General features: G+C 53.8%; 1 protein-coding gene and 2 long non-coding RNA genes across 5 annotated transcripts in view; 1 reads left to right on the top strand and 2 right to left on the bottom strand.

The window, feature by feature from the left end:
• LOC127487834 (uncharacterized) overlaps positions 1 to 6,502 on the bottom strand; it is an 8,828-nt gene extending 2,326 nt beyond the window's left edge. The window contains exons 1-2 of the long non-coding RNA XR_007915087.2: positions 6,147 to 6,502; positions 2,537 to 5,894 (exon numbers count right to left, since the gene is read on the bottom strand). This is a non-coding gene — a long non-coding RNA (uncharacterized lncRNA). The remainder of the gene's footprint in view (positions 1 to 2,536; positions 5,895 to 6,146) is intronic.
• Positions 6,503 to 23,293: 16,791 nt separating this feature from the next.
• Positions 23,294 to 24,265, bottom strand: LOC138849847 (uncharacterized). Its single transcript, XR_011389077.1, has 2 exons — positions 24,085 to 24,265; positions 23,294 to 23,588 (listed from the first exon to the last, which is right to left on the bottom strand). It is a non-coding gene; the product is annotated as an uncharacterized lncRNA (long non-coding RNA).
• A 554-nt stretch (positions 24,266 to 24,819) lies between these two features.
• IRF4 (interferon regulatory factor 4) lies at positions 24,820 to 44,801 on the top strand. 3 transcript variants are annotated; one of them, XM_008248487.4, is made up of 9 exons: positions 24,820 to 24,941; positions 26,037 to 26,295; positions 27,784 to 27,970; positions 28,740 to 28,828; positions 29,490 to 29,631; positions 31,700 to 31,807; positions 33,965 to 34,318; positions 38,457 to 38,569; positions 41,145 to 44,801. In XM_008248487.4, exons 2-9 carry the CDS (start codon positions 26,080 to 26,082, stop codon positions 41,286 to 41,288), a joined length of 1,353 nt encoding a protein of 450 aa, XP_008246709.1. In that variant the 5' UTR covers positions 24,820 to 24,941; positions 26,037 to 26,079; the 3' UTR covers positions 41,289 to 44,801. The 3 variants fall into 3 exon arrangements, with proteins under 3 accessions (XP_008246709.1, XP_002721677.1, XP_008246711.1); XM_002721631.5 differs by having other exon boundaries at positions 29,487 to 29,631; XM_008248489.4 differs by lacking the exon at positions 31,700 to 31,807 and having other exon boundaries at positions 29,487 to 29,631.
• The last annotated feature ends 24,768 nt before the right edge of the window (positions 44,802 to 69,569 follow it).

Here is a 69,569-nt window from a genome sequence, read left to right as displayed (position 1 = left end):
GGGTGAAAGATCCGTCAGTTCCACAGCCTTCAGAAACACGAGCTCAGGTTGCGCTCCATACACAGAGCAGAGCAGGGGACTGTGGCCTTCCTCTACTCTCTCCCTCTCCCTCTGTGTGTGTGTGTGTGTGTCTTCCTCTCCTGTCGCTCCCCGTCTTCGTGGAGGAACGACACAGGACCCTGCGCTGTTCTTTCGTCTGCTCGGCCCTCCCCGGGTTTGCTGCTGGTTCTTCCCGGGTTGGCTACTATCCCTTCCACCTCCGTGGAAGGGCAGTTCCCCCTGGCCACATTCCCCACTTCCGCAGGGGAGCGGCACACTGCCGGCCGGCTCTCTCGGGGGCTGCACAGGTGTTCCCTCAGATGTTCCCCTTAGATGTTCCTGGTGAATGCCGTCTCTCTCCTCCTTTATAGTCCTCCTCCGCCAATCCTAACTCGGCTGCCCACACGCCGAGTACGCTGCTCTCCTCCAATCAGGAGTAGGTCCTACAGTTTATTGGTTGAACTGGAGGCAGCTGCGTAGAAGCTGTTTTCTCCTCTCCCAGCGCCATATTGTGGGAGAGCAGATGCATAGAATAAGTCTTAATTCCAGTAACTCAGTCTAGTCCTGGTTGCTCCCCACATCTCCAACTCTACCTTTCAAATAAATAAATCTTTAAAAAAAAGTAAAGGACAAAGAAAGGTGAAATATGCAAAGTACAATATTGCCAACAACCAGCTTCCCACGCTGGGAACTGGAAATTTAGTAGTTTGTCATGTTTGCTTTCATTTTCATGTTTGCTTTTCAAACTTAAATGACTACATCTGCAATTTCTGTATATTGGATTGTGATTTCAATAACCTTCCTGCAACAAGCAACAACGACAATAACCCACCTGGAGTCCAGGGACGCACCTGCAGGGATCAGAAATGGAAGGATTATGGCCCCAGTCGCCCTCATGGTGACCTCCCAGAGAGGGCAAGGCAGGGCCTGGGCTGGGAGCGAGGGTAAAGAGGGCTGTCCAGGCTCCACAGCACCGAGTGTGGCACCGCCCGTTGCCTGCATCCTTGTGGCGTCCACGTGCAAACCGCAAGTTCTGTGGGCGACTGGCTGGCAGGGTCATCCGGCCTTTGTCGCCACTCTCAGGCTGTGTGGCCGTGGCAACAGCTGTCGTGGGTGGGTGCTGGTGCCTCCCCCACCAGTGTCCAGGGCTCCAGCCTTCTCCCAGTGCTTTCTGCTGTCCCTCACACGCTGCGCACACAATGACCTCTCCGGTGGCCTGCTCATCTCTCATGGGACACCTGCTGAGCTCCTCCTCCCCAAACCCCCTCCCTGCACCCCCAGACCCACCCTCTCTTGCTCCCAGCAACTCCACCCCTGCAGAAGCCCCTGGGGCCCTCCTGAATACCATCACTCACATTGCAAATGTCCTTTTCTAAAAAAAAAAAGGAGGGGGCCGGTGCCGTGGTTCACTTGGTTAATCCTCCGCCTGTGGCGCCAGCATCCCATATGGGCACTAGGTTCTGGTCCCAGTTGCTTCTCTTCCAGTCCAGCTCTCTGCTGTGGCCTGGGAGGGCAGTGGAGGATGGCCCAAGTGCTTGGGCCCTGCACCCCATGGGAGACCAGGAGGAAGCACCTGGCTCCTGGCTTCAGATTGGCGCAGCGCCGGCAATAGCGGCCATTTGGGGGGTAAACCAACGGAAGAAAGACCTTTCTCTCTGTCTCTCTCTCTCTCACTGTCTAACTCTATCTGTCAAATAAAAAGAAGAAGAAGAAGACTTATCTATTTATTTGAGATACAGCATTTTAGAGATACAGGGAGAGACAGATCTTCCATCTGCTGACTCACTCCCCAGACGGCCACAACAACTGGGTCTGGGCCAAGACGAAGCCAGGAGCCTCAACCGAGTCTCCCACCTGGGTGCAGGGGCCTAAGCACTTGGGCCACCTCCAGTGTTTTCCCATTTGCATTAGCAGGGAGCTGGACAGGAAGTGGAGCAGCTGGGACATGAAGTGGCACCCATATGGGATGGTGGCTTCACAGGTGGAGGCTTCACCAGGATCGCCACAATGCCGGCCGGTGTGAATCCTTCTCTGTGTGTGAGAGAGATCTGGGAAGTCAAGGATGGCAGCTTGCTCATCTCAGCTGCCCGGCTCCAGCACGAGGCCTGCATGACTGTAGCTGAGTGGACCTTCCTTCTGTGGGTGTGTCTGGGCGATGCTGAGCCTGTGTTCATGCTTCTACCTGATGCCTTCCCATGCAGGTGGATGGCTTCCAGCTCCCTCCTCCCAGCCCAGAGATAAGGTGGACCCAGGGCAATGTACATCTGAGGACGGAAGCTGTGTTTCATAGGCCAGGGCTGGTGAGTGCTGTGTGTGGTGGTTGACCAGATGGCTGGCTCTCCGGAGGGGCTGATTGTACTATCCCTTTGATAACATTATCTTTCATTCACAGTTTATCTGCTTAAAGCAGGAACCCACCAGTCCCACAATGTACTGTGGTAGCCGCAAGGCCGCCCACAGATGCCCACGTGGGCCACTGGGGAGTACTCCAGCTTACCTCCCAACACTGCAGGTTCTAACAGGTAGACACAGGTGCTCTGATAGCTTCCCGCGGCGCCTTCTCTGGTACTCTGCTGACGACATGAGCAGTGAGAGGGCTCGGAGATGTCTTATCCTGTTGCACCCACAGCAGTGCTTGGCACCAGGTGGGTATCCGGGACCTGCCATGGAACAAACAAACCTTTGGGTGGAAATCAGCTTTTCATGAATTGTGCACAGCCATGGGAGCAGGAAATAACACCCATGGGTGCTGGCCGCCTGCAGCTGCAGCCGGAGCCTGCTTGCTCCCAACCAGGGCTTCCTACCAGCTGTGAGGGCCTCCAACAGCCTCCCCACTCCCCACAGCACCTGCTGAGTCGGGGTGACTTCCCCAAGAGCCAACAGAGGGGACAGAGTGGCTGGGGTCCAGCTTGGGGTCTTCAGATGTACCAGAGCTCACTAACAAAACCTTAACGCTTCCTGAGAAGGGTTAATTGTAAGGATATAAAGGCAGTAGTAGGAACGCTAGTCTTACTGTTTTCTTTTCAAAGATTTTATTTATTTATTTGAGTGATAGAGTTACAGACAGTGAGAGGGAGAGACAGAGAGATAGGTGTTCCATCCACTGGTTCACTCCCTAATTGGCTGCAATGGTTGGAGCTGCGCCGATCCGAAGCCAGGAGCCAGGAGCTTTCTCCGGGTCTCCCACATGGGTGCAGGGGCCCAAGGACTTGGGCCATCTTCTACTGCTTTCCCAGGCCACAGCAGAGAGCTGGATCAGAAGAGGAGTAGCCAGGACTAGAAGCGGGGCCTATAGGGGATGCTGGTGCCACAGGCGGAGGATTAACCTACTGAGCCACAGTGCCAGCCCCAGTCTTACTGTTTTAAAGATTTGTTTAGTTATTTGAAAAGCAAAGCAACAGAGAACAAGGGAGAGATGCAGAAAGAGAGATCTGCTATCCACTGGATCATTCGCCAAGTGGTTGCAACAACCAAGGTTGGGCCAGGCCAAAGCCAGGAGCCAGGAACCCCAACCTAGTCTCCCACACAGGTGGCAGGAGCCCAAGCACTCCAGTCATCTTCTGCTGCCTTCCCAGGTGAGTCAGAGGGAAGCTGGATCAGATGCAAGGTAGCTGGGATTCGAACTGGCACTCCGATGCAGGAAACTGGTGCACAAGCAGTGGGTTAACCTGCTGCGCCACAGCACAGCCCCACACGAGCTGCAGGAGCCGTAGCAGCACTAGTGGCACAGGCAGCAGTGCGGTCACAGCAGTAGTTGGGTAGCAGAGGCAACAGCAGTGGCAGCCGCAGCAGCAGCAGCAGTAGACACGCCAGCAGAAGCAGCGCCAGAGCAGTAACAGCACGGCAGGACCCCTCACCGCGACCTCCCATGTGGCCCGCACTGCAGGAGGTGCTATCTCACTGCACCCAGGATCACGCCTGTTGATCGCCCTTCACGGCTCCAGTTCCCCTAAACCGTGCCTGAGCTCCCCCGCTGGCTCCCGGCCCCTCGCAGCATCTGCCCCGCTGAGCCTCCCTCAGTGGCCCGCCGCACCAGGGCACAGCCTGCTTCCTTCTTCCGGGTCCTCAAAGGCACCGTGCCCACCCCTGCCCTTCCCAGCCCGACCCCACTGGCCTGCCCCCTCTCCTCCACACATCTGGGCTCCAGCCAGTCTCTCAGGCACGGCGCTTCTCCTGCTGGGACTGCCCCTTCGACTCTGTCTTCCTCTGCTCTGTGGAAACAAGAGCGGAACATGCTCAAAAAAGAAAAGAAAAAAAAGATGCGGGCCCATGAGGAGGCCACCACCACCACCACCTGAAAGAACGTCCACGGTGGGATGTGCAGCCCAGACAGAAATTATGTATTTGAGGTTTTTTTTTACATTTATGTATTTATTTGAGAGATAGTTATAGACAGAGGGAGGGAGAGACAGAGAGGTCTTCCATCCGCTGGTTCACTCCCTAAATGACCACAACGGCTAGAGCTGGGCTGATCCGAAGCCAGGAGCCACGGGCTTCTTCCTGGTCTCCAACACAGGTGTAGGGCCCAGGCATTTAGGCCATCCTCCCCTGCTTTCCAAGCCATAGCAGAGAGCTGGACCAGAAGAGGAGCAGCTGAGACTCAGACCAGTACCCATATGGGATGCCGGCACCACAGACAGAGGCGTAGCCTCCTATGCCACAGCCACAGCCCTTATTGAGGGTTCCCATTCACAGAATAAAAGTTCAAAAATTGCAAACCCAGGGAGAGAAGAGGATCCACCATATCCCTCTGGGGCCTGGCCCATAACGTGGCACGTAGCAGGTGCTGACTTAAGGAGAGCTGAGTGAGGCTGTGTTCTTGTTCTTCTACAGATGAGAGACGGAGCCAGAGAGGCAAATGCTGGGCTGAGGAGGTGCACCTCGCAGTGGGCCGGGCTGGAGCTGGAACTCAGCGAGCTCCGTCTCTAAGCTCTGCAGTTTTCACAACTGACTCCTAAAGGTGAGGACGAGACTCACTGGCTTCCTAGTTCTCGTCTCTCAGAGCGAATCAGGGAGCGGGACTGACTGGGCCGCCTTCCAAGCTCCCGAAGCCATTGCCACTTCCTTGTAAAGTTCACGGACTATTTGCGACACCTGATGGCACCTGAGCTGATGAATCTTTGTGAAGCCCCTCGTTTTCATGTCTCACAGTCGGAGAACCTGGCAGCACTGGGGCTATGTTTCTCAGAAGCGCAATTGGTTTGGGTGTTTTACCTGTGATCAGAACGACAATGCACGCTTCTCACTTTTTCATACTTGCTTCTAGATGCTTTGAGTGACGCATTTTTAGCAGGAGCCCTAAGGCCTCTCACACTGTGGTTCAGAGTCAGCAGTCCCCTAATGCCCTCGTGAGCAGTTCAATCCCTGGCCCTCAGCTGTCTGTAAATTTGCCGTGCACCTGCCAAAGACGTCTCGAGACTTCATGCCAGTGCTGCATGTCAAGTGCCAGGCAGCGAGGAGCCAGCTGATGCGATGCCCTGTGACCGTGCCCTGGCTCCTGGTTCTCCCGGTGCCTCAGCTCTTGGAGTCACTGTGCTCCTCTGGATCCTGCTTCCTGAAGAACTATTTTTAGAAAAATGAGGACAGAGGTTTGATTCCTGGTTTCAGGCTCCCCGGGCTGGCAGAAGCCGGAATTGCTGCAGAGCCACCGGCTCCTTGCCTGGCCACACACCAGAACTCTTCTTGCTACGTGGGAAAGAGCCGCCGAGGGGGCACCGCAAGGCACGCGCTGCTCGTCCTGCCGGGAACACCGGTGAGCTCCGACGCTGTCAGGAGCCATGACCTCACGAGCAAGCTGTCTGCCATCTGGGGACTGGCGCCTCTGGCAGACGGTGGGGGCTGGACCACAGTGCTGCCTGAGAAACAAATTCAGAGAGGTGAGGATGGGCTTCACGGAGGAGTGGTTGGTTCCAAGGCTTGAGCAGGGAAAATACCAACTGGACTGAGACATCGCATGAGCCAGAAAATACGGAAGGACTTGAAATAGAAAGCAGGGAACGGGACAGCCAGCCAGCAGGGGTTCCCGATGGACAACTCGGACAAAATAAACAACGAGAAGACTGGACTCCAATCCCAAGTGAAACAGACACCCAGGAGTCCGTACTCACGTAAACACGTAATTGAAGGGCAGAGGAGGAACGGTTTCTTTCTGTAGAATTCAGGTTCACGAATGAGGAAGGAATAGGGAAAACAAGCTGTCACGAATGACGCAGCAACTGCAAAAGCAAGACCGGCTGATGGTACTGAAATCACGGGGCAAAGCGCCGAGGGGAAAATGGCATTTTTATGGCCTCAGCTTATCTCCCCCAAGAGATGGACCAATTAGAAAGAGACAAGTGACCACTGTTAAGTAGGAAAACCCTACAGACAGCACCTGATCTGAGCACCTTGTCAGAAACAGCCACTTGTAGGACCTGTTGGGACCACATTTCCTCGCGGGACCCCCACCCACGATGCATTAACCCCAACACAATCACAGACTAACCCCCAACACAATCACAGACTAACCCCACTGGGAGACACTCTGCAAGCGAGCAAGTAGCTCTGTCCAGTGTCTCAGCGACACAGAAGGACCCGGGACCTGTCAGAGGAATTATTTAAAAACAATTCCAGGGGCTGGCGCTGTGGCATAGCAGGTAACCACCTGCAGTGCTGGCATCCCATATGGTGCTGGTTCAAGTCCCAGCTGCTCCACTTCCAATCCAGCTCTCTGCTATGGCCTGGGAAAGCAGTGGAAGATGGCTCAAGTGCTTGGGCCCCTGCACCCATGTGGGAGACCTGTAGGAAGAAGCTCCTGGCTCCTGGCTTCAGCTCAGCCCAGCTCCAGCCGTTGCGGCCACTTGGGGAGTGAACCAGTGGAGGAAGACCTTCTCTTTCTCTCTCTCTCTCTGTCTCCTCTCTCCTCTCTCTCTGCAACTCTGCCTTTCAAATAAATAAATAAATCTTTTAAAAATGCAAACAATTCCAGCGGTTTGCTCTCCTATAAGGCAAAATGATGGGGATGGGGGTAAAGCAATGCTCTGAACCCTGGCAGGAAAGGAGCATCGTGTGGCGAGCCCTGTGAAATGCACACACAGATTGCAGCAGAGGGAAACAGCAGTCGGATCCGGCCAAAGACAGTGGGCAGTCAGGATGGTACAAACCACCACTTCCTAAATGTCGCATGGTACCTGGGGCTGGGTGGACACTGAGGGGAAGGGGAAGGATGGGGGTGATGCAGGTCAAAGGATATGAAATACCAGTTAAACAGCTGAAATAAGTTCGAGAGATCTATTTTGCCTGGTCACTCTAGTTAATAAGATGCATTGACTGCTTGAAAATTGGTGAAAGGTGGATTTTAGGTGTTCTCACTGTGAAAATAAAACTCTATGAGTGGACACATAGCTTGTTTTAGCCACTCCAAATATACATACAAGGATACTTCAAAAAAATTATGGACATCTGTATTATGAAAAACTATACATTGATTTCAAATTTTTACACCGAAATAGACTTATCTGTTAATTCCATTTTTCTTTTCTTTTTGTTTAAAGATTTATTTATTTGAAAGTCAGAGTTACACTGAGAGAGGAGAGGCAGAGAGAGAGAAAGGTCTTCCAACTGCTGGTTCACTCCCCAGTTGGCCGCAACAGCTGGAGCCAGGAGCCAGGAGCCAGGAGCCAGGAGCTTCTTCAAGGTCTTCCACATGAGTGCAAGGGCCCAAGGACTTGGGCCATCTTCTACTGCTCTCCCAGGCCATAGCAGAGAGCCAGCTTTCAAACTGGCGCCCATATGGGATGCCGGCACTGCAGGCAGTAGCTTTACCCACTACGCCACAGCACTGGCCCCACTTTTCATGCGCTTTTAAAAGTATCCTAGATATCAAACATCAAGTCGTACACCATAAATAGATACAATTTTTATTTGTCAATTAAAATAAATAAACAAGAAAGATTATCTAATCAAAGTATGTAGCTAGGATAATCATGTTCTCCTGTCTTTAGATATTAATCAAATAAGAAAAAAAATGTATTTGACTGAGAAATATGTATTTTTTAAATGACCACAGAAGTGAGCATTTAGATGCTGGTTAAGGTACCTGCAGCCCACCTGGGCTCGATTCCACTTCAGCTCCTGACTCCACCTCCTGCCAGTGCACATCCTGGGAAGAGCAGACGACGGTTCAAGTGGGTGGGTCCCTGTCACCCACGTGGGAGACGTGGATTGAGCTCCTGGTTCCCAGCTCTAGAAAGAAAAATGAGCATAGACCCTGTACATATTTCATCTGAGCTCTAACCTCGGGAAAGCCCATTAGAAGTGTGAGGATCAGAGAGAGCCTGTCCAGAAAGGGGAAGCTGTGGTTGGATCGGGCTGGGATGGAGGGAGGCGCTGCAGCCAAGGAAAGCGGTTGAGTCGTCAGGGCGGAGGGAACAGCGGAGCTGAGAGGCAGCGATGGGGTTTGGGGGAGGCCGAAGAGGGCAGCAGAGGTCACTGTGTCCCAGATAAGGATCTTTCACGTATTTGTTCAGATAACTGGGGTAGATTCAACAGCAGCAGGGGCACAGAGATTCTGAGAAAGACGGAAGGCTTGTTAGCTATCCAGTGGGTCATAAACGCCCTGACAGTGGGTGTGGAACAGCCCTGAAGGCTTCGCTAAGAGGGGTGTCCCGGCCGCTGGATGGCAGTGGCCACCTCAGTGCAGGCACCGGGAGCCTTAGAGACCAGAAAAGGGATGAGGCCACTGGAGTTTGCCAGGAAGATGTCACAGGTGGTTTTGGTAAAAAGCGAACTTCTCCACGGTGAAGACCAGAAGACCACAGTCGCTCAACTGAAGATGTATCAAGAGCAGGAACCATGCTCCAGTCTGTCTGTATTCCCCCACACCCAGGATGCTACCTTTGAATTTCTGTTCTCCTGCCAAAAGCTACAACCAAAGCCAGATTTCAAGCGATCCAAAAAGACGCTAGTGTGAAAAGGGGAGTAAGTGGGATCAAAGACGTGCTTAAGGAAGACAGTTCACAACTGGAGAAGAAAGTGGGGGACAGGCCCAGGAGGAGTTGAGTGGGACGGTCAGCAGGTCCCAGGTTTGACGTAACGCGAAATGATGAATCAGTCTTATGTGTGCCTCCTGCTCGTTAGAAAGCACCTCCATGGCTTTGATCCCAACATACGCTCATCCCAAAACAGCGTAAACTTTAAGAAAAAAATGGGGAAAAGGACAATTTATATAATAAATTCTGTGTGGTAACATATTGGGGATTTCCCTAACTCTTGTACATTTTTCTCAGAGTTAAGATCATATCATGCATGCAATTTCGCATCTGCTGGCTTCCCTTAACCTCACATCATAAGCATTTCCCCAAAGTAAGACAAAATTTTCATAAATATATTTTTCCAATTAAGCAGATGTGCCAGCATGTGCTTAGTTCTTCCCCCACAGGTGGGTGTTTAAGTTATTCTCAACTTTATGGTACCCGACGCCGAGATGAACACCTTGGAAAGAGAATGTCCACCTGTTGTCCAGAAGACGCCCTCGCTGCAGCCACAGGGCACTGGCTCGTGTGCCCGCGTAAATGGAGGTGGATTGGCTTTCTCTTTGAAGAGCACACTTGTTTATTGAGAACCACTTACGGAGCGTCTACCTGTGGAGACGTCAGGTGGCCAGAGACCCAGTTGTGGTGATTGCAGTCAGGTGAGCAGAGACAAGGCGCAGCCGAGCCTGCAAGGGCCAGGAGTAGAACAGGGTGAGTGAGGGGTCCACGCAAGCAAAGGCAGGTCTATACGCAGGGTGAGTGCCAGGGCGCACGGGCCTTCCTGCGGGGCAGCCATTGAGTGGAGACCTGAGGAAGGTAGGAGGCGGGGAGCCTTCCACACGGGGGGGCGGGGGGGTCGTAACCGGTCACACATTCTCCTCCACCTCCCTCACGTTGTCTCCTTCCCTGCCGAGCCGTGTGACCCAAGCTGCCTTCACTCCCCAGCTTGTTCAATGGACACTGGCCAGCTCTACCAACCCCTCAACCTCCACGTGCCCGTCTGCACAATGGAGTCCTAGCGCCCGCTCTGCTGCCTCGCCAGGTTCGCAGACCTCGAGAGGAAGGCGCCTTGGCTGTGCCCACCCAGGGTGACTCCAAAGCTGGGCTGGAAGGGAGGGAAGTGACCAGCATCCAGAGTCAGAGGAAACCTAGTTCCTCCTGACCTCCCCCTGGCCCTGACCTGACAAGGTTGAGGCAGGAAAATAGAGAAGCCTGCCGTCACCACAACACCGACACGTTCAAGTCAGGCCAGCAGGGCTCTGTGCTTGTGTGTGCTGGGCATCCCGCGGCCACACACCTGGGCCCAGCGCACCTCCCTGGCCTGCTCTGCACACGAACTTCCAACGACTTTCTACAGGCCAATCCCCCAATAACCACCTGGCATTGCAAGCCCAGGTTCAAGAGCCGGACTCCCCACTTGTCACACTAACCCTCACCCTGCTGGCACTGCTTCCTGTCTCTGGTGGTGCCACTGCCCCGCCTGCTGCCGGCATCCCTGAGGGTCCTGCCTCCTCTGCGAGTCCCAAGCTGCCCACCCCACCGAGCTGTGCCCCGTCCTCTTTCCTTCAGTCCAGCCTGAATTCAGCCAAATGGCCTTTCTCGGATTCCAGCTGGGTTGTGTCGCTTCCTTCTGCAAAACAGTTGGCATGCCTGCCCACAGCTCTCTTCTCTCCCAGCCGCTTTGTGCCAGTGGTGCGGCACTCAGGTCACCTCAAGCGCAGTCCTCCGATGGTCATGCAGATTCCTGGGCCACTGGCTGAACCCCACTTCCTGGGCTGGGGTCCCCATGTGTTCCTAACACCCAGGAGCATTGAAGAGCCCATGTCCTGCCCAGCGAGCTGAGTTCCTTGGGGTTGAGGACTCCGTGGTCTCGATGGATGGGCCTCAAGTCCCCTTTCCAGCCTCTTTAGCCTCAGTTCCCACCCCCACCCCAGACCACTTGACCTGCTAATAACATCCCAAAGCCACATCGCACTTCAGAACCGTCAGCGGCTCTGGTCTCAGCCTGAGTGCTCTTTCCCACCGACGGCTCGCGATCTTGTGACCTCGACGCTCACCTCAGACGCCATCTTCTTTGTGCACTTTGGCTCCCTGAACGGCCCCTCCCCCTCTCTCCATCGTCCTAATTCCATTTCACTCACTTTGAACTTGGCCTCTGGGTGACGCCTGCCGCAGACGTGTGGACGTGTGCACAGCACCAGGCTGGATCCCGGTTAGTGCCCCCCTCACGGCGCCTGCGTCTTCCCCACCCTTGCGTGTTTCTCAGCGTTTCCTCTGGGTCTCACAAGTTACTGGTTGCAACAAGTCGCAGAACTGCAGAACACTGTGCTCTGTGAATACTTAGGGCGTGATCCTTGCTTAGAACCACAGCAGTCAGAATCCCACCACTTTCAAGACCCTGCTTTGGCAAACCCTGCCTCCCCTAAGACAGGGAGGGTCTTGCTGTCTCACCAACAGAGACACCACACCGGTGAGGGAGCTGCAGAGCAGAGACCTGGAGAGACCGAGAGAAATATTCACTGGCTCGAGGGGAGGGCAACATGCGGCACTAACAGGGACAGAAGTGCATGCTGTGGGGGTGATACCTGCAGTGCCCCTCCAATCCCGAAATGTGGCTGTCTGCTTATATTGCTTTAAGAGACCTGGTCGCAGGGGCCAGCACTGTCTGTGGCTTAACAGGTAAAGCCACCGCCTACAGTGCTGGCATCCCGAATGGGCGCCAGTTCGAGTCTGGCTGATCCACTTACCAACCAGCTCTCTGCTGTGGCCTGGGAAAGCAGTAGAAGATGGCCCAAACTTGGGCCCCTGCACTCATGTGGGAGACCCAGAAGAAGCTCCTGGCTTCTGGCTTCAGATTGGTGCAGCTCCGGCTGTTACAGCCAACTGGGGAGTGACCCAGTGGATGGAAGACCTCTCTCTCTCTGCTTCTCCTTCTCTCTCTAATTAACTCTGACTTTCCAATGAATAAATAAATCTTTAAGAGAGAGAGAGAGAGAGACAGAGAGAGAGAGACCTGGTCACAAAATGGGGTTCTGAACCACTGGAGAGCCAAGAGCCAAGTGCGTCCTTCGGTGGTGCTGTGCTGTGCTGGGACATCCTCCTCCACTGGAGAAAGGAACCAGCCACCAGGAAGAGGTGCTCTCCATCACACTTGAGGTCGCAGCCCCCAACAGCGCCTCTGCCGGGACCTCCAGGTCGTCACACAGGGCTGGGGACAGCACTCAGGCTGGGGACAGTGTCACCTTCACACACAACTCAGCGTTTCGAGAAGACTTTCTCTGAAAAATTATTCAGTAGGGGAATCCAAAATAACAGCGTCCACTCATCAAATGAATGTTTTAGTACAAGTATCACAATGAAAACATCTTCAGCCTTAACTGTGCTGATGGAACTTGAACTTGGTTTTCAAAAGGAAGAAACATGAAAGGAACTGAGAAGTTTCTATGAAAAAAAGAGATGTCAATTTACAATTTATAAAAGTGGATGAGTGATTACTAGACACTAGACAAGGCAGCCAGGACAGAGCACAATTTACTGCCCCAAAAAGAAAAGCATAGAATTCATAAAGTGACAACTTCCTAAAAATGGCAGATTGGAACAATTTTAAGCTTCTCAACAGTTCCACGCAGCTCATCCTTGCTGAAGACTTCCAAGGACAACCTAGAAGATTTCACTCATGCAACTGCCTCTATTTGACAGTGACACTGATCACTCAAGATAAAGCAAAAGACATCTGTCAAAGAAGCGTCATTAAAACGCTGACAGATGCCAAAGTCTTATCTTCTGTGAGCTGGTTCCTAACAGGTGACACCGCATGAAGAGAAAACTCAGGGGTCAGAAACGAACAGTGAAATCCATGGGTTTATTCAGAAAACACAGCGCGTGCTGGCTTTGGAATCTCAGCTGAATTGAGAAAAAAAGCACAGAGTTCAGAGGAGAAAGGACATTTCTGAAGGAAGCGTTCAGGACAGAAATTTCGGTTTGAACCAGGATACCTCTGAGCTGGGTGACTGCCGGGGACCTGCAGGGGCTGGGCCCCAGACTGATGTTGCAGGCATGCAAGATGGCTTCCTGGGGACCTTTCCCAGCAGAGACCCCTCCCCAGGGCAATGGGGGGCTGCCTCACAACACAAAGGGGCCAGGAAGGGATGGAGGGGGCTAGCAGAGCCAAGGTGCTTACCAGACCAGCAGGGAGGCCAGCTCACTCCTCCTTGAAGGTCTTGGGGGCCCTGCTGAGTAGAATGGTCCTCCTAAAACCCTCTCCTGGCATTTGGTGGTCCTGTGGATAAGCATGGTGAGAAACTACTGAGACTAAGTAACTGTGGCTTTGAGGAAGACTAAAGTCTGTGCAACGTCCCAACTGCCTTGAGTTGAGCACCTGGACACGCTCTGTGTCCTCTGCAGGGCCGCGAGGGCCACTACCAGTCTCCCTGTTCTATTTCAGCCCTTCCCCAAGACTGGAGATGACATGACTGGGCCACGCCCAAACCGGAGTCTGTTGAGCTCCTGGGCCTCGCTGTGCAGTGGGTGCTGCAAGGGAGACAGAGTACGACTTGCGCAGCGGCCCCAGCAGTTCCTTTTTCCCTCCCTTGGTCCACAGTGACAAGCTGTGCCCAGAGGCAGAAGCCTCTCTGAGACTGGAGGAGACTGGCAGAGCAGATGGCGTGTCAAGTACAGCTCATCCTCAGTCATCTCCGTGGGTGGGATGATAGGCAGGTGGGACAAGGGCATGGGCCACTGTGGACTGTGAGGGGTGGTAGGGAGAAAATCTGAGCAAGCAGGCGGAGGCTGGACTGTGCAGACCCAAGGCGGGCCACATCTGTGTGGCTGTGCTTCCCCAGTGTGGACCTGAGTCAGGGCAGAGGAGCAAGTGGACATAGCAGGGGGTTTGCCAAAGGGCCCCCTGAGAAGTCCAAGGCCAGGGGTGCAGGGCCTGCAAGAGGTGCGTGGCCCTGGCTGTCTGTCCTCACCCTCCAGCCAGGTCTGCTGACATCTTGCAATTTTTTTTAACTGTTTGAGGACTTTTATTTTTAAAGATTTATTTATTTATTTGAAAGGCAGAGTTACAGAGAAGCAAAGGCAGAGATAGGCAGAGAGGTCTTCCATTAACTGGTTCACTCCCCAAATGACCGCAACAGCCAGAGCTGGATGGATCCGAAGCCAGGAGCCAGGAGCTTCTTCCAGGTCTCCCACATGGGTGCAGGGGCCCAAGGACCTGGGCCATCTTCTTCTGCTTTCCCAGGCCATAGCAGAGACCTGGATCGGAAGTGGAGCAGCAGGGACACAAACCAGCACCCATATGGGATGCTGGCACTGCAGGTGGCGGCTTTACCTGCGACAGCACAGCACCAGCCCCGATCTGGCAATTCTAATCTCCCCTTCCATCACGTCTTCATCCCTGAAATGGAATCCTGACGCCCGCTTCACCTCCACACCAGGTGCTAATGGAAAATTACTGAGGAAACTCCATGCCTCGCAAAGCCTCTCTGAAGTATCAGAAAGGAGCCGCAGGGCACAGGCTGCTGCGGGCCAGAGGCTGAGTGGGAGGAGCCAAGCCCCTGAGATTGGAAAGGACAGGGTCTCACACGCAGACCACACCGCAGAGGAGCCCCTGCTTCCTGGGCTGAGAGCCGGGGTCGTGTTGCCCCTGTGTGCCAGCAGCTTGGACGACCGAGGGGTTCGTGGGCAGTGCCACGTCACAGTGCCTGTGGGACTTCCTCAGACACAACCAGGAAGCTCTGGGGAAGGCTAGCCCTTCACTCCAGGTCAAAGATTCAGAGCAGGGGCTGGTGTTTGGTGCAGCTGCTAGGATGCCACTAGATACCCGCATCCCGTGGTGGAGTGCCCGGTTCAAGTCCCGGCTCCATTTCCGAATCTCACCTCCTGCTAACGTACACCCCCCAGGGGGGCAGCGGCTGATGGCCCATGTGCTTGAGTCCCTGCCACCCATGTGGGAGACCCAGATGGAGTTCCAGGCCCTGGCCATTGCAGGTATTTGGGGAGACAACCAATGGACAAAGACCCCCCTCAATTAAATAAAATAAATTTTTAAATTTATTTTTAAAAAGATTCAAAGCAGGAACTCCAACTCAAACTTCCAAAGAAGCTGGTGGCTTTGCAGGGTGAGTGAAGAACTCAGCCCTGAGTCCCTGTGCAAACAGAAATCAGCATCTCAACTTGCCCTGGCAGCCCTCTGGCACTTTTGAGAGCCTTAGAATGTTAAAAAAAAAATACACATGTGCTCAGTTCTTCTAAGCTAAACATGAGCATGAAGGGAAGCCGAAAGAGCATTTTAACAGTCTTGAAACTTGACATCAATTTGACTCTGGTCAAAATCAGTTCCTACAGGTATGGATCTAAACTGTCATATTCAAGGCAATTTTTTTTTTTTTTTTTTTTTTTTGGACAGGCAGAGTTAGACAGTGAGAGAGAGACAGAGAGAAAGGTCTTCCTTTTTCCGTTGGTTCACGCCCCAAGTGGCGGCTACGTCCAGTGCGTTGCGGCCAGAGCACTGCGCCAATCCGAAGCCAGGAGCCAGGTGCTTCCTCCTGGTCTCCCATGCAGGTGCAGGGCCCAAGCACCTGGGCCATCCTCCACTGCCCTCCCAGGCCACAGCAGAGAGCTGGCCTGGAAGAGGGGCAACCAGAACAGAATCTGGAGCCCCGACCAGGACTAGAACCCTGGGGTGACGGCGCCGCAAGTGGAGGATTAGCCTAGTGAGCTGTGGCGCCAGCCCCAAGGCAATTCTAACACCTGTAAACCGTGGAGCAGAGCAGGACTCAACAGCTCCCACTCAAGAACCTTCTCTAAGTGCCCAGAGGGACAACTCCAGGACCCAGAGTGCAGGGTGGCCTTGAGAATCAGGCCTCCAGTTCCTGGCCTGTCGGGTGCTGCTCAGAGTCCCCCGCCTGCAGAAGCCCCGCTGTCCCATCAGCGCTCTATCAAACGTCACTTCTCCACCACATCCATCCTCTGCAAACTCTCCAACCCTGCTTGTCCTGCTGTGCTACACGTGGGGGCTTTGCTGCCCGCATCTTACTGACAGGTGCAGTGACCGCACGTGAGGTCATCCCTACCCTAGTGTGGGAGCCCCTGCCCTGTGCCTCATGGCTGAAGAAAGAAGTAGAGGAGCTGCGTAGAGAAGACACCAGGCCCAGAGGAGACACATCCTGCACAAGGTCCCTGGAGCAGATGTGGGCGATGCTGCCCAGACCGCACTCCAGGAGAGGAGGATGCTGGGAGAGCTGAGCTCCCAGGTGTCCTGGGCCCTTCCCTCCCCGTAAGAGCCACGCTCTCCCTTATTGGGAAATCAGACTTCTGCAGGGGCTCCTCTGCAAGACAACGTCTGCCCCCCCCCCACCTGGGGCCTCCTGGCATGCTGGGAATGGGCATGGAGGAACCTGCCCTTAGGTGCCAGCAGGACCCAGGAGGGCTCTCGGGGACTGAGCTCTGAGGGTTCAAGGCGACAGATCGGGGAGCACAGATCTGGGTAAGAGGGTGACTCGCTCTGCTTGTGCTCCTGGCACACAGCTCAGCACACCCTGCAGGGTCTCCCCAGTCCACGGGAGATGCCAGAAACACACAGCTCAGATGGCTCCCGGAAGTAGAAGAAAGCCATGGGCCACACCGAACAAGGCAGAGATGCTGCAGCCAGGGTTGGGGAAGGAGGGAGCACAGGCACTGGGTCAGAATCCTGCACAGCATCGCACCTGTCCCCAGCAGGGCGCACGGCTCAGGAGCCTGGGCGCGACCAAGGGGCAGGCCCTCTGCCCACCGCTCACAGTGACTGCGGAGCGCCTGCTTCTCCTCTCTGCAAACCTGGGCTCTGAGGTTAGACCCAGCCAGGGCACTGCTGGACTTCAGAGGCTTCTAGGAGTCTCTCTGGGTCAGGGAGGGGAGTAGCGTGGCAGGACAAAGGCCCCATGTGGACCCCAGCTGTCAGGACAGGTGGGACTGCTGGCTTTCTCGGGGCAGCCCTGGTTCTCTCTTGAGAGATGCTTATGGCAAATGGTAAGCGAGGATACGGCTCCTGGACCAGGAAAGCATGGTGGCCAGGAGTCCAAGCCCTCTGCAGAAAGGTCTGTGTCTCACCACAGAGCTGCTAGTGAAAAATGAAAGGGTCCATGGAGGAAGCGTTGTGAGTCTCATTTGTGGCTCCAAGACCAGAGACAGGGGCCAGGGCTGCAATCTTCCCCTTTCTGCCCCAATCTTCCAAGTTCCCTCCAGGACGGGGGACTCGATGGATGTCTTAGTCTAAGTTTTGTTGCTCTATAACAGAATGCCCAGGCTGGGAAATTTATAAGGAACAGACGCTGACTTAGTCCACAGGTACAGAGGCTGGGGTTGGGAAGGTGGGGTTCAAGGGCACCGTTACTGGCATCAGGTGAGGGCGTCTGGCTGCATCACAACAGAAACATCGCGGGGTGGGGCCCAGCAAGCTCCTGGCTCAGCTCGCTATTCATCCTCCATGGGACCCCACCCTCGCAAGTTCATCCAATACTTCATTATCGACCAAAGAGCCTATGTCCAAAAACCACTAGCATATGAATTTGGGGACTCAGTTTCCAACACATGAACCACTGAGGCATGCAGAACCTAGCACCAGAATCACAACTGGGTTTCAAACAAGGACCATTTCTTTCAGTGTCGCATATCCCAAATACTGACAGAACACTCATGCTAAAATTGTTCATTGTTCATCTGACATTCGAATTTAACTGTGAGTTCTGCATTATAATTCTTTTAAAATTATTTTATGTATTTATTTTTATCTAATTTGTAAACCAGAGATATAGAGGGAGACAAGGAGAGGAAGAGAGTGAGAGGAAGAGAGAGACAGACACAGAGAGATCTTCCACCTGCTGGTTCACTCCCTAAATGCCCCATAACAGCTGGTGCTGAGTCAGGCCAAAGCCAGGAGCCAGGAACTCAGTCCAGGTCTCCCATGAAGGTAGCAGGTACCCAAGTACTCGCGGCATCCTCTGCTGCCTCCCAGAGTGTGCATCAGCAGGAAGCTGGAATGGAGAGCTGAGCCAGGACTCAGACCCATGCATGTGATATGGGGCACGGGCACCTCAAGCATTGTCCTAACCATCGTGACAAATGTCCACCACTCATTCTTATGGAAACTGGTAACCCTGCTCCAGAGAGACAGACCTACTGGAAGCTTGGAGGAGCTGCTGCAGGCGCTGTAAGAGGAGGAAGTGGGTCATGGCACAGTGAGGCTGAAGCTCTGGTCGGTGCTGTCCTGCACTGCCCAGAACCCCACTGGGGAGTGAGAAAGATCCCCCCCAGGTACGGAAACTGGCTCCTAGGAGGTGGTTCTCAGCTCCAGCTGCAGGAAACCACCCTGCCCAGGACACACCTCTGTCCAGGGATGGTGTCACAGTGACTGGGCACTCCACGGGGGAAGGTCCCGCCCCTGCAGTTGACCCTGAGCAGCTCGTCCTGGCTCCAGAGCCCTCTGTGGCACTGACTGATGTCCTCTCAGTACGACATTGCTCCTCAGTTTCTCTCTGTGCCCAGTCCTGCACCCTCCCCCTTGTCTCCACGGGCATTCATTCCGGGAGACTTTCCTAATAACGCAGCCTGAGCGTCCCTAATCCAGAATTCCAAAATCTGAAGCGCTGAAACTGAGTGCCAACACCATGCCACACGTGGGAAATTCCACACCAGAAAATTGGTTTTGTGCACAAAATTATTTAACATATTGTACAGGGGCTGGCACTGTGGCACGGTTGGTTGGGCTGCTGCCTCTGAAACTATATCTCACATGAGCTCTGGTTTGAGTCCCAGCTGCTCCACTTCCAATCCAGTTCCCTACAAATGTGCCTGGTAAAACAGTGGAGGACAGCCCAAGTGCTTGGGCCCCTGAACCAACATGGGAGACCTGGATGGAGTTCCAGGCTCCTGGCTTCAGTTTGACCCAGCCCCGGTCATTGCAGCCATTTGGGGAGTGAACCTGAAGATGGAGGGCCTCTCTCTCTCTCTCTCTCTCTCTCTCTCTCTCTGTAACTCTGCCTTTCAAATACAGAAATAAATCTTTTTTAAAAAATTCTATAAAATTACCTTCAGGATAAGTGTAAAAGACATGCATGAAACATAAATGAATTTTGTGTTTAAACAAGATGGCTCATTAAGTATATGGAATTATTTTACATTCAATAACACTTCAGGGGGCCAGCGCTGTGGCTCAGCAGATTAACACCCTGGCCTGAAGTGCCGGCATTTGATATGGGCGCTGGTTCAAGTCCCAGCTGCTCCACTTCCGATGCAGCTCTCTGCTATAGCCTGGGAAAGCAGTAGAAGATGTGCCAAGTCCTTGGGCTCCTGCATCCATGTGGGAGACCCAGAAGAAGTTCCTGGCTCCTGGCTTCAGATCGGCACAGCTCCAGCCATTGCAGCCAATTGGGGAGTGAACCATCAGGTGGAAGACCTCTCTCTCTCTGCCTCTCCTCTCTTTGTAACTCTGACTTTAAAATAAATAAATACATCTTTTTTTTAAAAAAAAAAAAAAAGCTCACTTTAGAAAAATAAAATAAAACAACACTTCAGGTCCCAGCATTCCATATAGGGGATACTCATTCTCTGTCTCGGAGTCTGCTGCTGCCGCATCACAGGCCAAGAGAGGACTTGAGCCTCACTGTATCGTCTCCAGCCAAAGCAGAACCCAAGAGGTAAAGCACGTGTGCGTTTCAAGCTCATCACCATGAGCCACTGAGCACTTGCAGATGTCATGGGTCAGAGATGGTCAAGAGATAGTTTTGTCTTCCAAATGCCTACAGGACAAGTAGTCCACTCTGTGTGCTGACACTTCATCTCAGGCTTCGCCTGCTGAGCTCCCCTAAGCATGCGTCTCCTCCTAATTCTTTACATCGGTCCTTGGTGATACCTCCCCCCGCCTGGAGACTCCTGTAATCTTTGCTTCTCACCTGGGTACATCCTCCCCTTCCCACCCCAGCTTCTCATGTCTTCTTCCTTCCCCTCTTCTTACCCATCGCCCACCCCTGGCAGAGAGCTCATGGCCTCTGCCCCAACTCTCCCAGGAAGCTGCCAGCTGTCCCCTCTCCTACCACAGCCACTATACAGACAGACAGTTTCTCCTGGATCCTTTCTGTGACTAGGGCTGTTCCACACCAATGCTGCTTTGTCAGCCTGGATTTTTAGAGTGAGGATGACCCACCAAGGGATGCCCTAGTGAGCAAGAATTAACCACCCCATCGGATCTCAGGGTGGCTCATTCTCACAGCAAAAGCTAGTCTTTCCTGAAACATGCAATCTACCAACCCGAACCCCAGGAGTAACAGTGTGTGACAAGTAACAGCATGCTGGCTCACAACGGTCCACTTAAAGAAATGATGAGGTTTAGAATAACGCAGGGTCATGAACTGCTAGACACGGGTGTAATTGGACGAGCCGTTTGCCTTTCACCTGCTGTTTCAGTTTTCAGAAAGCTGCCCAAAGTGATTGCAAAGCCACTTGCATTTTTGTTGGCCTGGTGCAGGGAGTTGGCACTATCAAGTGGTCCCTTGCTGAAGCCACGTCACTACTCATGTAGCAAGCACAACAAGTCAGAGAGAAAGGAAGTGTTACCACGGGACTTCTTAGAATGCCTGCAAGGAGAGGGGACAAAAAGGGAACAGCTGTTTATAAACACAGGGAAGGGAGCCAACTCTGCCCCAGTATCATCGACTTGGTGACTTCTCATTGCATAATCGATGTAAGGATTAAAAAATGACAAGTCCCATTTTGTGTAAGCCTGAAGGAGGGTTATATTCTATGCTTTGGGGAAAAGTCTCACAGAGTAACTGTGCCCTTACAGGGTTCACAAGCTGGCCCCTACAGCCTGTGTTCTGGGAATGCTTCGTGCTCTAGCTAGGCAAATTCTTTCATTGAAGATACTCAGAAATTTTTCAAATTAAATTGGGAAAGTGTATATAATTTTATATAAAAAAATCCAGGTTTACATGTCACATTGGTAATACGGAAGGATTTACCGCCACAAAGAATGTTCAACTCAATTCTTTTAGACTGATTATGCAACGGGACAGGACTTAGCACATAATCGCATTTCCAGAATGTTCCATCCCAACCTCTCTTCTGTAGAAGTGGCTTGTAAGGTTAGATTTGTTTTGGTGAAAGGATTAAATATTCAGAAGGCATGACAGAGAAGTAAAATCATTTTCCTCCGAGTGACTATAGCTTCATGAAGAATGAAGTCAAGGACTGTGGTTAGGTTGGTGGCTTGGAAATAAAACGCACCTTTTCTTACTCTGAATTTACCATCACCAAGAAGGCTGCTGGGCAGCCGCTGATGGCTGTAAGTTACATCAGAAAGTGATGAGCCATTATTTAGGGCCAGAAAGAGGATCCTACAGACACCTACTGCCAACCCCACTTCACAGGCAAGAATGAGATCAGGAAAGACGGCGTCTCACTCACTTTGCTGACATCACCAGGAATCGCCAGAACTGGGACAACAGCCAGCACTGCAAGGCTGATTCTGAAACATCAATGCAACAGGGAGCCAAACACCTGGATGCAAGGAGGAACTCCAGAGAGCATGTCCCACTGGTCTCAGTGGGCGGCTCGCTCCTCATCTGCACAGTGGGGCTGAACACTGCCTGCACGTGGATCCATGACACAGGGTCACTGTCCTCAGACGTTGAAGTAGATGTAACTAATTGTCCTAAACTGTGTAATACTTGGGATATGAGAGGCACTGTCACCTCCTTATTCCAACACTGCTGGGGCAGGGACACCACCACCCTCACTGAACATGGCAAGGTTAAAAAGCCCACCCAGGCTTCCTAGGTTTGAGCCAGGTCTGGCTGACTCTCAAACCCAGTAAGACAACCTTCCTGCCATCCAGGATGTCGGGGCCAAGGGTAAGAGTTAGTACTGTACGCACACAGTCAAATGGAGGAGACCAGTCATCTTACAGGAACTGCATCAAAACAACATAGCTTTTTAGTATTTTCTTAATTTTTTAAAAGTAATTAAAAATCTGTCTTACAATTTTTCAAGGTTATAATTACACTATTTATTTATTTTTTTAAAATATTTATTTATTTGTTTGAAAGTCAGAGTTACACAGAGAGAGGAGAGGCAGAGAGAGAGGTCTTCCATCCGGTGGTTCACTCCCCAATTGGCTGTAATGGCCGGAGCTGCGTCAATCCGAAGCCAGAAGCCAGGAGCTTCTTCTGGGTCTCCCACATGAGTGCAGGGGCCCAAGTTTGGGTCATCTTCTACTGCTTTCCCAGGCCGTAGCAGAGAGCTGGATCGGAAGTGGAGCATCCAGGTCTCAATCGGCGCCCATATGGGATGTCAGCGCTTCAGGCCAGGGCATTAACCTGCTGTGCCACAGTGCCAACCCCTATAATTGCATTTTTAAAACTAATTTATAGTCCCCTATCCTTTTAAAGAATGAATCATTGATAAAACAGTGCTGTCCACAACAGTTTGGGTTTTTCCTAGATGTTCTTGGGCTGGCATTGGTGCACAGTTGATTAAGCCACTCCCCAGGATGCCGGCATCCCACATCAGATGGCTCAAGCACTTGGGCCCCCATCATGCACGTGAGTGACCCGGATGGAGCTCCCAGTTCCTGGCTTCAACCTGGGGGGCCCTGGACGCTGGTGTCATTTGGGGAGTGAAACCAGCAGATGGAAGATCTTTCTCTCTATATCCCCCCCCCCCGTGACTCTGCCTTTCGAACAATTCAAATAAATCTTAAAAATTGTTTTCATTTGTGTGAATTATAATTTTGATTAATTTTTATACTATCTAACCTAGGTAAACTGAAGTTTCCTTACAGTCTTGTTATGACAACTGTGAAGTGAAACCTGAAATTCTCCATTCAGTTTGGCCTGCATTCACAACAGCACCTCATCTGGTTAACCATGGAATTAAATAACCTCACTCATCATATGATGTCACGAGCAGGCTTTGTTAGGGTAGACATTCAATTACTGATGTCCTATTTGTTGTTTTTTAAGTTTTTCTACAAGTTGTAACATTTTGAAGATAAATATCTACTCTTTTCCCCGAGTAACACAGTTGATTTTCTCAAGGCCAGGGGAAGTTGGCGGAGGAGGGCTCCCACTTGAAAAACTTTTGCCAGTTTTTGTTTCACTGATGACTACCAAGTAAAAGTCCATGGTGACTAATTGGCAGCACCTGCCTGGTCACTCCTGCCCCCCTCCCCCATCCTAGGGTAAAGAGGACACCAAGAGCTTAAGTCATTAAAATATTAAATTCTTTGTATTCACCCCATCACCAAAAAAAAAAAAGAATCACTTCTGGTGGATCGATATGGCAAATGAGTAAGCCAGAAGATGGCGTTGAAGATTAGCAATCACATCTCAGAAGGCGGTCGCCTGGCGAAGTCTCAGGAAGGCTCCGGGGCTGCCGTTGTTGTGAGCCTCTAAGGCAGGGATGGATGAGTGAGGAGAACCCGTCCGCTGTCCCGCTGTCCGGAAGGCTCTTGCCGGCCGTTGCTGCCTCTACCAGTCTGTGTGGTGTGTGGCTTTGACCACTCTGGGGAGAATGAACCTGCTCAGAGCTATGGAAGGTCACAGGAAGACCGTGACCTTGCCCTTGTTCAGTGATGGGTACCAACTGCCCGGCCCGTTCCCAACAAGAAGGAGGCGCCCCAAAATATCTGTTGAATGAATTAATCAGTGAGCGGGGAGGAAGAAAGAAAGAAAAACAGGTTATGACCAGATCGCTTTTCCTGTAATGAAACCCCGTTGTTTACAGCACCGCACGGGTCTGATCATGGAAAACTTCGCTCGGGTGAAATAAAACATGGCATCCTGTTCACTTCTGAGAAAGGCCTCTGGTTTTAGGAAGCCTACAACCGATCCACACCCTCGCGGCTGTTTGCTCCAGCCTACACTTACGTGGGTTTTTTTTTCCCCTTCCACTAGAAGACACTGACCTAACCTAGCAGATGAAAAGAAACACTGAGACAAGTGAAATCTTTGACTGGAGCTGAGCTGGGCGGCGATGATCTAAGAACTCGAGGGTTTACCTGAACACAGGCTCCGAGCATCCCCCCGCCGAGGTGAAAGTTCAGAGGGCGAAAGGTCGGAGCGCGCGGCGATTAAAGGCAGCTTGGCCCACCCGCTGCAAGCCCACTGGAGCATCACTGCTCTTATTTCGGGCACTTCCTACCGGCGTGGAGGTGCACGGCCGTGTCACTCCGAGGTGACCTGAATCCGGAAGTGACCGAACACGTCGGGGTTCCCTCGCCCCCTCCCCGTCACCGGGTGCTGGTGGACACGCCGGGGGCCCCCACTCGCCACCAGGGGCAGAGCCAGCACGCTGAGCGGCCGAGGCGGCCGGGCCATTTCCTAGCGCGCGCCCCGGAGGCGCCGACCCTGGCCCCCGACCTCCCACGTGGGAGCCTTCCCGGGGTCGTGGGGGACGGCGCCGGGCGAGCGGAGCCCCTGCGCCTCGGCTTCCCGCTCCGGCACGCCCCCCACCCCCACTTCCCGCCCGGGCCACACCGCGGCCGTCGGTTGAGCTGTAGGTCGCGCCTGCTGCGCTGCGCGGCCGGTCCCGGCTCGGAGGCGACAGCCCGGCTTCGCGCCTCGCCCCTTCGCGGGAAACGGCCCCCGGCCACGGTTCCCGAGGCCGCGCGGGCCCGGGGCCTGCGGAGCGCTCTCCCTCGGGCTAGGGTGCTCGCGGAGGGCGCCTGCGGCCCCGGCGCGCGCGCGACCTCCCCCACCGCCCCGCGGGCGGAGCCGCCCCCAGCCCGCCCACCCCAGGCTCCGCCCCAGCGCGGCTTTCGAGCTCTATAAAGTTCCTCTTTCTCACCTCGCAGTCTTAGTTTCTCCACTTGAACTTGGCACCCACCGCAGCCCTCGACTCCCAGTCCTGGGCGAGGTAAGGCCTGGAGTCGGGCAGGAGGAGGGGGCGCGAGGCCGGCGTGGCAGAGCCAGGAGGTCCACTTGGTGGTGGTGGTGAGGGTCCGTCCTGGCGCCGCGCTGGGGAGACCCCGGCTCGGCTGTAGGGAGAGCGCACCCCAGTGGGGCGCCCCTGTTTCCACCCCACCTGCCCTGCGCCCGGGCGCCTGGGCCGGCCCGGAGGAGAGCAGTGCGGGCGCTCTCAGCATCCTCGCCACGTCCCGGGGGCGCCGCGCGCCGCTAGGCAGGAGCTGCCGGGCCAGGCGGGGGCCCTGGAGTGGCGGACGCCAGGCCGCCTAAAGAACTCCGGCACAGCGGCAAGTCTGCCCGCGGGGCACGGCCCCTGGACCTATCAACTCCGGGGCGACACTCCTGCGCCCGGTTCCTAAGGGACCCACACTCCCCGCGACGTCGGGTGCGGCGGTTACCGGCTAAGGGACGAGCAGCCCGGAGCTTTGCCGCCTCAACCCTTGCCCCGTGCCCTCCCGGGCTCCATCCCCGACCGCCGGGGTCCGGCTGCGGCTCTGCACGCCGCCGGAATCTCCCGCTGCTTGGCCGCGCTCTCTGCCTAGCGCCGGCTGTCGGCCACTTGTTGCTTCCAGGGCCGCTTAGTCATCATTAGCCAGGGGTTGTTGGGGGGCTAAAGTGTGAGTGCGGGACGCGACAGCTGGAGGCGGGGAGGAGCTGGGTCCTCCGCGCGTGGGGGCCGCCGAGGGAGTGTGAGCTGAGGACTGGGCCAGAGTGAAAACGGGGGGAAGCAGGAAATGGGATGGGGACACCCCGGGAAGCGCAGGGAGGCGGGAACGGCGATCGAGCCGCCAGAGGAGTTGGGGAGCCCCAAAAAGGTGTGCGTCCGGGGAGCCCTTAGCTCTGTGGAGTGTGCGAGAAGGTGGGGCCGGAGGAGGGCCTCCACGGCGGGCGCGCTCGGGATGCTAAGGTGCCTTCTCGGGGAGTGGTCCTCTGGCCCCTGACCCTGCGCGCGCGCGCTCCGCAGCCTCGGAAGCTCGGGGGGCCGCGTGCTCACTGCCAGGGCTCTGGGGCGGCGGCTGACGCCCGGCTCTCCTCTGGCCTGCAGCGCGCGCGGCGAGTGCGGGAGGCGGATCCGGGGCACGCCGGGCATGAACCTGGAGGGCGGCGGCCGGGGCGCGGAGTTCGGCATGAGCGCGGTGAGCTGCGGCAACGGGAAGCTCCGCCAGTGGCTGATCGACCAGATCGACAGCGGCAAGTACCCGGGGCTGGTGTGGGAGAACGAGGACAAGAGCGTCTTCCGCATCCCCTGGAAGCACGCGGGCAAGCAGGACTACAACCGCGAGGAGGACGCCGCCCTCTTCAAGGTGGGCGCGCGGGCAGGGCCGGGGGCGGGGGAGGCAGACTCGGCCCCGTGCCGGACTCCGCCGAGCGGGCCGGGTGGAGGGAGGCGCGGGTCGGGCGGCCACGGGCGAGGCCGTGCGTGGGACTCGGCTCCCCAGTGATGCAGTCACCTGAGAAGCTGAAGTGTCCACTCCTTGTCCAGACCTGAGCCTGGGACGCGGGCCCACCCGGGGAGTGGGACACAAGACAGATGGTCTTGGGGAGTGGGTCAGGGTGGCGCTGGACGGCCCGGGAGGTCTTAACTGTATCTCTGCAGGCTCCTTTATTTCTCCTCCTTTGGCCAATGTATGTCTCACCTGTGCAGCCCTGGGTGCGTCTCTGACCCCACTGTGTGCACTGTGTCTCTGACTCTCATGTGCAGCCCTGGTGTGTCTCTGACCCTACTGTGTGCAGTCCTGTGTTTTTGACTCTCATGTGCAGCCCTGGTGTGTCTCTGACCCCACTGTGTGCAGCCCTGGCTGCTTTTTTGATCTTACAGTGTGCAGCCCTGGTGTGTCTCTGACCCTACTGTGTGCAGCTCTGTGTCTCTGACTCTCATGTGCAGCCCTGGCTGCATTTCTAACCCTACTGTGTGCAGCCCTGGGTGCATCTCTGACCCTACTGTGTGCAGCCCTGGTGCGTCTCTGGCCCTACCGTGTGCAGCACTGAGTGTGTTTCTGACTCTCATTGTGTGCAGCCCTGGTGCATCTCTGACCCTACTGTGTACAGCCCTGGTGCATCGTCTCTGGCCCTACTGTGTGCAGCCCTGAGTGTGCTCCATCTGTCTCTGTTCTCCTGTCCCTGACGTTGTTTTCTATTTTTCTCCCTGAGTTTCTCCCTCTGGATTTCCACTCCCCACTGCTGCAGGTCTCTCTTCTCTCTATTCTAGATCTCTCAGCCCCTCAACTCTGCCACTCTGCTCTGGTTATTCTGTCCCAGAGCGCCTCTCTCTCTCTCTCTCCTTCTCTCTCTCTCTCGGTCTCTCCTTCCTTGCCCTCTACGAGTGCCGCCTCCATGACTGTCTTCCCCAAGGGAGTTTACCCAGTGCACTGTTGGTTGGGACCCAGCCCCCACGTGTGGGCAGAGCAGGGGAGGGGACTTTGCTGTCAGGGCACCCAACTGTGTGACCATCCATCTGGACTCTGAGCAGCTCTGTCCCAGCCCCAGCGAAGCCTGCCTCAGACGCTAGTGGGGAGGGCCAGTGCAGGAGCCTCCGCATACCTCCCACTTCCAGAACTCCCAGCAATGTTCAAAGCAGCCGTTGCTAACTTGGCAAGGACAGGCTCCAAAGTGAAAAAGTAGTTTTCCTAGAGAACACCTGTTGTGTCTCTGTCTCAGGCTCTGAGCCCTAGGTACCATTCTCTCTCTCTCCCTCTCCCTCCCTCTCTCTCTCTCTCTCAGAACTTCAATTCCTGCATTCTTTTTTAAAAAGACCTGCATTCTGACTTTTCCTGCTCTTTCTTCCCCGCCAGGCTTGGGCACTATTTAAAGGCAAGTTCCGAGAAGGCATCGATAAGCCGGACCCTCCCACCTGGAAGACGCGCTTGCGCTGTGCCCTGAACAAGAGCAATGACTTTGAGGAGCTGGTGGAGAGGAGCCAGCTGGACATCTCAGACCCCTACAAAGTGTACAGGATCGTCCCCGAGGGAGCCAAGAAAGGTAGGGGCCTCCCTGCACTGGGGTCCCAGCGGAGAATCGGCCTCATGCTCGCAGGACCCGCCTCTCCGGGAGCCACTGGCTGCCTTTGCCTTTTCCATAGCCTGCCTGCCTCCCGCGTCCTGTGTGAGCCCCCCAGGCTCTCGGGCCAAGCTCTGTGGTCAGAAGTTGCGGCTGCTGTGGCAAAGGTGTAGGAAGATTTCTCACACCCCAAGCGTCTATGTGTGTGTGTGTGTATGTGCATTAAGTGTGTGTTTTCCAATTAGTCCAGTCTATTAACAAAAGCTTGAACACGTGTCTAACAGTCGCTAGGAAGGAACGCTCTCGTAGAAGGGAAGTGTTGGCAGTATATTACTACCACTTATGATAACAGAATGTCACCTTGTCGAGTGTGATGTGGTTAGCGGGGTGGGGGGGGGCGGTGCTTGTTAAGAATGCAGATCCTTGGACCTGAGTGTCTGGACCAGACTCCAGGAACCTGCATGTAAACAGAGCAGACAGATGACCTCACCTGGCAGGCATCTCACTGCAGGGCCATCGAGTCACAAGGCACATTTGCACGCAGCGCTTTCATTTGTTTCTGTCCCTGTCCCACTGCAGTGCCTCAAGTAACTGCCCAAGAGACTTACTGGGGGGAAAAATGCCTTATTTGTCAACACCATGCTGTGCATTCTAAGAATTCAAGCCCCAGGTATTTTTCCAAGACTTGACGTTGAATTCAGTCAGTTCCTTTTTTCACTCTGTGCCATTTCCCTTTCTCCCAACCACAAAGGGGCCAAGCAGCTCGCGCTGGAGGACCCACAGATGACCATGGGCCACCCTTACACCATGACGGCTCCCTACACCTCGCTCCCAGCCCAGGTACGGCGGAGGTCACACGGCTGGGTCTGTGTGAAGCCACACGAAGCTGGCTGGCCCCACCGGGCGGGGAAACCGCGCCAGCAGCAGCAGCAGCCGGGATGTGTGCTAGGTCCAGGCAGCGTGCCTGTCCACGTGGCGCTCCTGCTGGAGTGGGCTGAGTCGGGGAGGGCCGGGTGAGATGCCTGTTAGGATGCACTTCTCCCACTGACCTTCTGGGAAACAGGCCTTTTGTGCAAGTCCAGGACTCTGGAAGTGCTGTTCTGTCATGTGAAACCACAAGGCAGCTGATCGCCCCACCCCTCCCGCTGTGAATCGCAGCTCTGTCCCATCTGCTTTGGAGGGTAAGAGGCGAATCCCCCTGCAGCACTCCTGGTGCCAGGTTTAACCATATGATGAGGCTTTGCAGAAATCACTCCTTAACAACAGTGTCTCCATTGTGCTTTTTATTTTTTAATTTAATTTTTTTTTGATCCTCCGTGGCTGGCTTCCATCTAGTACGTTGAACGATTGACTCCAGCTTTTTCGGACGATAAATGATCTGGCTGCCAACCAAGCAGGGATTCCCTGAGGAGCTGGGAGGCTAGGAGAGCACTCTCCCACCCCGCCCACCCTGCCGAGTGCCGAGGTTCCCATCGCAGCTCCTCCTGTGTTCCTTTAGCAGGTTCATAACTACATGATGCCGCCCCACGACCGCAGCTGGAGGGATTACGTCCCCGATCAGCCACACCCAGAAATCCCCTATCAATGTCCCGTGACGTTTGGCCCCCGCAGCCACCACTGGCAAGGCCCAACCTGTGAAAACGGTAAGGAGAGTGAACTTGGCCGCAGGGCAGTGAGGACTCCTCCCATCCTGTCCTGGGCTGCACCGTAGCACATCAGCCCTCCTCAGAGGCTGCTGGAATAGTGCCAGTGCAGCAGAGAGAGGGACAGGGGACGGAGAGAGAGAGAGAGAGAGAGAGAGAGAGAGAGAGAGGTCTTCCATCCGCTGGTTCACTCCTCAAATGGCCACTACTGCTGGAGCTGGGCCGATCTGACGCCAGGAGCCAGGAGCTTCTTCCAGGTCTCCCACGTGGGTGCAGGGGCCCAAGCATCTGGGCCATCCTCCACTGCTTTCCCAGGTGCATTAACAGGGAGCTGAATTGGAAGTACAGCAGCTAGAACTCAAACTGGCACCCATATGGGATGCCAACAATGCAGGCAGCAGTTTTCCCACTATGCCACAGTGCTAGGCACCAGAAGGCTTATTTAAACACCCCAGAGAACATTCCAGGCAGCCAGAAATAGAGGTGATTGTGGTAGTTCACAGAATCTAACTAATATGTCCAGGTGACCCATTGACAGTGAAATGCTGGGGTTCAATTCCAGAGCTCAGGACCCCTAGGCCCAGCCTTCCAGACAGAATGTCAGACAAAAAACCAGCTGTCTGCATTTTCTTTGAAATTATCTTGTTAACACGCAAACTTTTTGCATCCTCCCTGAACAACCTTCACGGTGTTTATAATCTTGATAGAGTGATGGATTTTGGCAGCCATCCCTCCTGGATTGCCTTCAGTGCTGCCTGAGGGCCACGTGATCTCACTAGTCTGTTTCTGTCTACCCATCTGTAAAATGGGTACATGCTCCAGCAGTGTCCGAGCCCTTCCTCTGCAGAGATGCTGGGAGGTGTTGGAGATGGTCTCTCTCGCTAACTGCACTCACTCTTGGGGCTAGAGGTAGTGGTAAGAAGGCCATGGAAACACCATGAAAAAATTTAGACGGCCTCCCCCGGTGCCTGCCTAGTGGATACTCCCAAAACTTGCCCATTGCCTGTTAGATGTGGTCCCGGGTCCCCAGGAGTTCCCCAGCCATCAGACGGAACTGTGTCAGCAGGAGAACTCGGAAGCTCCACGCAGAGGAAAGTTCACAAGCTGTGTTCCCTGCAGTGAGACAGCTCTGAGGACGTTTGGGTTCCTTGGCTAGCAGTGCCGAGCTCCAGTGCACACTGGCCTTTCGTGTGTTCCAGGAGAGCTTGCTCCCTTGTGGCTCGCTCACGTTCTTTCTCCCACTTACATTCAGGTCACTCTTGACTCCTGGTAGTGAAGAAATGCATCATGATTCAGTGCTTGCATGGAGTGGCGTGTTTATTTAAAAAGCTTGTAATTCAGTTTTACTGGCTTTTCTAGAGTGATTTGCAGCTAAGACTGGTTTTCCATGCCGTAGCCGAACAGTCGGCCGATGCTAAAGCAGTTTGTGGAGTTGGGACTTGTGTCCAATGGAGCCGGCATTGCTGACCTAGTAGCTAGTTAAGAAGTAGCACTTAGAATGGAGCAGAACAGAATAGACACCTTACAGCGCAGAGAGTGCCAAGTGCAGTGCCAGCACGTTGGGTTCTGCTACATCTCTATTCCTGTTCCACGCAGCCCTCAGTATTGTCTGGAGACGGGCTTCTCTCCTGAACCCAGAAGTAGCAGGCAAGGTGCATGTGGGCTAAACAGCATGTCGGCTTTTAACCAGGCTCCCTGGCTCCAAAACTCACCTGACCTGAGTGCTTAGCTCTGTCGTCAGCTTGCCGTGTGGCCAGGGACTCATCCACCCACCTCTCTCGGAGTCTCAGTTTCCCAGCGTGCAGATGGGGGTGGGGGGAGGGGTAGAGGGGGAGGGAGAGAATGAGCTCTGGTTTCCTTCCAAAGCTGAGCAGCAGCCCTTCCTCCCTCAACTTTGGTTTTCCCAGCTGCACTTGGCTTGTCTTGGTCTCACAGGCACGGGTCCTGGTGCTTAGAGAGTGCTGGGCGTGGGTTGAAAGGTCCCTTCCAGGCTGCGTGCCCGCCCCAGGGGCCTCCCGGCGTGGTGGACTCTGTGTAGACATCATCTGATTTCTATTTGCAAATGCAGGTTGCCAGGTGACAGGAACCTTTTATGCTTGTGCCCCACCCGAGTCCCAGGCTCCCGGGATCCCCATAGAGCCAAGCATAAGGTCTGCTGAAGCCCTGGCGCTCTCAGGTGAGTGCGGCGGTCGGTCCCGGAGGCGCCTCAGCCAGGCCTCTGCTGCGTGGCGGCAGTGGGGGCTGGAGGTGTAGGAGCTCCCCGTCCCCCAGCTGGCACGGCCTCTGCAGAGGAGCCAGGCTCCCTGTGACTCGGACACTGCCAGTGCTGGTCGGAAGGAGGCACGGCTGTGTGCAGCCCAGGTGCTTGCCAACACTCCACCGAGGTCTTGCCAGTGTTCTCCCAGTGCGAAGCGATCTCTTTTTAGGAAAGCAACTGCACTTCTCACTCTGAAAAGCTCATCCTTTGTCCAGGCTCAGCCATGACCAGACCTTCCGCACCTGCTTCTGGGGGTCATTGTCTCTGGAAGACTCTGGTGCCCAGAAGGGAACACACACTCTGGTTTTCCCCTGAACTTGAACAGAACTTGCAAACCAATTACAGATTCAATCAGGTTTTCTAAAAGTCCCATCTCTAAAAGAATTCCTGCACCACAGAAATCATACCTGCTTTCGGGGAGACCCCGAAGGCTTGTTTACAAAGCACATGCGGTATTACCTGTCATGATTTCATAAAGATACTATCTTGGCTTATTTCAAGTGGGATTGGGATTTAGCTTAAAAGTGAAGAACTCCGACATTCTCACCTCATGTCCTGGCCACTTTAAAAATCGGCTAAAGGAAATACAACTCAATTCTGCAGGCTCAGGGAGCTGAGACTAGCGGCAGGGTCCTGGCTCTGCGGGAGGAATTCCCTGGGCAGAGGCCCTCCTGAGCAGGGACACTTGGCTCTGCGTTTAGAAACTTTCAAACCTTTTTTTTTTTTTGAGCATCTAAGACTTGTGTGGGTGCCTGTCGTGTAGGAAATAACAGCTATTTATAACTCAGCACCTCGTGATCGCTGATGACATTCAATGAAATGAAACCTGCCCTGGGAGTCACCTTGAGTGGCCAACACCCACTCTCCTCGGGTGCCTTCTAATGTGCTCTGTTGACGGCAGCAGAAATCGAAGCGACAGTGATGTGGGTTAGGTCTCAAAACCTGCCATTGAGGAATAAGAGGGTTTTGTGGGTTTCTTTTTTTGGTGTGCCTGAGAGAGACTGATGATCAGCCGTGAGCTCTTTTCACAGAGAAAGGCGATTCCCATTCATGTTTGAGTCCCATCAGTCCGTGCCCGCGGGATTCCTGCAGAGGCTGCCCTCTGCATTCCCCCGGGAGCCCCTCACAAACATAGTTTGAACCGTCAGTGTATCTGGGTGAGATGGGCAGGCGGTTCCCACGGTTAGTAAAATTTTCATGAATGAGCTCGCCTGGTGGAAAGCTTTAGAAGGCGCCCTGTTAGGTCGTTTTTAGACGCCGCACAGAACTTGGCGGGAGTCTCACAGACTTTAAAATCAGTGTTGCTACTCAGAGCATTTTTCTCAATGATCCCTTTTTTTCCACAAGGAGTCATTTTATGATAAAAAAAAATCGCACGTGTCCCATGTAGAAAACTCATTTAAAAATCAGAAAAACCAAAATGGAAAGTTGAAAACATCCCCTGCACCGCCTGGAGCTCGTGGCTCTGAACACCAAGTGTCCACCTTGCCTGCTTAGTCACCTACAGGTGACATACGTGTTGCCTCAATGACATCACAGCGTAACTTAGGGAACTTTCACATGTGTAGAGACGCTTCCTTTTTTTTCAGACCCCTGTTATTTATTTATTTTTTTTGCTAATAGAAATTAAATTTGGGGCTAAACTTGTCCAAGATCAGAGTTGGTTTGCTTAAAGATAAATTCTAGTGTGTGACACATGCCTCAGTATTTAGACAAATGAGACCACTCCTACTGTCATCATTTAAGAAAAAAAAATAACTCCGTTAAGTTTTTAGCAAGGTGCCCCCTAACAAGACTTGAACACGCTTTTCAGACACTTAATGAAAAAATCCACTCTCCCTCCAAAAACCAAATGAGTCCTAAGGCCATCCAGACTGAGACGATACTGGGTGGGCCAATTAAGTAGGCTTCTTGGGGTGTGGAATGCACGCACGCCGTCTGCGAGTCGCAGTGAGAGGAGGGTGCTGCCGGGCTCTTCTCCCTGTTCCTGGAGCATCCGGGACGCTAGTCTGCCACCAGAGGCTCTGGCAGAGTCAGCTGGGTCGCTCAGCCCTGCCTCCACGGCTCTGTTTGCAGACTGCCGCCTGCACATCTGCCTGTACTACCGGGAAATCTTGGTGAAGGAGCTGACCACGTCCAGCCCCGAGGGCTGCCGGATCTCCCACGGACACACTTACGACGCCAGCAACCTGGACCAGGTCCTGTTCCCTTACCCGGAGGACAATGGGCAGAGGAAAAACATCGAGAAGCTGCTGAGCCACCTGGAGCGGGGCGTGGTCCTCTGGATGGCCCCCGACGGGCTGTACGCCAAAAGACTGTGCCAGAGCAGGATCTACTGGGACGGGCCTCTGGCCCTGTGCAGCGACCGGCCCAACAAACTGGACAGAGACCAGACCTGCAAGCTCTTTGACACACAGCAGTTCCTCTCAGGTACCGCATCTCAGCTGGTGGGGCGGAGGAGGTGGTGGCATTCCTGCCGCGGGGATCAGAGACGGCAGGGTCCCGCCTGTCGGCCATAGAGTCCACTGCCGTGGTACCGGAACAGGTTTCTGTCCCGTCCCGTCTCTTCCTACCTCTGAAGTCTGCTTTGCTCCTCCCGAGGCTGGCAGGAGAGGCGGGTCCGGCTGAGCTCGCCCTGGCGGCCTGTGGCACAGGCTGGCGTCTTGAGATTCTGGCGTTCAGCCAATGGCCCTTCCTAACGGGGCTCGGTCTTCTTGGCCATGTGAGCTCCGAGGGCGTATCTGCTGACGTTGCACTGCTTTTCGGGTTCCTAGAAAAATGGTAAAGGTTAGAAGTCTATTGTTAACATTTTTGGTTCTGAGATGTGTCATCCTGAGCCGACGCCGCCCCACAGGTGGGGCCAGGGCCAGAGTGTGCTGAACTGATTTAGCGCGGGGGACGGTGAGAGGCTTGTCACAGGGACTCTGCTCATCACATTTTCCAGGCCCAGCGCCCTGAGCTGCCCTCGTTTTGATTTCATGGCGGTTAATCTTCGCCAGGCGCTGTTTGGGTGAAACTACTGACCGCGTCCTTGGCGAGGCTCCGTGTGCAGAGGCTGGGGCTGAGAGCGCCGCGCTGCCCACCTGACTGCCTGCTTCTGCCCCTGCCTTTCCGGAGGTCCCGCCCCCTCCGAATCACCCGGTCCTTCGAGTTTTCGCGTGGCTTCCACGTCCAGGACGTGCGTGTCTTCTCACCGTGTGTGGCGTGTTGTGTGAAATACGCACACGCCGTGGGGCGGCTCGGTGGAGCTGGGTCACGTCCGCGTCCCTCCACATAGTCAGCCCCTCTGGTTCTGTGCAGGGCACACATAAAGCCCCTTAGCAATTCCCAGGAACCCAGGACACAGGGGTCACCTGTGCTCTCAGGGCACACGGGAGCGCTCCCGAGGGCATTCCTGCTTTCCTGCTGGGATCTTGTGTGACCGATGTCTCCCCTCCCACTCCCAGGCCTGGTGGCCGCTCTTCCACTGCTCAGCTTCAGCGTGTTCAGCGGTTTAGATCAGGCACTGTCTGTCCGTCTGCACCTGCTCGTTCCACTTAACCTGAAATCTGCCAGGTTCACCCATTCTTTTTTGTGACTGAAGAGTATTCCGAAGTGTATTTATGCCACACTTTATCCATTCATCCACTGATGGAAACCTTCATTGATTCCATGTCTTGGCTCTTGTGAATAGTGCTGATATATACATGAGAATGCAGAAGTCTCTTTGAATTTCCTTTGAATAGACCCCGTAATGCATTTCTGGATCCTGAATGTTCTTTTTCATTCATTCAGTTTAGTCTAGTTATTTGAGATACAGAGACCGGCATATGGTGCTGTCATCCAATAGTTCACCACTCAAATGCCCACATGGCCAGGCCAAAGCTTGTAGCCAAGAACTCAGTCCCGAGCTCCCATGTAGGCTGCAGGGACCCAATTACTTGAGCCATCTCCCGGGGTTCTGGAATTGAGAGTGGTGCTGGGACTTCAACCCAGACACACACTGACATGGCATATGGGTGTCCCAAGTGGCATCTGAACCACCACACCACTGAAGGTACTTGTTTGATTCGATGCATTTAAAATAAAAATAGGAGGCATCTCTGTACTCTTGGCATGTCAACATGTGCTCTGCCTTTGGGGCTTATGTGACCCAAGTCTGCATAAGCTCCTCCAGATTCTCCTTTGAGTCCCCAACACAAACCCACCTGTGGGAAGTCTTCCCCAAGACGCATGGCATGGGAGGAGGGGCCTGTTGCTGGGGCTGCAGCACCGTGAGGAGGGCACGCAGGGCTGGGCATCCGTGTTGGAAGCAGCAGGACTGCGTTCCAGCCTCTGCTGGCTCGGTCCTGCTTGTCCATCTTGTAGAGTGCAGTGCTCGTGGTGGGGGGAGGGGCAGAGAGGAGCAAACAGCCTCTGAGGGGCACCCCGTGTCTGTCCCAGAGCCAGAAAGAGAGCACATGCCCTGCAAAGCTAGGCCCCCGCAAGCTTGGGTTTCCCCCAGAGTGTGGATTGGTGTCTTCAGACCTGAAGCCAGGAGAGGGCCAGAGCCATCTACAGGAGCCATCCCAGGAGGATGGGACTTGCCTGTCTGAATTTCAACCACCAGGCAAGTTTTAGGAACAAACAACGAATCCTTGCTTGTGACCGAGTGTAAGGTGACACCCAGAGCTGTGCACAGGCAAGAAGCAGATGCCTCGTAGCAGTCTGGGGTTGTGAATTCACTTGCCTAGACTTTATTCCTTTTAAGATTTATTTGTGCAGTTGAGAGACAGAGAGAGAGAGATCTTCCATCTGCTGGTTCACTTCCCAAACGGCCACAACGGCCAGCGCTGGGCTGGGTGGAAGCCAGGAACCTGGAACTCCATCTGGGTCTCCCACGGGGTTGGCAGACACCCGGGTGCATTAGTAGGGAGCCGGATGGGAAGTGGAGCAATCGGAACTGGGTGCACACACGGGATGCTGGCACCACGGGCACCTGGACATTGATATTCATCCACGAGCAAGCGTTGTTCTTTCCCGCGGTCCTTCCTCGCTAACCCAGGGCTGTGCTTGCTGGCACTGTTTCCTCCCTGATGTTCAAGGAGGACGCTGTGAACCTGCAGCTGTGACCGCCAGCTCCTGCACGGTGAAGGAGCCCCAGCGAACATTCTCGCGCTGTCAAGTGTTTCAGGCAGGACTTTTTTCAAAGAATTGTGCCAACTCGCCATTCTGATCAGCCCGTGTGGGTGTACTCTCAGACCACGGCAGCACGGTGCGGGTTACACGTTCTGACTAAGTCCGTTGGGTTTGATTTGAATTGAAGAAAAGCAGCAGGAAGTCAGTGAGTCTTGTGAGCTAGCTAGAAACTTCTTCAGTTGAAGAGAGCTGTGGAAATCTTTGATATCTACCCATTCAGAATTTGCACCCCCACAAGGGACAGCCCCCACAGGCACAGCCTGGGGCTGCACATCTGATAAGCGCATGTGCGCGCAGCTGCCGTGCAGGAGGTTCAGGGCCGCAGGGCAACAGTGTGTCTTTTGTGGCTAAGATTCTCAGCTCTTGGTCCTGGAGTGGGAGTCCCGCTGAGCATGGGCGAAGGGACGCAGGTCAGTGTCAGGGCAGAGTGTCTTTCCGAGAGACGTCCTGTTTTCTGCCCTTTCTGGGGTGTGGTGTGGATCCCCAGGACTGCGCCCCAGTGTGACTTTGTCACCTCTGTCCTCGCCTCCAGTGGTAGCTGTGTCCCCAGGGCAGCCGAGAAGTCGGTTCAGGGTGATACAGTTGGGGGTTTTGCTCCCAGCACCCAGTGGGACCACGCTTTCCAGAGCCAGTGCTCACTCAGTCACCACGCTCACACGCGTGTGGTGCCTGGGCCTCCTGGATGGACCGTGTGCACGCCCTAGGTGGGGCATGAGCTGTATTAACAATGCTGGGGGCAGAGACCTGGGGCAGCAGTTCAGACGCTTGGGATGCCCACAGCCCATCTCAGCGGTCCTGGCTCAGCCTCATGACGCCAGCTTCCTGCAACCGAGCACCCTGGGAGGCAGCAGATGGTGGCTCAAGTAGTCGGGCCCCTGCCACCCACGTGAGAGACCCAGATTGAGTTCCTGGCCCCTGGCTTTGCCAGGCATTTGGGGAGTAAATCAGCAGATGGGAGATCTCGCTTTCTCTCTCTCTCTCTCTCTCTCTCTCTCTCTCTCCATCTCTCCTATCTCCTGCTTTTCAAATAAATAAGCAAAATAATGCTGGGATGTCAGAATGTTCTGACATCTTTAAATGAGACTTTCTTCTTCATATGAGTCTTCGGCTTTAACTTGATGCCATTTCTTCGTTTGCCGTTTCCTTCACTCCTCCCGACTCCTGGGCCGCGCGCTGCAGAGCAGGGCGCTGATGCTGTAGGTCTTTCCCCTCTGGAAGAATCCAGCGAGGCAGAGCTAGGGCCATGAGCTTGAACTTGCAATGGTGGAGCAGGGTCAGGGCCCACTGGGGGAGACGCAGAGCCCCAGTTCCTGGGGCAGAATTCTGTGTCACAGTAAGCGCTTGTTTCCTGTTGAACCTGGCACGCAGGCGACGAGGGTTTGTGAGTGTGGCTTTCTTGTGGGCTTTGCAGAGCTGCAAGCGTTCGCTCACCATGGCCGTCCACTGCCGAGATTCCAGGTGACCTTGTGCTTCGGGGAGGAGTTTCCAGACCCTCAGAGGCAGAGGAAGCTCATCACGGCTCACGTGAGTACTCAGCTTCGCTCACAACCACACTGGTTTCCCTGCTGGGGGCAGAGACCCAAGGTCAAGTGACCTGGGAAGGTAAACGTAGCCCTTAAAATAGCTGGGGAGGAAGTGTGGCCCAGCGAGCAGCACAGCCCAGGGCCCCACTTGACGTTCTCAGCCTTGAGTTCTGCTCATCACAGAGCGGGGCTGGCAGTCACGGGCTGGGGCGGGACGGGAGCAGTGTCCCTGACACCAGGGGCCTCCCTTGTCCCATCTGATGTGTTTTCCAGGGCAATTGCTGTAGTCCCATTTTATAAGATTTCTAAAGGACTCATTCTAAATGTTGCCCCTTGAAAATTCTCCATGTCTGTGAGTGCTTTCAAATGCTATCCTGGGAGCTGACATTGTGCCACAGCGGTTAGGCCTCCCATGCAGTGCCAGAATCCCATGACGATGCACTGGTTCCAGTCCTGGCTGCTCCACTTCCAATCCAGCTCCCTGCCAATGCGCCTGGGAAGGCAGCAGAAAATGGCTCAAGTGCTTGGGCCCCTGCCAACCACATGGGAGACCCAAATGGAGTTTCTGGCTCCCACCTTCAGCCTGGCCCCTGCCCGGCCCAGGGCTGGTTATAGCAGTCAACTGGGGAGTGAACCAGTAGCTGGAAGACTTCTTTCTCTGCCACTCTGTCTTTCAAATAAATAACTAAGTAAGTATTTAAAATGCCATCCTAGCTCCATATCTTCACTTGATGGAGAAGCTTTTCCCAAATTCACCTGTATATTTTCGTAGGTGCCCTCCAAATGTATCCCAGTCCCATCTTTAATTCTGGGTTTTCAGAAATGAATTAACTAATGGGCTTACGTTCTTCCGAGGCTGCCTCTTTCAAGGAACTCAGGCAGGCAGGGCCCTCGGAACATTCTCCGGCCGAGTTTAAGACAGATTCAGTGATGGCAAGTGAACCTCGTTTTTCATAGAAAGGTTTATACAGATAACACATAGTGTTAACGTGCCATGGAAAATGGACTCACAGACACCTAAGGTGTTTGAATTAGAAAACTTTACCTTTCTTCCTGTCTTCATGAGGTAATGGGCCCACGTGGTGAGCAGGGCCAGGCAGAAGCACAGCACAGAATACCACAGTTCTGATGAGCCTTTAGTGCCGATGGTATTGAAAAGTGAAAGAAAACACGGTCTCATCCTGAACGCACCCCCCCCACCCCCCACCCCCCCGCTTGACTGTAAAATCCAACCACTGAAAATATAATCCCAGAGGCTTTGGAGCTTCCTCGTGAATCCTGCCCACTGATTGACATAATATTGCTGTAGTCGTTGAGACTTTATTGGCAGTGGGGATTGTTAAATGGCCAGGTAAGCTTGGCATTGGTGACAGCATCTAGGAAAGTGATGCCAAAGCCTGCTTCTGGAAGGAATGGCTCTCTTGAACGTCAGGCAAGGTTGGGTTCACAAACTCTCCTGAAAACACTGTTGTATGGCCCATGAGTTCTACTCATTTCTATTGTGAATTTAATTAATTTCAGGTATTTACATAGGAGTTAGGCTTCAGTTGTTATATATATATATATATATATATATCAAATGTTATAAAGTATCAATTTTTAAGGATTTATTTATTTCAAAGGCCAAATGCCAGAAAGAGAAGGAGGAAGAGAGAGAGAGAGAAAGAGAGAGAGAGAGAGAGAGAGAGAGAGGCACTTCCATCTGCTAGTTCATTCTCCAAATGGCTGCAGTGGAAGGGCTTGGGCCAGGCCAAAGCCAGGAGTCTGGAACTCCATCTGGGTCTCCCACAGCGGTGGCAGGGGCGCCCAGTCAGGTTCAGCTGCTTTCCAGCCATGTGAGCAGGAAGCTGGATTTGAATAGAGCAGCCAAGACTGGAGGCACGCCATTCAGATGCCGCTGTTGTGTGGCTTCTTCCATCCCAAGGCTCCATAAAGGCCGAGTCTTATGTATGACGGAAAGCAAAGTGTCTTAGATGCTGTAGGTTCAGGACAAACTGAAAGTTGAGGGTTATTTTGTTTTTGTCTTTTGGTGAATGTGGCCCACACTAATAACCAGATTAGATAAATCTGAGGCCAGTTAACTTCTCTTTTCCCACAATAGCAATTTAGTTTTTGCGTCTGGTGTCTTTCTTTTCCACTTGACTTGGATTTAGGATTATCAGATTACCTGGAAATCTGAAGTCATTCAGGTTGAGCCCCTCATTCCTATCAAACCGCAGTTGTGGAAAATCATTGCCCTAAACTGCCCTGAATGTCACCTTGGAATTCTTTGCAATTTGATCATTTGTCCTGATTTGCTTCAGTCTTGGTTGGGTCAAGTGGCAGTTGACTTAACACCATGGCCTTTGATCTGAGGGTCAACTCGGAATTGAGCAGATCGTGGTTACAGCTTGTTCCACGTAGGGACTAACAAATAGCTGACTCTTGAGATGGCTCCAGACATGAAATGCTTCCACAAACTGGAGCACACAGCTAGACTTCACTCTCCTGTCCCTGAGAATATGCGAGTTCTTTAATGATGAGTCAATTAAAAAGAGCGCCTTGGTAATATATGTGTTCAAAATCTCTTATTGAAGGTAGAACCTCTGCTAGCCAGACAACTGTATTACTTTGCTCAGCAAAACAGTGGACATTTCCTGAGGGGCTACGATGTCCCTGAACACATCAGCAGCACAGAGGATTACCACAGATCCATCCGCCACTCTTCCATTCAGGAATGAAAGCGCATCAAGACAAGTTGTGCTGTGCAGTTGTAAATATTGGGCGAAGACACCGATTGACTGCTCTCTCTTCCTTCTGAAGAACTCAGAAACGGGGCTGTAAGTCAGCATTGAGAACCGCAGCAAGAACGCGTGGGGAGCGTCAGCTCCACTTGCCTGACAGACGAGCTTACTGCAAAAGGAACGCTAGTCGTCCAGGCCCAACAAGTAGACCACGGCTGCGTCTTTGACGAGAACTGTGAAAACTGACCTCGTGGTGTGTTTACACGTACTTACATGCTGTCTTTTCCTGTGGTGTAGATTAGTTCAGGCTTCAAGACTGAGAAAACTTGCATTTGGGTGTTGACCAGGGACTCAGGAAAAGAAAGCCTGAAAGTGCTGTCCCATTTCTCAGGGAAGGAAAGTCTATAAAGTGGAGACTACTAAAGAATGTATGCATGTCTGCAGGAGCTGCAGTTCTTGCAGGAATGGTTTCCCGAGGGAACTGAGCTGAGTGCCGGCCGAGGCTGTGCCTACAGCTTTGGGTAGCCCACCTCCCCACCTGCCCAGGCTCTCATGAGGGTGGGCCCTCGCCCTGCCTCCCCTCTGCTTTCTCTCCGTGGCCTTCCCTGGAAGCCAGCTGGTAGACTCTGTTGCCAAAAAGCATTAGGGTTGCTCTTGGATGGGACATTTTGATAATGACCACTTAGGAATATCTCTGTTTCCTTGTCTCCCCCCACCTCGGATTCTTTAGAAAGTATTGCTGAAATGATTTTCTGAAAGAAGGGATTAAAGTGGCAGAACTTCAGCAGTACAAGTCCTGAAGATACATTTCTGAAACCCCATGACATTTACATTTCCCCTCTTCTGTTTGTTTTGTTTGGCTATTGGTTAGTTATCCATGGCAACACTACGGGGGGAGCCAGCGCCCTCAGGTTGGCAGACTCTGCAGGACGCACGAAGGCAGGACTCGGATTGCATAACTGCACTCGGAGCACTGTTTCTGCTGAGTTTGTATGTTACACGCTTCCTCATGGCAATCGCAGTATGACGGGGCCTGCCTTACCACTTGTGGACTTTTCTAAACACGCGATTTTACAGAATCCCAGAGATCTATATGGACTTAAGTAAACCTGACCACTTCTCTGTTGCTCATCTTGTATAGACTGGTGCTTTGCTCCAGTATTTTTCTCATACTTTGAAATAATTGCCGTCACTCCCAGGCTTGGTTAAAGATTTGGTAGTCTCAAGTATGTGCCACTCCTAGTTTGAGCTGTATTTTTTTTAATTTGTTCCACAATCCCTTATTAAATGCCTGCTGTATCCCTGGATGACACAGGCTTTATCAAGTTTCATAAGCAATGAAGCATCAGAATGTCATTTCTTTTTCTTCAAATCTTTAGAAGGGAGTTTTACAGCCAAATCATACGTGCTAATCACAGAAAAGCTAACCAGTCTAGAAGAACAAAATAAATAAAGGATCCCTTTTTTTTCCCAAGCCAAATCGTCCACAATAGAAGTTCAGTGGAATCTGTGAACACATTTCACATCTCTATAAACAGACATAAACTGTTTTTAAAACTCCTGGGGTCACACGGTTTTAGGCCATGCTTCTACTTACCAGTGCAGATTTACCTCATTCTTGTGCGGGTGTTGTGGAATTACACCTGCAACGTGCCCACCGGGGCTTCAGAGACCACAGTCGCCACTCAGCTACGACTGGGCAGCCTTGTGTCCCATGAACTGCAGTAATTTATACATCTTATAGATGCACAGTATTCTGGGGTATATTATCCTACGGCAAGATGAAGGCAAACATAGGGACTGCTGTTCCACAGGGCCCTCTTCCCTGGAGCATATGAATCCACCCAGGCCCCACAGTTCCTGCAGGGTCTGTCCCGGGAGTGGGCGTCTTCGGAGTTCTCCAAGCAGATGCTTGATTTCAGTTGCTGTGTGAATTCTCTCCTTTTGCAGGATAGTATGCTGCTTCTGCAATGTAGCTGCATTTCCTGGAACAGTGCTTGTTGGTGGGGCCACTGCTCTTTTTCTGGCCTTTATAGCCGTGTGCGTCGACTTGGTAGATTTTGAGGGTCGCAGCCTGTGGGCTAGGGAGGGAATGAACTTCAGCATGATGAGCTGTGAGCATCCCGACAGTTGTCTCAGGCCTCTGGAAGGGAGTGGCTTCCTCATGCTTTGATTGATAAAGTGGGACTCACAAGGCACAGCTGAGTGTGTCCTCAGGGGGCGATGGTGTGGAAAGAATGGAGGCGCTTGTGGGTCTCAGAAGGGAAAGGCACAACTCGGGCATAGGACAGGCTCTTGGCTTGTTTCTGGCTCTTGAGATAACACATGTTCGGTAAAACCGTGGGCGGTAATGGATGTCTTCTGGAATGTTCTGGAGATCCAGGTGACCAACTCGTTCACGCCTGAAAACTTGGAACCTTTCAGTCCTGGACAACACAAGACATCAGTCGCCCTGTAAAGAACCCACCCAGACCAGTGGGTTTGAGCTAGAAAGAGCCGAGTGCATGGCAAGAAAAAATGTGCAATGCTGCGGTGGAGACAGCAACACGCACCATGCGGTTCTCACCTGTGCTTGCAAAACTTTTTTTTTTTTTTTTTTTTTGGAAAAAGATGGTCCTGCGGCTCGGGTCCACACGAGGCTTCTCTGCCTTGCCATGCCCCTGGAGCAACTGTGGTGGCCTTGGCACTCACACTTCCTGCATCTGTTGATGTCCTGCACCAGGAAGGCCATGTTCCTTGCAGCAGCCTTGTTTTCAGTAGAAATCCAAGATGCAGCTCGAGGTCCCTGCCTCCGTCTCGGTGCGCGTTCCTCCCCACGGCACCTGCTCCGCCGAGACGGCGCGACTCCGTAAGGGCTCTTTCTCTTGCTTGTTTCAGACACCTGAGACTCGTGCAGCAGCCGCCCCAAGGCTGCACTGAGGCTGTTCTGTCAGATGTAGCATTTTGCAAGTGGCTTTTCACACACCCCGTGGTTGAGGTTGAGCGCTGTCAGTGCAGGTTTGCTTCGTCCACCCTTGCACTCCATGGTGAGTAGCCCACCACATGAATGCAGTCGTCCTGGTATTTATTTTCACTGCTCTTAGGAGCATGCGCACGAAGTGTAGCTGAAGTGGAGAAGAGGGAGTGGAAGAGGAAAGAGAAGGACCAACAGGCCAGTACTCTTCCGGTAGAAAATCTTACTTTGCTTCCGAATCTTTGAGATAGGAGGACCTGATAGGCAGTGGGGTTCACTTCCGTCTCCCCTTTACTGTGCCCGCCCCCTTCCTATGGTGAGGGCACTGCTGGTGGGTAGGACCAAGTGTCCTGGCTTAAACCCCACGCTCTGCTGGTCCTACGCTGCTGCTGGGACTTGCAGAATGGCTCAGAACTGGGCAGAACATTCTGTGGACAGTGCTTCTAGAACATTCTGTGCTTCTAGATGTCATGAATTTGGATGTACATTGCCTTTCTGATCTGTGTGATAAAGCTATATGTTTAGGTAGTTGATAAATAAAGACTTTTTAAAAAATACATTATGGAGAGTGTGTATTAAACCTTCATCATTACAGCTTCTTAAATACTCCCTCGTCCTGTTATGGTCTCAGAGAGAGGCAGCTTCAGTACCCAACTTCCTTCCTGGCCACGGTTCGTCTCCCTGAAATCAGATCTCAAAAGTGTTCGCTTGGTGTTTTTTTTTTTTTTTTTTTTTTTTTTTTTTTTTTTCAAGAAAGCAGAAAGCGGCACGCCTTCTCCCGGGGTTGGGCAGTTCTTCCCCTGACTTCACACCCACCTCATCTCCCCTCTGCTGGGTGCTCAGAGGTCGATCAGGAGACCCAGGGAGGTTGCCCTGATGGCTTGCCTTCCCGTTCCCAGCTCCCCTGGTTTTGTTGCTGTGTTGAAGGCGAGGGATGTAGGAACCGGCACTGTGGATGTGGCCCTGCGGATAAAGCACACAGGGTTTAGATGAATCCCCAGGGCTACTTGACCTGCAGCTCCAAACTCCTCCCCTCCCTGAGCCGCCCCGCCCGGCGAGTCTCCTTTCTCAGCCTCACCACCGAGCAGGCAACACTGTGTGCATCAGGAAGATCGTGGGAGAACAGAGTCCTGGCAGCCGACGGGAACGCACAGCTCAGGAAAGCAGTTCGGATCTAGGCTGCCCAAAATCGTAGAATAATTTTGAGTGTGCGAAACAGCAAGCGATAGAAGTGATGGAAACTAAGCTGTCATCCTGCTTCTCGGGCTGCTTGTGCTCGCTCAACAGGGCTGGACTCGAGTCAGCGTCCCGGCAGGTGTTTTTTCAAATGCTTTTTCAAATGCTTTAAATTGAATTGTATGTTGTTCTATGTGAATCTGTTATTTTATTTGAATTTCTTATTTCAAATTATTATTACTAAATACCTTATTATTTTTCAAATTATCCATATCTTAAGAGTTTCCATCTCAGAGTGTCCCCAAGGCTGTTTTGAGCCCTTGAGCCTTTTCTTAAGTAATTCTACACCTCCCCTGGGTACCAGTGTAAACTCTGTTACTTAAACTTTTCTTCCCAGTACACATCTGACTGCATTGGATCCAATCTCTAAAAGCAACTGTTACCCAGATAACTAAACCCTGGTGATGCTCGTCTGTGCCAAAAAAAGCAGCTGCACATCACCATCTGGGCTGTCCTATCGCCTGCTGATGTGGGACAGGCGTTCCCGAGTTAAGGCTTTCCTCTGGGTGCAGCATGCCAACCACAGGTGTTTGAAGACGCTTCTGCCAGGCCGGCCACATGCTGGCCAGCGGTCACTCAGAGAGATGTCCTCAAAGCTGCCTCCTTCCTCTCCCGCTACGGCCTCTGCTCATGTGCTCAGCCCTCCGTCCCTGCCTGCTTTGGGCTGTGTGTGCTCTCTGACGGGAAGCACTTCTTCAGCTGTGCTTTGCCTCCTAGGAAGAACTTTGGAGAAAAACCTGAAAAAAGTTTGCTGCCAGGAACAGTGAAAACCTTGGTCAGTGGACAGGCCACGTGGGCAGGGCCGAAGGGTAACTCCATGTGCGGATCGGGGACCACTAGGTCTGATGACCCGGGCTGGGTCTGAGCAGACCGGACCAAGGGCCAGGCCCCTCCACTGCCCCAGGCACCACAGAAGTAGTGCCAAACTCAGGCCTAGCTCAAGGAAAGAGTGAACTGAACCTGAGCTTCCCTCACCCTGGAGGAATAAGCTCATAAAATGAATATTGTTTAACTAGAAAAAATATTAATTACATTTCCTGAAAATTTTAGCTATGGACCTTGATTGGCAGGGAAGTAGCCGGCCCCTCCCTACAGCCTCGCCTACCCCACCCGAAACTCCCCTTTTTTGTACATTGGAAAAGCACAGCTCCTGCAGTCTTGTTCCCGGGAACTGGCGCCAGCCAAAAATAACCAACATCCCCAAGGTGATTTTAGCTCATCGTAAGGTCATAGGCACCATGGCTGACACTGCTACTCCCATCATTTGCCTGACACCATGACACTTCGGGTTTCCAAAAAAGGACAAGGAAACGGGCAGCACTCAAGCCCTGACCCCAAATCCCATCCCCTTATGAATATTCAATTAACCCCCACCCCAGGCACCACCCCCCATGCCTCAGTCCACGTAAAGGGATGGCCCCAAACCTTATCGAGGTCAGCTTTGGTGCTTCCATTTTGTGTGCAACGAAATCTTGCTTCTCTGCTGAATTGTGCATACTCCTTTTCTAAGATTTATTTATTTATTTGAAAGGCAGAGATACAGAGACAGAAGAGGAGAGAGAGAGGGAGAGACGCTAAGGGCGTCTCCCAGAGGATGTTCCCACTGCTTACTTCTAAGGTGAGAAGCTGGGTTCAGGGGATCGGTGCTGTGGCACAGTAGGTTGATCCTCCACCTGAGGCGCTGGCATCCCATATGGGCACCGGTTCCAGTCCTGGCTGCTCCACTTCTGATCCAGCTCTCTGCTTTGGCCTGGTTAAACAGTGGAAGATGCCCAAATCTTTGGGCCCCTGCATCCACATGGGAGACCTGGAAGAAGCTCCTGGCTCCTGGCTTTGGAGGGGCGCAGCTCTGGCCGTTGTGGCCAACTGGGAAGTGAACCAGTGGATGGAAGACCTCTCTCTCTCTTTCTCTGCCTCTCCTTCTATGTAAATAAATAAATCTTTAAAGAGAGAGAGAGAGAGAAGCTAGTCTCAGAAACACAGCTGTCAGCCAAGTCTTAAAGAGGAAGCCAGGATTCTAATCCAAGTCTTCCTGGTTTCAAAGTCTGGTTTCTTAATTCTACTGCCATGCTGCCTTCTCCATGTGGGGGCCTGGAATCCAAGAGGTCACAGGTGGTGTGCAAATCCACGTGGCTGATGGACAGCCCGGGACAGGCGACGCAGGCTTCTGAGCACACTCGGATTCCTTGCAAAGGGGGGCACTGCTGAGCATCCACCGATGGTCCACGCAGACAGGAGAGGAACTGGGGGCTGGGCATCAAGGTCTGGGTAACCCTTGTGGAGAGTCCCTTCAAATCGCATTTAGTGGGTGCTGAACGCTCGGTCGCACAGCTGCTCACGTACCCTTGGAGGAGTCGTAGGCGTGGGCACTATGCGTGTCTCTCCTTACAGAGCAGGGCCCCCAGGGCAGACAGGCAGGTGAGTGCCCCAGCTTCCGGCTACAGAGCTCTGTCTGCTTAGGTTCCTCTGTGTGTCCTGGGTGATCCGTGGCGAGGGGAGGAGAGGGAGTGCTGCTGATGTCGGCTGCTGGTGCTGCTCACTTTCAGCTGCTTGGAGAGGGGGACGCTGTCCTGCCTCAGTGTTCCAGTATAGATTGCCTTCAAACTTGGTTCATGACTGTTTGAATATTTCATTGAAATGTATGACAAATATTATTTAAAAGGCTACATCTTGAAATGCTTTAAAAAGCCTTGTTATTTTCTTCACACCTCTATGTTAAATCACATTTTAAACTCAAATATGTACTTAAACATCATAAGAAGCAATAAAAATGGGTAAAATCCACAAGTTTGATGTTCTGATGGTATATGCATTTTCTGATATCCGCTTAAATTAAGTAGTGATTGAAGTTAAAAAGTCTGTGGAGGCACCATCTAAAATCCTCTCCACACCAGCTGCGGGAGCTGTTCCACTCCTCAGGGAGACGCCAGATTCTCTCTGTCTCCCCAGGTGCCTTATGGGAGCACGGTGTCCATCAAATGGACAGAACATTTGATTCCTGGGGCCGACGCTGTGGCGCAGCAGGTTAACACACTGGCCTGAAGCGCCGGCATCCCATATGGGCACCAGTTAGAGTCCCGGCTGCTCCACTTCCGATCCAGCTCTCTGTTGTGGCCTGGGAAAGCAGTAGAAGATGTGCCAAGTGCTTGGGCTCCTGCACCCGCGTGGGAGACCCAGAGGAAGCTCCTGGCTCCTGGTCTCGGATCAGCCCAGCTCTGGCCATTGTGGCCAATTGGGGAGTGAACCATTGGATGGAAGAAATCTCTCTCTCTCTCTGCCTCTGCTCTCTGTGTAACTGACTTTCAAATAAATAAATCTTTCAAAAAAAAAAAAAAAGAAAATTGGATTCCTTAAGAAGAATTCAGTTCTTGGTTAGCTGTTGATTTCACAGGAGATATTTTCCATTTTAACCAATAATGATATGCTAATAAAATTATTTCAATTTTTTTGTAAAGAAGCTTCCAGAACTGAAAGGTGCGGGTCACCAAGAGACTCCCTCTTGCGATGCAGCTTGGCCGCCTGCTGGTCTCCCTGGCGTGGATCCAGAGGCGTGGGGTGGTGTGGTTACAGGCCGGTCTCCTCTGTAGGAGACCATGAATCTCCAGTCGCCAAGTCCTGCTTTGAAACCTGGTGGTCACTTTGCGTGACGGCTCAGCCCTGTTGGGAGCCCGCCTTCCTGGGGGTGAGGAAGACGAAGGAAAGCCCGCGGCCGGGTCAGGGGCTGGCGGGGTCTGCACGCTGTGCGAGCACGGCCCTTCTCTCTAAATGATTGCCTCCTGGAGCCTTTTCCTGGCAGTGAAAAGACCCAGAAATGCAAACACAGGCGCCAGAGCTCAGCTCACAGGAGCTCCCGCACGCGAGTCATCTCTGGCCACGCTCGCCTGGGCGGTCTCGTCCCCAGCTGATGGTGTCACCACCCGCCCCTGCCCACTGCTGCTCGGGTCCCCGTGATGCAGTGCCATGGGCATCCTGGGGCAGAACTCAGCGCTTCTGACATTTGGGGCCTCGGTCATCATACCTGGCATTCAACTTTACATGTTTAGGTTGGCATAGAAACTGGATGCTGATCTCCACTCTGTGAGAAGGGCACCGTCTGATGTGGCTGCCCTTGATCTTAGCCTCCTCTGCGCCCCAGCCAGCTGCTGCCTGAGTGATCCGTGGTCCTTCCAGCCCGGGTGGGGCTCCCATCCTGTCTCCCATCACCACGGTGACCAAAACAGATGGAAGAGAGCGGAGCTGAATGGAAGAGAATGACTTGCACAGTGAATGGAAGGCAGGCTTGTGACTGGCCCGAGCCTGGTCCTCCCAGCGCCTGCTGCTCTGCTCCGTCGGTCTTGGCCACAGTTTCTTCGACCCCAACAGTCAGCCTGTGCTGTTTAGGGAGCACTCAGGTCATTCCCCTGCAGATGCAAAAAGAAGACCCTGGTTCTTAGCACACAGTAGAGAACAGAAAAGCTGTGAGCAAACGGGGAGTCTGAGTGAGAGGGGTGCATCTGGGACACCTGGGACAGCAGGTTCTGTCGGAAGATGTTGCAAGAGGAATGGCACCTCTCAGGTGGGGGATGGGCAGGGCCAAAGGGGAAAGAGTGTGTCAGACATGGAGTGGAGCCGCCTGGGGTGAGTTGGGTGGGAGCTGGGGAACTTGAGCGGCAAGCTTAAGTCTTGTTCTCCCCCAGTCTTGTTCTCCCCCAGTCTTGTTCTAGGGGACCCCTGGCACTGACTCTCCCAGCACGCTGTGCACCGAACCCTCCGTGCCAGCAGCCCCGTGCCATCCCGACAGTGCACGGCAGGGCGAAGCAGCCGACTGCCTAACAGCGCTGGCCCACCTGAACTCAATGCAGCTTTGCTCACCTGTCCTGGCCACAGGACGAGGGAGGGTTCCTGGGGGGCTCACCTTAGCTGCGGGCCTGGGCTGGTGCACAAGCTGCGGCCAGCCCATTCCTGGTAAGCCCTGCAAAAGTCCCCTCCAGTCCAGAATGACAAATAACCACTTGCAGTTAGAGCCCAACATCAGCAACAAAAGCAAAACCTCTGGTCAGGGGAAAAACAAACTTTACTCATCTGAAGACTGAGGCCCTGGGGGCTCTCCCAGGGAGATGGAAGGGGGCTGGGGTCTCTGGCTCCCCGGGGATGACCTGTGGAGCCTCTCCGGGGTGAATCCTGGCTTCCCGGAGGGGCTCACATGCATGACTGAGTCCAGGGGAGGGGGAGGGAAGCCACAGGACCTTGTTCAGAGGGACAGCGACAGGGACGGGAGGGGGACCCAGGCCTGAGCGTTTGTTTCTAGGGGCTTGTCCTGGGCTGAGCTTCCTCAACCGAACCCGGGGACTTCTGCGCCCTGTCTTGCCATGCAGGCCAGTGGTCGCCCACACCTGCCTGCGTTGCACTCGCCAGCACTCTGCAGCCGCCGCGGTCCACCTCTCAGATAAGTCGGCGGCTGTGCAGATGCGCCTTGAGGGTCTTCAGTCACTGGCTTCGTGCTTCGGAGCAGGCTCCTCTGGGGAGGAAGAGGAGGAGCAGCCACTCCCCCCGCCCCAGAGGAGGGGAGAGCGGAAGTGCCCTCGTCAGACCCTTAGGCCTCTGAGAGCCCGCCCCCTCTCCAGCCCCCTGCACGGATGAACAGGGAGAGTGAGACTTGGTGTGGCAAGGGGTCTGATTTCCTTGCAATGTGAGCTTCTCCATGCCTCTTGGTCTTTGGGCCATAGCAGGAGGCTCCGGAGCAGTAGTGCAGTCTCCTTCCCCACCCCACCCCCAAGCATCCAGCAAGTGCAGGAGCCGCCCGGGAGTGGAGAGACACACTGTGGGATTGGCCCATCTCGCACGGCTGCCTGCTGCAAGGCACAGTCGGTGCCCAGAGGGACCCACCGGCCCTGGGCTTGGGCGAATCATGCACCAGGCTCCTCTCTGCAAGACGGGGACACTACGACGGGAATGCGAAGAGCCCTGCCACAAGCTGAGCCAAGAGCATGAACAGGAAGCCCTGTGCCCCTGCCGGCACCCACCCATCAGGGCTCCACACGGGGCAGCGGTGCTGTATTACCCCCAGAGAAGCAAGATCACGGCCAGGGTTGTGCAGCCACTCTCAGGGGGGCGGTGCTGAGCAGGCTCACGTGGACTTCCCTGTCCCCCGTCTCAGGGCAGCAGTCACGCCCGAGGGACCATGCCCACGCAGCTGCGGTGAAGCACCCATCTCATCTCTGTGCAGTTGGCTCCTGGGCTCTGGGAGCTGCGGAAGCCGGGGCCAGGGACCACGTCCCTTCAGGCCCAGCAGCCCCACAGAGGAGAGGGTCCAAGCTGACCTTGCTTGTCCTGCTCCAGGGCTGTAGGTGGAGTGACCTCTGCCCGATGAGGCACCTGCTGCACCTGGCTGGGAAGACGCCACCTGCCCAAGGCGGGATGTCTGGTCCGGCAGAGCCTCGCATCCCTCTCCCTGCAACAGCCCTTCAAATACTGGGCCCTCACTCAGTCCCCCGCCCCGCCCCGATCCTCCTCCCCTCCCCCCTCCTCTTTCTCCTTCTCTTCCTCTCCCTTCTCCTTCCTCCTCCCCCCTTCTCCTCCTCCTCCCCTTCCTCCTCTTCCTCCCTTCTCCTCCCTTCTCCTTCCTTCTCCTTCCTCCTCCTCCACCCCCGTTCTCCTACTCCTCCCCTCTTCTCCTCCTCCTCTCCTTCCTCCTCTTCCTACCCCTTCCTCCCTTCTCCTTCCTCCTCCTCTCTTCTCCTTCCTCCTTCTCCACCCCATTCTCCTCCTCCTCCCCTTCCTCCTCTTCCTCCCCCTTCCTCCCTTCTTCTTCCTCCTCCTCCCCCACTTCTCCTCTTCCTCCCCCCTTCTCCTCCTCCTCCCCTTCCTCCTCTTCCTCCCCCTTCCTCCCTTCTCCTTCCTCCTCCTCCCCCTCCCCCACTTCTCCTCCTTTTTCTCCTCCTCCTCCCCCCTCCTTCTCTTCCTCCTCCTCCTCCCCCTCCATTTTTCCTCCTCCTCCCTTCTCCTTCCTCCTCCCCACCCAGCCCCCTTCTCCTCCTCCTCCCTTCCTTCTTCATCCCCACTCCTCCTTCTTCCTCTTCTTCCTATTTCTTGGTTTTATTTATTTGAAAGGCAGAGAGACAGAGACAGAGATCTTCCATCCATGGCTTCACTCTTCAAATGCCTGCAGCAGCCAGGGCTGTACCAGGCCCAAAGCAGGGGCCAAGGACTCCACCTGGGTCTCCCATGTGGGCGGCAGGCAGTTGGGGGATGGCTGCTTCCCAGGTGTGCACTAGCAGGAAGCTGGAGCTGGAAGCAGAGCCAGGACTCACACCGAGGCCCTCCAATGTGGGATTTGAGCAGCACAAGTGGCACCTTGCCCACAGTGCCCAACACCTGCCCCTCCTAAGCCGTCTTGTTCTTAAGCCACTGAATGGCACAGGTAATTCTCCAGGTGGGAGGAAAGCAGGGGAGACAGGGAGGCCCTGCCCCCTTGCCGCTTCTGCCAAGGCAGCCCAAGTAACCTGCAAGAACTGTGTAAGTGGAGAGCTCCTGTTTTGGAAACTTTGTGACTGGAAGCAAGTGGAAAATGTTGCAATGGGTACAATCTGTTGTTCTACATCTTTATTCCAATGATGTTATTCTCCTAATTTAGAGAGCTTAAAGTCAAGTGTTATGTCATTATTAGTAATTCCAATTTCTTGTTTAATTTCCACGCAAGACCGAGCTTGCCTGTCAAGTGCTCTGAGGGCGGCAGGATGCTATATTTGGTGAGAGATACTATCTACAGATTACAGGGAAATGGTTGCATCAGGGTCCTCTGCTGATTAGATAAACCACAAAACAGAAATGAAGAGTGGAGAGCCACAGCGTGCCAAGACTTGGTCATGCCAAAGCTGCTTGTCTCTCCTGGATCTGATGAGCCTCTGGCCCCTGCAAACCCACTGCGGAGCAGCCGTGCGGCCTCCGTGCCCTTCAGCGTTGAGGGACAGCAAGAGGGTCGCAACAACTTCTTCCACAGCCTGAGCAAAGCGCTCTCCACGGGACAGTCGTGTCGCTAACCCATCGCCGTGTTTCGGGAGGAGAACTGAGCCTTCGGTGCGCCTGGAGCTCAGAGTCGGCCGCGAGCTTCCTGCCGCTTGCCCAGGCCAGTCCTGCCCTATCCTGAGGTCAGAAGTGAGGGAGGGCGAAGGGGCCTTCCAAGGGCCACACGGCCGACCAAGCTGAGGTCACCCGGCTCTTTAGTGCCTTTCCACGCTCCTCCGCTCAGGACACAGAACTCTCTCTGGCCTTGTCCCAGCAGTTAGGGTGTCCCGTAGAAACTGGATACAGCGTGCAAAATGAATGGCTTCAGGTTTCAGAATTAATGTTAATATTATAGTCTGTATAATCCAATACTATCCTTTCGACATGTATGAAATACAAAACCCTTTTTTAAGGTTTATTTGAAAAGCAAAGTGACAGAAAAACATAGAGATAGAGAGAGAGAAGGAGAAAGATCGTCCATCTATTGATTCACCCCCAAATGGCCACAATGACCAAGGCTGGAGACTACAACTTCCTCCGGGTCTTCCATGTGGGTGGCAGGGACCCAAGTACTTGGGCCACCTTCTGCTGCTTTCCCAGGCACACTGGCAGGGAGCTGGATTGGAAGTGGAGCAGCCAGGACTTGAACTTCAAGTGCTCAAATATGGGATGTCACATCGCAGTCAACAGCTGAACCCGATGTACCAAAACACCAGCCCTTGTTTTTTAAGTTTTTTATTTTTTTTTTATTTTTTTTTTTTTTATTTAAAAGGCAGACCAACAGGGAGGGAGAGAGAAAAAAAGAGAAACAATTTCTAGTAAGATCTTTGACATTTTAGCGTACTACTTTGGGTGACTATTTTACACTCACTGCCTGTATTGAAGAAGACCAGTCCCATTTTAAGTGGTCAGTGGTCACAGGTCTGCCGTGGCTGCCATGGGTGCAGCCTTAGCCGCAGAGCTGTGGCCCTGAGCCCTGGGTCTGGTGTTGGACTTCCTACGGGTGTAACTTTAGACAATTGCTGTGCTCCTTGAATTCCGGTTTTCCTCAAGTACAGCCTGGAGATGTGAAGACCCAGTGCCCTGAGCTGTGAGGACTGCGTCATCCCGTGCAGTCCCCGACGTCCAGAAAACATCTTCCTGGGTGCCTGGCACGTGGCGGTTTAAATCTACCACCGTCTGACAAGTGGTATTCTCCATTAGAGGTCAAGTTCCTTCCAGGGGTTCGGGGAAATACATCCAGCCTCAGGTTCTCATCTGGGCTAAGTCAGGACCACAGTCTGTTACAGATCCCCAGTGAGAAGTCACTGGATTCACACACACACAGACACACAGAGAAAGAGACAGAGAGACAGACAGACACACACACACACAGAGACAGAAAGAGAGAGAGAGGAGCTCTTGTGTGACAGACATTGGGAGGAGAGCTTCATGATGAAAAAGACAGGATCACAGTGACTTGATCAGCCCTGTCCTGACTGTTGATGTGCAATTTAATACTTTATCCCTACTCAAACAGTATTTCACACTTTATGTTTTGTGTGGGTGCAAACTGATGAAATCTTTACTTAATATTTGCTAAATTGATCTTCTTTATATAAAGATAACTGAAAATGGATCTTGATGTGAATGGAAGGGGAGAGGGAGCGGGAGATGGGAGGGGTGCGGGTGGGAGGGAAGTTATGGGGGAGAAAAAGCCAAAGTAATCCATAAACTGTACTTTGGAAAATTATATTTACTAAATAAAAGTAAAAATAAATAAATAAGAGTGTCAACTGTTAAATCAACAGGAGTCACTGTGCACTTGCTCCCCATGTAGGACTTTATACTTCGTGTGTCTGGTGGGTGCAAACTGATAAAATCTTTACTTAGTATAGAGTTGGTCTTCTGTATACAAAGTTAATTAAAAAGGAATCTTAATGAAGAATGGGATGGGAAAGGCAACAGGAGGTGGGACGGGAGTGGGGATGGGATGGCAGGTCTGGAGGGAAGAACTGCCGTATCCCTAAAGCTGTACCCATGAGATTTGTGTTCAGTAAATAAAAACTTTCTTTAAAAAAAAAAAAAAAAGACACGATTCCTGGGGGTGGGGTAACAAGGGCAGCGTTTGGGGAACTCTGTGTTTCTGCACAATTCTGTGGGTCTGAAACCACCCTCAAACACAAAAGCACGGCGCTTCTACAAGATCGTGACCCTTGACCTCTGGCTGACACACCAGCACCAGCACTCGCCCCGTGCCGGCCTGCTCACGTCAGACACCTGTGTCTGCAGCAGTTTCCCTGGCGGCAGTGAGAAGCCAGGAGCAGTGCACTGATGGTGTGACCGCTGCGGTCTCAGCGCAGCCTCGCCGCAGCCTCGTGCCCGTGTGGCAGCGTGCGAGGCGGCGGGGCCGCGTGGCAGGTGCGGAGCCCCTGGGCTGTGTTGCTTCTCACAAGAGCAGGCTGGCACCCCACCGCCACTGCGGGGGCTTGGCCCCTTTGTGCACGGCTGCTTGCTTCCAGCTTCTCCACCACGGCTGATGCAGGCTGGGCCCTCACCGGGGCGAAACAGCCGGGACTGTCTCATCCAGGACTTCTGGGCTCCAAACGTGAACTAAAGAACTAAAGGAAATCAGCCTGGGGAGAGAAACACACGGAGGAAGCCAGGAACGAAGTGGGGCGCAGCACCAGGAGCGGAAGGCAGTCGGGAGTGTCCGTCAGCAGCTCTGCCGCCTCGCACCCCGGCTCCCCTGTGCCCTGCTCTCCAGCACTGGGTGAGTTGCGTGTCTGTCTCTAGGCACTGGCATGCCCCGACAGGGCTCCGTGGCCCCGCGAAGATCGGACATCGACTTCAGCTTCCAACTCTCCTGGAGCGGCACTGACGCCGGACGTCAGCCTTCTCCAACAGAGGCGTCCCCGCCGTCCTGAACGGCCGAGACACTCGCTCTGCTCCCACGGGGAGACCACCCCACCAGTGCCAGCGCCCCACCAGAGCTGCTTTCCCAGCAGTGGGATGTCTTTGGGTTCCATTACCCACCGCATTCTAACCAGATGCCCATGAAAACCAACGTTTTAAAAACAGCGAACCCCTGTGGTTGGTGTCCAGTGGGCTCAAGATCAAATAAACTAACTCAACCCTAACAGCCATGGACAGCTGCCCCAAATGGCTACCTCGAGGGGCAGCAATGGCTTTAAACATTGCCCAGCAACTTCAAAATCAGCCTCGGAGGCACATTGGCCTGGCGAAAAAGCCCACAGGAGAGTATTCAGGTTATGATGTAGGCAATGAATTGATTAATTTTTTTGACAGGCAGAGTGGACAGTGAGAGAGAGAGACAGGGAGAAAGGTCTTCCTCTTCCGTTGGTTCACCCCCCAATGGTCGCTGCGGCCGGCGCACTGCAGCCGGTGCACCGTGCTGATTCGAAGCCAGGAGCCAGGTGCTTCTCCTGGGTTCCCATGCAGGTGCAGGGCCCAAGCACTTGGGCCATCCTCCACTGCACTCCCGGGCCACAGCAGAGAGCTGGCCTGGAAGAGGAGCAACTGGGACAGAACCGGTGCCCCGACCGGGACTAGAACCCGGGGTGCCGGCGCCGCAGGCAGAGGATTAGCCTGGTGAGCCGTGGCGCCGGCAGTCAATTTTTCATCCAGCCTCTTGTCTCCTGCAATGATAGAAACACCAAGCAGAGACCAGTAATGGCAAACAGGGCAGTGAGGGAAGCAGCATGCATTCTCGTGCTGAGTGTGGGCCGCCCTCCATGGAGAACTGGACAGAGAACTGCCCACAAACTCGGGAGGAGGGGAAAAGTGAAAGCAGAGCCTCTGGGGGAAGGTCTGTTCAAGGACAGAAAGGTGGGAGAACGGGGCCGGTGCTGTGGCGTAGTGGGCTGAGCCTCTGCCTGCAGCACCAGCATCCCATATGGGCGCCGGCTCCTGTCTCCACTGCTCTACTTCCTATCCAGCTCCCTGCTGTTGCCTGGGAAAGCAGCAGAAGATGGCCCAAGTGCTTGGGCTCCTGCACCTGTGTGGGAGACACAGAGGAAGCTCCTGGCTTCAGACAGGCCCAGCCCTGGCCGTTGTGGCCATCTGGGGAGTGAACCAGCGGATGGAAGATCTTGCTCTCTGTCGCCCCTCTCTGTAACTCTGACTTTCAAATAAATAAATAAATCTTGGAAAAAAAAAAAAAAAACCATGCCTGAGACAACCATGGAAGAGGCAGACCCCTGACACTTTTGTCTCAGCAGCAGGGCGGGGCTGGGGGACCAAGGGCATTCTGGAGAGTGCTCTGCCTCCAGCCTCAGAGAGTCAGGGTCAGATCCAGCTGCCCCAAACCACACCCTTGCAAGCACAGTCAGGGCTCTGCAAGGAGCTGAGGAGAGCTGTGGGTGTGGCCGCATCCACCCGAGGTTGTACTCACACTTCAGCCAACTCTTGGGGCCGCGGGAGGGAGGTCGGTGTGCCAAAATGCGTGCCGAGCGCCTGCAGCCTGCCAGAGGCCTTGGCCTGGGGGCTACGTTTTCTCCGCTGGGCCACTCCGTCGCCATTCTAAGTTTTCCCAGAAATATCCTGTCTTCCTCCCAACTGTCTGGCTACACTGTTTGCAAACGCTTACCTAAGGAGTTAACGACCAGAACACGCCTGAGAATTTGAGAATTATAGGAAGGGGCTTCACGACGCTTACGGTAGGCTAAGCCTCTGCCTGGAGCGCCGGCATCCCAAACTGGCCCCGGTTGTGGCCGGCTGCTCCTCTTCCGATCCAGCTCCCTGCTGATGGCCTGGGAAAGCAACAGAGGATGGCTCACGTGCTTGGGCCCCTGCACATGCGTGGGAGACCCAGAAGAAGCTCCTGGCTCTGGGTCGGCGCAGCTCCGGCTGGTGTGGACGTTAAGGGAGTGAACCAGCGGATGGAAGACCTTTCTCTCTCTCCTACTCCTGTGACTTTGCTTCTCTTGCTAGGCTGAACACTGACTTCTAAGCCTATTTTTAATCCCACATTTCACAACTTTTTAAAAAGACTTATTTATTTGAAAGATGGAGTTACAGAGAGAGAGAGAAGGAGAGACAAGAGACAGAGAGCTTCCACCCCCAATGACCAGGAGCCAGGAGCTTCATCTGGGTCTCCCTCATGGGTGTCGGGGGCCCATGCACTTGGGCCATCTTCTGCTGTTTTCCCAGGTGCATCAGCAGGGAGCTAGGTCAGAAGTGGAATAAGCAGGACTCAAACTGGTGCCTGTATGGGATCCCGGCATGGCAGGAAGTGGTTTAACCAGCTGTGCTACAGCACCAGTAGTCCATGTACATATCATCTCAAGGCATTGGTGATGAGTGGGCAGAGGGGACCCTGTTGTGTCTATGTGTTTGAAATAGTTCATTAGGGGCCGGCACTGACACAGAGGGTTAAAGCCCTGGCCTGAAGAGCACCGGTTCTAGTCCTGACTGCTCCTCTTCCGACCCAGCTCCCTGCTAATGGCCTGGGAAAGCAATAGAGGATGGTCCAAGTGCTTGGGCCCCTGCACCTGCGTGGGAGACCCAGAAGAAGCTCCTGGCTCCTGCTTCAGATAGGCACAGCTCCGGGCGTTGCAGCCAATTGGGGAGTGAACCATCGGATGGAAGACCTCTCTCTCTCTCTCTCTCTGACTTTCAAATAAATAAATAAATCTTTAAAAAAAATAAGAAGAAGAAGCCACAGCAGAGGGCCTCAAAACTGCAGCAGGTGCATTCATCCAAGGTCAAGCACTCTTGTGTTCGTCTTCATGGACGTGGAAGATGGGGACACGCTGGATCAGCACAGTGGGGCCTGGACATCCGCCCTGCAGGGCTGCGACTGCTGGGATGAGAGGAAACACTGCTCCCTGGGGCTATCTCAGGGTGACAGGGCTATCTCATACACTGAGATTTCCTTTCCTTTTCAGAAAATCCCATTTCCTCTAATTGGTGGGTGGGGAGTTCCTGATGGCCTAGGAGGAGGATCTGGGGTGGATGCACCCAGCCAGGTGCTTGGCTGAGGAGTGGCCAGGGAAGGGGGGAACGGGGGCAAGCACCTGCAAGGGTGCTGGAAACAAATACCGCACTGGTCAATATTTTTCTGTGACTGTCAGCAAACTCTTCATGGTTCTCTCTCTTCCCTTGGTGCGTCCCTCTTGCTGAACAATTTCCAAAATTCAGACAGCCCCAGACAGGTGCCCTCAGCACAAGCAAGCTCCCATAGTCCTGGGGCTGGCGCTGTGGTGCAGTGGGTTAAGCAGTTGCCCGCAGTGCCAGCATCCTGTAAGGGCACCGGTTCGTGTCCCAGCTGCCCCATTTCCTATCCAGTTCCCTGCTAATGTGCCTGGGAAAGCTTCAGAAGACGGTCCAAGTGTTTGGGCTCCTGCCACCCATGTGGGAGAACCAGATGAAGTTCCAGGCTCCTGGCTTCAGCCTGGCCCAGCCCTGGCTGTTGCAGTCACTTGAGGAGTGAACCAGCAGACTGAAGATCTCTGCCTCTCTGTAACTCTGCCTTTAAAGTAAATACATAATTCTTTTCTAAAAAACTTCCACAGTCCTCTCTTTCCTTGGCCTCCCCAGTTGCACTGGCCGCTGGGAGGCCCTAGGACCACACAGTGGCTGCAGTGGTAATGAGTGACTTCCATCCTCCTCTGCCAGGGGAGCTGCTGGTGGTAGGGTCCAGTGTCCCCATCAGTCTACACCCTGAGACCAGCAGGTGACTTCGGTGCAGAGCAGCTGAGCTTGGGCTGCTGCCCCCAGCTCCACCCCTCAAAGGAAGGGCAGGCAGACTCCAGAGACACGAAGGATGGCGTCTTTTTGGGCAGAGGCAAGCTGGCCTTGGGAGAACATCTGCACAGCAGCTGAGACCTGGCAGAGCGACTCTGGGGGGAGTAAGTCCAGTCCTCTTCGGCCAGACCGGAATATGCAGGGCCCGCTGGTGTGCTGGCTTTGCCCTTCCTCTGCGAAGCGGGGTTATGGCGTGTGAGCCTCCGGCCCGTGGGATCCTCATGGCTGCGCTGGGCAGCAAAGACACGCGCGAAGAGCCAGTGATCACAGCAGGAGGGACAAGGAGCAGAGCTCGGTGACTCATATCGCGTTTTTCATTCTCTGCAGGCCTGATCAACTGTCAGCTTGCAAGGGGGAAAACGCCCAGGTCAAACACAGTTCTTCAGTTATTAGAAATATTGTGTGGTTTCCCCAAAGCCTTGGCCTGAGCCACCGGTGCGAACCGAAACACAAGAGGCAATTTGCCCACACGCTGCACGCATTTGTTTTTGATTAGGATGCGTTAGAAAGGGAAAGAAGCAAGTCGTTATCAAGTCAAGAAATTGACAGATGTAGGACTGCGAGAAGCCCCAGAAGCCCAGATTCCTGGTGCCAGGGTTCAGATGGCGTCTGGTTGGCGACCATCAACTTCGATCGATGCTGCGTGGAGCTGGGGACCTCCGTGGGGAGAGTCAGTCCTTGTGAGTGTCGTCCCTCCATGTGGGAGGGACAGGCCCAGGCCTCCTCTCCCCCGCACAGAGAGCAGCCCCCTGGAAGACCCCGTGTCCCGGGGCCTGACCCAGGCTCTGAGCCCAGCAGACATGTGTTGGGAGAATGGCATTGCCACCGCTGCAGACATTTTGGGGTTGTCACAGGTGCGGGCATCGGGGTGAGGGCTGCCCGTGCCCACAGTGGCATCTGTCCGTGCCTGCGTCTGGGAGTGGGAGGGGTCTAGGGAGCTCCCACAAGATGGATCCCGTGAGCTCTCAAGCCTGGCTGACTTCATTTAGCAGAATGTCCTCGGGGCGCACCCACACTGCGGCCTGTGGCGGAATTCGCTTGTTTGCTACAGAATAATGCTCTGTGGTGTTTCGTGGAGTTGGCCCATCCGTGCACTGCTGGACACTCGGGTGCTTCGATCCCTTGGCGATCGCGAACAATCACGCTGCTGGGGGCGGGGGAACCAGACAGCCAAGGTTCCGCTTTGAGCTCTTCATGTCCAGAAGCAGAACTTGTAGATTGTACGCTGATTCCCTCGTTAGTTTTTTGAGGAAACATCATACTCTTTTCCACTGTGGCTGTCCCATTTTCTATTCCCACACAGATTCGGGTTTTTATTTATTTATTTATTTAAAAGTTAGACAGGTGGAGAGAAATGATTTTAACTGAATACTGTCCACGCTAGCAGAAATGTGAGTGGTGGCAGCACAAATCCAGGATGGGCACACCATCCTCCAGACATTTTCAGGGCTGGCTTCTGCTGCCCATTTTTAAAAATGAGTTATTTATTTATTTGAGAGGCAGAGTCACAGAGAGCGAGGAGGAGAGACAGAGAGGGATACCCTCCATCCACTGGTCTACTCCCCAAACAACCACGACATCTGGGCTGAGCCAGGCCACAGCCAGCAGCCAGGAACATCCTCCAGGCCTCCCACCTGACTGCAGAGGCCCAAGGACTTGGACCGTCCTCCGCTGCCTTCCCAGGCACATTAGCAGGCAGCTGGATCAGAAGTGGGGCAGCCGGGACTTGAACTGGTGCTGACATGGCGATGCCAGCACCACAGGCCATGGCTTTAGCCAACTGCGCCGCAGCACTGGTCATTATCTTTCCATTTATAAAAAGGTTCATTCATTTACTTGTTTGAAAGGCACAAGGACACATACACACACACACATACACACAGAGAGGGAGGGAGGGAGAGAGAGAGAGAGACAGAGACAGAGACAGAGAGAGAGAGAGAGGTTTTCCATCCTCTGGCTCATTCTCCAAGTGGCTGCAACCGCTAAGGCTGGGACAGGCCAAAGCCAGGAGCCCAGAGCACAGCCCAGATCTCCCACGTGAGGGGCAGGGGCTCAAGCGCTTGAGCCATCACCTGCTGTTTCCCAGGCACAGCAGCAGGCAGCTGGATGGGAAGCAGAGCAGCCTGGACTTGCACCGGAGCTCGGTGTGGAACGTGAGCGTCCCTGAACCTGCCGCACGGCACAGCTGGGGCGGGCTGCTTCAAAGTGCTGCTCGGGCAGCTCCCAGGGCTGTGTGCGGAAGGGGCCTCTGCACGTGGGTCCTGGCAACGCCAGCAACCAGCGGGCCCTGCATCCGTGACGGCGACGGCGGAAGCGCCCTTACAGGAGAGCCGCAGTCGCTGGAACCTGGTCCGAGTTGCTCCGGTTGGACCTTTTTTGGCCGTGAGAGCAGATTCGGGAAATTCAGCTACAGGGACGCTGAGTTACACAGCCAGAGGAGCCCGGCTGAGGGAACTTCAGACAGCTCTCGGGGTGAGAACCACAGCATCATCCCCATAGCTACTACTGACAGGTGCTACCGCGTTGATTCATGGAACGCAGGCTGAAGTGGTGGAGCCGATATTGGGCACAGCAGTTAAGACTGCCCGGGACGCCTGCGTCCCCCATCAGAGCGCCTGGTTCCAGACCTGACTCCATCCCTGTGCAGCTGCCTGCTAAGGCAGAACCCGAGAGGCAGCAGGTGATGGGTGTGTGCAGCGCAGTTGGGATAGAGATAATAAGTAAACCAATGCGTATACATCTGAGGACAGGGCCACTCTGCAGAGCTGGCGTGGTCCCAATAACACTCCCTGTACAGATGTGAGGTGGTCACCTGTGGTGCCACTGAGCCCCCAGCCTGGGGCCGGCACCCTCGGGGGTGACTCTGCCTCTGTCCTGATGCTCATCTCCGCCCGACGTCAAGACCGCGCTCCACGCCAGCCTGCTGGAGTTGGTGTTCAGCCGTTAAAAAGGTGAAAAAGGACCCTGACACGGTGGTATTTGACCACATTAAACATTTTTCATAGTCAGTAGCTGCACCAGGGGCCATTATGCTGAAGGTGTCAATAAAGTGACGTTTAAACCACTGTATTTCAAGCACACACTAAGAAAGAGAGTCGGGGCTGGCATGTGGCAAAGCAGGTCAAGCCACTGCCTGTGATCCCTTATGGGGGCCGGTTCAAGTCCCGGCTGCTCCTCTTCCCATCCAGCTCCCTGCTAATGCACCTGGGAAAGCAGCAGAAGATGGACCAAGTGCTTGGGGCCCTGCCACCTATATGGGAGACCTGGATGAAGCCCTGGCTCCTGACTTCGGCCCGGCCCATCCCTGCTGTTGTGGTCCTCTGGGGAATGAACCAGGGATGGAAGATCTCTCTGTAAACTCTCCCCCCACCCCCGTAACTCTTTCACAAGAATGAAGAAAGAAATCTTTAAAAAAGAAAAAGAAAATAAAGAGAGTAGTGTCACGGTCATCGCCAGCTCCCATAATTCTCAGCTCATGGCCAGTTCCTCACCTGTGACCTGCCCACTGCCCCTCCTCTAGACTTATTTGGGAATAAATTCCAGCCTTCATGCCAAGAAGAAAACTGATTTCGAAAGCACATATATCTTAGAAATGTCTGCTTCACATAAATGTATCATGGGAATCAAGTGAGAGCTAACTGAATAGCTGTCGTCTGCACTGGTCTATTTCCTGAGAGAAAGCACCACACACACTGCACTGATCTGGTTGTACTGAAATCAGATTTTTTCCGTGCATACTCATTGTCCAAAAAAAAAAAAAAAAGGAAAGAAAAAAGGCCAAAAAGAGCAATCACGCAATATTAGAAAACATAGGAAACTTTGATTTCCCAGGAGAGCCCTATTGATCTGCGGATCGGGGTGTAACAAGGTCACTCCCTGCCAGCGAGGGCTGTGTGGACGGAGGGGACCAAGGAACCAGTGATGCGGCAGTTCTCTGGAAGACGGCTGAGGCGCAGGCAGCAGGGACACACGCCATGAGGCCCTGGTCGGTCCCACCGGTCACTTAGCACTCCACAGCCTGCAGCTGTGGCTTGGGTAGGACCGGAGGAGCTACCATGTATTCAGCATTCTGATAAATGGTTGCTTATTTACTTGCATTCTATTTGAAAGGGAGAGACGGGGAGAGAGAGAGTGGTTAGGCTCTCTGGGAAGGAAGCATCCTTTCCCTTCCCTTCCCCTCCCTGTCCTCCCCCTGCCCTCCCCTCTCCTCTCCCCTCCCTCCCCACCCTCCCTTCTCATTTCATTGCACCACTACTTGGAGAAGCCAGGTCACCAGTTGGGGACAAGAACAACCTCTTATTTATGGATGGAAGACCTGCTGGTACTCTCGGATGGGCCCTTCCCATCACTGATGACAAATCCCATTTTCCCAGAGGAAAGCACAGGGCTGCTCAGAAACACCTGGGTGGCCGGCGCTGTGGCGGAGCGGGTAAAGCTACCACCTGCAGTGCCAGGTTCAAGTCCCGGCTGCTCCACTTCCAACCCAGTTCTCTGCTGTGGCTGGGAAAGCAGTAGGAGATGGCCCAAGTGTTTGGGCCCCTGCACTCATGTGGGAGACCTGGAAGAAGCTCCTGGCTCCTGGCTTCGGATCGGCACAGCTCCAGCCGTTGCGGCCAATCGGGGAGTGAACCAGCAGATGGAAGACCTCTCTCTCTCTCTCTCTCTCTCTCTCTCTCTCTCTCCCCACCTCTGCCTCTATAACTCTGCCTTTCAAATAAATAAATAAATCATAAAAACATAACATTTCAAATAAATAAATAAATCATAAAAATATAACAGAAACATCCTGGTTACTGCCTCCTTTGCCTTCTCTGCAGGTAAGCCCATCCCCACTGAGTGACATAATGCGAGAAGGGACATGCGCCAGCTTCATGCACAGTGGGTCACATTCTCCTTGCCTTGCCAAGGGAGCCACACACACGCATGGCAGGCACACCAGACAGCACAGGGTGGGGCCCTGCCTCTGCCTCCTGCTCCCCTCCAGCCCACCCTCCTGCTCTCCTGGCTCACCCTGCTCAGGGTCAAGGGCAAATGAGCACAGTGCGGAGTGGCCAACGACCTGGCTTGCCCAGGACCCCTGAGGGGGTCCCTGCATTTATCCTGCCACCTCAGAGCGCCTGTCTGCACTTCCAGTGTAAGGAGTGGGCACCTGTAGCTGCAGGGGGCGGGACCCGCCTCTGAATGCGAGATGAGTCACGTCCTGTTTCCGCTGCAGGTGAGACACGTGTCCTTCGTACCTGGCTGCTCTCCTGGGAGGGGCCCAGGCCTGGGACACGTGCTGGGCCCGTGAGAGCGGGTGATCCTGATTCTCCCCTTAGTGACTCGCCTGAGCAAGTCATCACAGCTCTTTCTAGACGCACCGTCTCCAAAGAGGCCAATGCATGGAAGGGGCTGAAACGCACTTCCACAGAGCCCCAGCCCCACCCCGCTGAGACGCCCCAGTGAGCCCCAGCTGAGGGTGCCCCTCTCTGGACTGTGCCTGGCAGAGGCCCCCACCGTGCTGTCAGAGGCCAAGTTCAGCGATGCCCACACATCCTGCCCATTTCCCCCTGACCCCAAATCCACCTGTTTGTGGGGAAGAAGAGGAAGGGCAGGTGAGAATGGACGCTCCCCAGGGTCCCGGGCACTCAAGGGTCCCAAGTCTGCCGGCCAGGGTGACCCCTCCCCTCGCTCTCCATGTTCCCATCCAGACACCTGCTCATGATGGAGACCACCACGGACGCTCCCCAGTCACCATTGCTGAATCCAGCCAATGCACTTGGAGCTCTGGGAGCCCCCTGGGAAGCCATTGTTCAGGGCGCGCTCAAGGTCACCACCCACCGCGTGCTTTGTGGAGAGGCCCTTCCAACTCTTACGCCTCCCAGTCTTCCTTCCCACATCACCGCGTGGGTGCTTCATCGGGCGATAGCCAGGCTCAGCCTTCACTCTCCTCATCCAGAGGCTTCCTCCGAAAATAAGGGCGGGGAATAGCCCGTCTCTCGCACATTTACAACTGCGCACACACACACACACACACACGCACACGAACCCTCAGCTCCAGGAGGGTGGGGCTGCTTCTCCTGGACTCCCTATGGTGCCTGGGACATCGCAGGGTGCAGGTGATCCCTGATTGAAGGAATGAGCCTGAACAACATCTCCCGTAACAGGCTTCCTACACACAAATGTCTTCACTTTCCTTACTCCACTCCCATTCTCGTCTATATCCAACGACGAGCCGGCACCGCGGCTCACTAGGCTAATCCTCCGCCTTGCAGCGCCGGCACACCGGGTTCTAGTCCCGGTTGGGGCGCCGGATTCTGTCCTGGTTGCCCCTCTTCCAGGCCAGCTCTCTGCTGTGGCCCGGGAGTGCAGTGGAGGATGGCCCAAGTGCTTGGGCCCTGCACCCCATGGGAGACCAGGAGAAGCACCTGGCTCCTGCCATCGGATCAGCGCGGTGCGCCGGCCGCAGCGCACCAGCCGTGGTGGCCATTGGAGGGTGAACCAATGGCAAAGGAAGACCTTTCTCTCTGTCTCTCTCTCTCCGTCCACTCTGCCTGTCAAAAAAAATAATATATCCAATTTTTTTTTTTTTATGCAGCTACCACCACAGTTTCAATGCAGTTTCCTTGCCCGCTTGTCGCCTGGAAAACATTCCCCTCCGTCCCGTGGGGTATCGGTGGCCTCTGGGGTGCCACATTTTATTCCCTGCTTCTCCCTCGCTGGCGTTGGAGTAGGTGCCATTACTCACGTATAGCAATAACTATTTTTCAGAAAGTCTGGGTTTGAAGGCATTTGAAGACTTTTGAGCCTACTGCCAGTTTACTTCCACCTCCCTGAGGCCAGTACCCTTGACCTGGTCTCTGCTGGCCTCAAGTGTTCCCCCACAAACATTCTCCCTCTGTTTGAATCACTCCCATTCCTGCTGGTGTAGTTTATTTTTATTTTTGGACTGTTTTTACATGCTTGCTGTCCTTTGTTAAAAATGATAATGCATAAATATTTCTTTAAAATGACGGTGACGCAGTAATACTGAGAAGGCACTTTTAAAGTTCATGGAAAAGGGCATTAAAAGGTGCTTATCTGGGGTCAGTATTCTGGTAAAGTTGGTTAAGCCTCTGCATCCCACACGGGTGCTGGTTTGAGTCTCAGCTGCTCCTCTTCCGATCCAGCTTCCTGCTGATGCGCTTGGGAAAGCAGTGGAAGATGACTCAAGTCCTTGGCCCCTGACACCCACGTGGGAGACCCAGAATAAGCTCCTGGCTCCTGGCTTCAGCCTGGCCCGGCCCCAGCCTCTGTGGCCACTTGGGGAGTGAACCAGTGGGTGGAAGAAACACCCTTCTCTCTCAGCTCTCCCACTCTAGAAATAAATCTTTTTTCTCAAAAGATGTATATTTTGGTGCCAAAAATTTCTGAAAGCCATGCATATGAGGGGATCTTCAAAAAGTTCATAGAAGTGAATAATGAAAACATTATGTATAGATTTAAAGACTTTTTGCACTAAAGTAAAGACGTTTAAATTCAATTTTCCTACTAATTTTCTGCAGTACGCCATCCAGCTATGGTAACGTCTTGCAGCACCTAGCTTATAAAATGAAACCAGAAGGTCTCCCGAGTCTCGCAGCAGCTCTGCCAGGCCCATATCGTTATCCACAGGCAGGAAACCATCACCCAGACAAGAAACCAAAGCAGGACTCGAGTTCTGCTGATTCTTAGCTCCCGGTCCTTTTAGACAACCGTCAAGGCAATGCGAGCAGCGGGACTGGAAATGGAAAGAAACGGTCCTGGCCAGCTCCCTCCCCAGAGCCAGCCCTTGTGTTCTGCCTACTTAGTTTCAAGCCACATCCACCGGCTACCCCAGAACCTGCCCTCTGGCCTATTCAGTGACACCACCTAGCTCTTGTGGGCTGTCTGTCCACTCCGTCCATCTACAGCCTGTGACAAGCTGCAGCTGGTGACACGTGCTTCCCGCACGAGACCAAGCCTTCTGTGCTTTGTCAGTAGGTGATTTCTACAAGCCGGGGACCCCTGGAGGACCCACGTCCCCCTAGCTCAGGAGGCCCCCCCACGAGGCCACGTGGGGTGCCAGGGTGACATTTCCTTTGTGGTCCAGCTCTGCACTGTCGTTGAGTTTCTAAGTCACCAACTGGGGCTCCAAACGAAAGCACAGGGAATCAGGAAAAGCAGCGAGGGGAGGGAGAAAGCCCTCCCACTTGCGGGTCTCTCACTGCACCCTCCCTTAGGGGTCAGACTGGCACGGGGCCGCTCCCCAGTTCCCCCTGTGTGCTGCCGCAGCCCCGCCCTGCGCAGGGAGCAAGGCCCCCTCTGGGGAGACAGCCTGTCCCTGGTGGGGCTGTCCCTGAGGCAGGACACTTGCAAGTGACAGCTTCTTGGATTCATCACCATCATGGCCACCAGGGCCATCATCGTGGAGGGGGTGGGGTTTCAAGGTTGTGAATGACAGGCGGAGGCGGAGCTACCCCAGGTTAAAGGAGACTGAAGAGAGGAGCCAGGGAAGGTTGCCTGAGGACCTCCCCGACACCCTGGATGGGAAAACTTCTCTATAAACCGCACGGTGGCACGTTTCGTGGACCTGGGACTTGTGTGGGGACTAGATGACAGGACCCTGTCCGTGTGACTTCCAGTGTGCACAGTGACACTGTGATTAGCAGAATGTGCCTGTCTTTGATTTTAGGAAACACACGGAAGCACTGAGCAGCGAGGGGTACCGGCCAGGCCCTTACTCCCAGTGGCTCAGGGAAGCTGTGGAACTGGGTACAGAGAAAGAGCTGAAGCAGGTGTTACAGCATTAACATCTGGGAGCCGCCCGGAGGCTGCACGGCTAACATGTTATTTCAGCAATGTTTTTGTTAGTCTACGTTATTTCAAAATAAAAATGTAAAGAATTGTAACAAAAAAGAACTGGCTCACAGAGGGCATTTGGTGTCTTCAGACATCACATGCCAGGGTCCTGGGTTCGAGGCCTGGGATCATTTCTGATTCCAGCTTCCTGCTAACGCACACTTGGGGGACAGCAGGTAATGGCTCAAGTACTTGAGGCTGGCCCAGCCCTGGCTGTGGTGAGCATTTGGAGAATGAATCAGAGCATGGACGATCTCTCCCTCTCTGTCTCTGTCTCTCTGCCTTCTAAAAGAAATTAAAATAAATAAATAAATAAACAAAATGGAAGAGAATTGGTCTACAAGAGACCCACACATTGATGAGAACACGGAGCACACGGTGGTAGAACAAATATCATCCCATATACACACACGATGCTGCTGGTATCCAAAGGCATGAAATCCGGTTGTTCAAAGGCAAATATAAACGTCTTTATACGTAACACTGAATTCGTTTGTAGTTCTTCATATTATAAATCAGTG

This window comes from Oryctolagus cuniculus, chromosome 5 (genome assembly GCF_964237555.1).
Source record: "Oryctolagus cuniculus chromosome 5, mOryCun1.1, whole genome shotgun sequence".
NCBI classification, from domain to species: Eukaryota; Metazoa; Chordata; class Mammalia; order Lagomorpha; family Leporidae; genus Oryctolagus; species Oryctolagus cuniculus.
Note: the sequence above shows the minus strand (reverse complement) of the source record. Positions and strands in the feature narration are given on the sequence as shown.

Bases quoted from the DNA above. Each gene is read 5' to 3' on its own strand.
- IRF4 (XM_002721631.5), top strand. From the start codon at position 26,080: ATGAACCTGGAGGGCGGCGGCCGGGGCGCGGAGTTCGGCATGAGCGCG. The intron at 26,296-27,783 runs GTGGGCGCGCGG...CTTCCCCGCCAG, and splicing joins AGGACGCCGCCCTCTTCAAG to GCTTGGGCACTATTTAAAGG. The intron at 38,570-41,144 runs GTGAGTACTCAG...CTCTTATTGAAG, and splicing joins GGAAGCTCATCACGGCTCAC to GTAGAACCTCTGCTAGCCAG.